The following is a 72,089-nucleotide window of genomic DNA, read 5'->3' on the forward strand; positions in this document are numbered from 1 at the left end:
AAAATACAAAACACTTACAAAATACAAAACACATGCAAAATACAAAACACATGCAAACTCCAAAACACGTACAAAATACAAAACACGTGCAAACCCCAAAACACATGCAAAATACAAAACACATGCTGGCTCCAGGGCAGCACTTAGAATACAAAACACATGCAAAATACAAAACACGTTAAAAGATACAAAAACACGTTTGCAAACCCCAAAACACATGCAAAATACAAAACACATGCAAACTCCAAAACACTTACAAAATACAAAACACATGCAAAATACAAAACACATGCAAACTCCAAAACACTTACAAAATACAAAACACATGCAAACTCCAGGGCAGCACAGATACAAAACACATGCAAAATACAAAACACATGCAAAATACAAAACACGTTAAAAGATACAAAACACGTTGCAACCCCCAGAACACATGCAAACCTCAAAACACATGCAAACTCCAAAACACTTACAAAATACAAAACACATGCAAAATACAAAACACATGCAAAATACAAAACACGTACAAAATACAAAACACGTGCAAACCCCAAAACACATGCAAACTCCAAAACACTTACAAAATACAAAACACATGCAAACTCCAAAACACTTACAAAATACAAAACACATGCAAACTCCAAAACACATGCAAAATACAAAACACGTACAAAATACAAAACACATGCAAACTCCAAAACACGTACAAAATACAAAACACATGCAAAATCTAAAACACATGCAAACTCCAAAACACAACGGAAGTGCTCCAGGACGCTAGGGGCAGTGTTGAGCTTTTGTTACCTAGTAACTACACAAGCCAGGAAGTACCAATGACCGGATTTGGGCTGTATCCCAATTCAGGGTCTGCAGCCTTAAAGGCCGCATTTTAAGGCCGATTCAAAGGCTTTTCGAAATGCGGCCCTCAAATGCGTCCTTCATTTCCCTGAATTTTAAGGATGGGTCGGTGTAGCCTTCATGGCCCAACATATCCCAGACTTCATAGCGTGGCGGTGGTGTGGATAATTTTGCCGAAAAAAACGGTGGAAGCGGAGCGGCCGAAGACTAAACTTTCAAAAGTAAGTACTGAGTATTATGTCACTTATTTATGGGCAAATGTTTAATAATGAAGAACATTAAAACATTACTGTTGGCCACATGTCGGCAAAGTTATGTGACATTAGCGATGTTTGTACTAGAGATGGCACGATACCACTTTTTTATGTCCGATACCGATACCGATATCATAAATTTGGATATCTGCCGATACCGATATGAATCCGATATAGTGTGTTTTTTAATCAATAAAACTGTTTGGTTTTTTTTATATCTTGCTGCATTTTTTATAAGTTCATACTCACGTTTAAATAAACAACAACACTAAAGCTATTCTGTTATACCTGTATGTAAAAAATACACTGCACCCAAAATATTTCATAGTTCAGCAAGAGAACCTTCACAGACATAGTTCAGCAACATTGGTCAATCTAAGAAACTTAAACCTACTCCATCCTCCCTATTCTGGTATTTTAAAGAGTACTTAGCAGAAATATTAAGCAACCTAACTAATAGGGTTGCAAACAGCCAGCAAAAAAAATTAGGGAACCACCCCCCACCCTCCACCTCATGATGCTTAATCGACGTAATCAACTTTAATTTGATGCAGTGTGAAAAAAAATGCACAGAAATAAATTATTTTTCAAGAATAATTAAATAGATTCAACATCTTTCTTCAACAGAATTGCAGACTGCACAGATGGTGCCTTCCCAAAGGAAAAAGTACTATAGCTTACTAGGGTATATTAGACTTAACAGTTACTATATGCAGTAATGGACTTCTATACATTTTACATCAGATTAAAACTTTGGGTGTAAGATTCGGATAATTATTAATTAAAAGCTAGACATTTTAAATGAGAATAAGAAAGAAAAGTATGTCTTTGTGCCCCCCATTTCCCTGTTCATGCCCTATCGGCCCCCCTGGCTACACTTTGCTAGATCCGCCCCTGCACAGTTACCAGCCGTCAGCTACGTAGAAAAGGATCCTGGTCTAGAAAGTAATATTAAATAAATTCTAACAACAGCTTATCAAGGTTAAACGTGCTGCTGTTGTTCAGCTGCTGGTTTCCTCTTTCTGGTGCAAAGTGGGCCAAAAACAAAGAAGAGAGACGGACTCACGACAGAAAAGCCGATCAGCTGATCATTAAGCAGTTTCACGACTGAAGTAGCCGCAGGAAGGTGAGGGAGAGAGAGGCAGTCGGTCCATATATCGGTTGTTAAGCTTAACGTGGGAATGCTTTACAAACACTCAGAGATGAACTTACACACTTGCTTTACTTCTCTCTGGGATAACTTCCTCAGCGATGAAATGCCGGTTTGGTAGCGAGGCTACAAATACACACAGCCGCTCTATCACATGACTCATACTGCTCCAACGTGCTACGGTTATGAGCCGAGTTACGCCGTGTCGCAAGTTTTGTGAGGTGCTTTTTTGATATCTAATGGATCGGATTACATTTTTTATTTCCCTCCGATATCCGATCCAGTAATTTACGTCAGTATCGGACCGATACCGATACGTAATATCGGATCGGTCCATCTCTAGTTTGTACTAACTTGGTTTTAAAGCCTTTACTTCAAAATATACGCCGTTCAATAGTTGACTTTAATCTTACAGAGAATGTGATGATTTTATGCGTAATTAAAGTCAGTCATATATCCACAAACACAACAAGCTGAAAGTCAGTGATGCTGCTCGGTTTGCAGTCCTGAATATGACGGCACAAGCAGGATTCACTGCACTGTTAATGTTAGCTATGTTATATTGCTGCCTCTGTTCGGTGGTGTCGAGCCAAACGGACTTTAACGTGTGTTTGAACGAGCTGACGGTTCACTCGTTAAGCTGAAAGAAAGATGCTTTAATCACAGGAGTCACACATGTGTCCACTGTACCATCTGGGAACTCTTCTTGTTTAGCACTCGTAATAACACAAACACTAAATCCTCCTTCTCTTGTGCTGTTTTGTAGCAGTGTATACACCTGAGACTGTCACCTGTCTGTCTGTCCTGCACTCTCTCTCTGTTTCTTTCTCTGTGATTGTGGAATAAAAGTATGAACATGTATTTATAAGTTACACTTGTGTTTGAATCCTGCAGCTTATCACACATTTGATTTCCATGTGTGACAAGCTGCAAGTGTCCAGAGTGAGGACTGACTGAGGGACCCACTGCTGCACATCATCTGTGAGGCTTTGCACCCCTGATGATCCACCAGGACAAACTCAGCAGTGTGTGAGGAAGAGGAGGAGGAAGAGCCAGCAGCAGCTGACAGATGGAGAGAATAGACAGACTGTTCCCTCAAACATCACTATTCTGGACACATGATGGGGCTGTCGATATTAAATTCTTATCGAGATGGTATTTCTTTGATTTAGTTGATAATCAGCAGCAAATTCTCTTTAAAATAACAGGATGAAATGCATGAAATACTAATGAAACAGCATGACCATAGATTATAAAAATTGCTCAAGGATGGTCAACACAAGTTTTTATTGCGCAGCTTCAAAGTCCTTTACATAAAAACCTAAAAACAAATAAAAACATGATATCAAACCAGCTTGTCGTACAGCTATCTGACCACATGATGGCATTGCAGTTCAATTCAAATCATCCACTGCACAACACACAACATCTGACGTTCAACCACTGAGATGACGACAACTGTAATTCCACAAAGAAAACAGTTTAACCCAGGGGTCAGCAACCTTTAACACCCAAAGAGCCACTTGGACCTGACTTTTAAAAAGTAATTTGAAAAAAAGCACTATGCTGCTGAAAAATGAAAAATAGATATTTGCAAAATTCTGCCTAAATATGTAGTTTAACTGGTTAATGTGTGCGGCGGGGCGTGGTCTGCAGTGCCGCTGCATGGGAGTCGGACGCACCTGAGCGGCACCCGCAATCACGCCTCGCCGCCTTAAAGTCTGTGCTCTCTCTGCTGTTGTGTTGGTATGTGTCGGGCTGTGAGCTGAAAAGCTACAGCCGGCTGTATGCGTACAGCAACCGTGTGTGAAAAGTGGTCAATAAAGAGATGCTGAAATGCAGCGGGTCTGCCGTGATGTGTTTACAATGGAACTTCTGCTCCTCAACCTCTGCGCACAGCGTCTGCAAATCGGGGCTGTACGAAGTCGCTTTCATCTTTACGCAGGACTGTAAGCTGTCATCTGTGAGGCGTGAGCGGTGTTTGTTTTTAACATAGTTCACGGTGGAGAACAGCTGCTGACATAATGTGGATCCGAAGATCCATAATTGGCCTATCTGGAGTTGAAAGTCTCGATAAATGCACGGCGTATACCGGCTTCCGCAAGTGTGACGCTTATTTTGAGCGATGAAAAATAATAAAATATAATTTTATTTTTTAAATTTAATATCACAATAATGTTCCAATTTAGAACTACAAGTTAAAAAAAGAACTAATCACAAATAAAATACACTTCAGCTAAATACTTCTAATTTATTTTCCCAAACCAAAAACAGCTGGAGCCGCAGTATAAGGACAAAAGAGCCACATGCGGCTCCGGAGCCGCAGGTTGCTGACCCCTGGTTTAACCCTTACATACTGTTTGGGTAAAATTTGAGCCATTTTACTGTTTGGGGTATTTTTGAGGGCAGCAAATGAACCAGAAATACCATCTATTTAGCCTGAAATTTGACTCTAGTTCCACCTACTTCTGTTCAAGTAGTAGATAGTATTTACATACTATGTAAATTAATGTTACTTCACATTGTCGCAGAAGGAGTCTAAGGATCTTCAGGGATAGTACTTACACTTTTTTTCTCATTGGACTGTATCTTTGTTAATTTTATTCTATATTAATACTATATACAGAATAGAACTACAAAAAATAAATGTTCCTTCCTAGGGTGACCCATATAACACGCAATACACAAAACCGAAAACGTTTTCAAATGTTCTACTACTGTACCGGTGTTACAAATAATAAATTTGAGGAGTTGTTCAAGTTGAAACCTGACCCATGTCCATTGAGATTTTAGATCCACCAGTATGGGTCAAATCTAGGGAAATTGTGATTTTTGGGAATCTTAAAACTGTGAAACTGTAAATGTTGTTTTTGTGTGTATTTGTTATGGTCAAGTGATGCCAGTATTCAAGTGAGACCTTGAAACTGTCACGAGAACTGTCTGTGTCCTCATCACATTTGTCCAGGTTCCCACAGAAACAAGGTCCTGGTTGTATTTGAATGACTCTCCAAGCAGTCAAATAGTAACAAAGCATATGACTGATAAGGTACAGTTCACATAAGGAAGAGAGGGCACACAGAAGTCAGAGCTGCCTTGACACAGACACAAGATCTGAAATGGGGTTCTTGTGGTCAGTACTGTTACCTAAGAACAAGGATCTTGGTCTGAATCCCTGCTTGGGCCTTCTGTTTAGAGATTGTCTGTTTCCACCAGGCCACCTGAAGACATGCATGTAAAGTGGTGATTTTAAACTGTCCATGGATTTAAGTTACATGTTTGTATGTTAGCGTTTCATATTCATCTTGGAACCCTGTCACATTTAGTGGGCATCTGATGATATGTTTAATCGCCACCAATATTTTTACCAACAGGTCAGCTGTATCGGTATTCTACAGATACTGTATGAGTAGGTCACTATCACTCCTACAGTGAGCTTTGAGGCATTAAACTAATTTTATGAGATGACAAAACTGCACGACCAGTTTTAGCTCAGAAACAATGGCCATTCATGTATGATGCTTTTGGGGTATTTAATTTTGTCTGATGTTTTGCTTACGTACAAAGGATACGATAATAAAGAAAAGCATGTCTAAGACTTGAAGTGGTAGATAAACTCATTATCATGGTTATCGACAGTTAGCTAACAGCCTTGGTTACATTTTCAAGAAGAAGCAGTTTGCTAAACGTTCTTCCTAACTGAAGTTCATACATTTCACATGACTTGTGAGTTTTCCCTACCTGGGTCAAATGTCTGTAAATGCCTCATTATCATTAATACATTTTATGTCCTGTTTTATAATTAAAAATCACCAATCTGTTAAACAAATCACCAAACACATTTTAGATCTTGGGTAGCACTGTAATGTGATTAGCACTATTCAAAGGCTCCCACACGCTGCAACCTTTGACTGGATAAGTGTAAGTAAATGGATCCTTTGTAGTACTCTTGCATTTTCTCGCCTCTGTCAGTGCGCCCCAGGGCAGCTGTGGCTACAATGTAGCTTGCCATCACCATTGTGTGAATGTGTGTGTGAATGGGTGGATGACTGAATGTGTAAAGTGCTTTGGGGTCCTTCGGGACTATGTAAAGCGCTATACAAATACAGGCCATTTACCATTTATTTACCTCAAAATATAAAGGGCCTTGGCAGGGCTGTTGTTCTAGGATCAACGTGCAATTCATACAGACAGCAAAGAAGAGCGTGTCTAAGTCTGTGACTGGCAGATAGACTCATTACTGTGGTATCATCAATTAGTCAACAGCCTGAGTAACAGTATGAAGGAGGAACTTTGTAAACTGAAGTTCAGACATTTTACAAGACTTATTGTTTCATCCCGAACACATAATTTTTCATTGTATCAAACGTTAGAAAACAAATGTTCCTAAAAGTTGTCATAGTGGCGAAATACATAAAAGTGCCAAATAACTGACGGTAAAACCACAGGTAAGACATTATAAATCAATAAGTCATTCTTATAACAGAAGTGGAAAGAAACACTTATTATCTTTCCACGTCTTCAAAAGTCTGCCAACCAAGCTCAATAACACTTATTGTTTTAATAATCTTTTTTGGCTCCTTTCACTTCTGGTATTTATTCATTACTGATATTTATTTAGACTCTTTTTCTCCAGTTAATCTTTCTGAGTTAACTTCAGTAATTATTTCATCCAAACCATCAACGTGTCTTGTAGACCCCTTGTAGACCCAAAAATGCTCTACCAAATTCTGGCATTAACTAATGCTTTAATTTTAAATATGATCAATCTCTATTAATTGGTTACATAATACAGGCCTTCAAGCCAGTAGTAGTGCATATTACTAGTTTAATTTATTACTACTTACAACTAGTTCATCCATTTATAACTTCTAGGCTGGACTGCTGTAATTCATTGTTATTAGGATGTTAAAAAAAACAATCCATTTCAAAAGGCACTTTGCTTTTGAAGGCATACAGTCTGCATTTACAGTTCTATGTACCTCATTTCAAAGTTTCATTAAGACTCATCAACTACAGGGAGTGCAGAATTATTAGGCAAGTTGTATTTTTGAGGAATAATTTTATTATTGAACAACAACCATGTTCTCAATGAACCCAAAAAACTCATTAATATCAAAGCTGAATGTTTTTGGAAGTAGTTTTTAGTTTGTTTTTAGTTTTAGCTATTTTAGGGGGATATCTGTGTGTGCAGGTGACTATAACTGTACATAATTATTAGGCAACTCAACAAAAAACAAATATATACCCATTTCAATTATTTATTTTTACCAGTGAAACCAATATAACATCTCCACATTCACAAATATACATTTCTGACATTCAAAAACAAAACAAAAACAAATCAGCGACCAATATAGCCACCTTTCTTTGCAAGGACACTCAAAAGCCTGCCATCCATGGATTCTGTCAGTGTTTTGATCTGTTCACCATCAACATTGCGTGCAGCAGCAACCACAGCCTCCCAGACACTGTTCAGAGAGGTGTACTGTTTTCCCTCCTTGTAAATCTCACATTTGATGATGGACCACAGGTTCTCAATGGGGTTCAGATCAGGTGAACAAGGACGCCATGTCATTAGTTTTTCTTCTTTTATACCCTTTCTTGCCAGCCACGCTGTGGAGTACTTGGACGTGTGTGATGGAGCATTGTCCTGCATGAAAATCATGTTTTTCTTGAAGGATGCAGACTTCTTCCTGTACCACTGCTTGAAGAAGGTGTCTTCCAGAAACTGGCAGTAGGACTGGGAGTTGAGCTTGACTCCATCCTCAACACGAAAAAGGCCCCACAAGCTCATCTTTGATGATACCAGCCCAAACCAGTACTCCACCTCCACCTTGCTGGCGTCTGAGTCGGACCGGAGCTCTCTGCCCTTTACCAATCCAGCCACGGGCCCATCCATCTGGCCCATCAAGACTCACTCTCATTTCATCAGTCCATAAAACCTTAGAAAAATCAGTCTTGAGATATTTCTTGGCCCAGTCTTGACGTTTCAGCTTGTTTCTCTTGTTCAGTGGTGGTCGTCTTTCAGCCTTTCTTACCTTGGCCATGTCTCTGAGTATTGCACACCTTGTGCTTTTGGGCACTCCAGTGATGTTGCAGCTCTGAAATATGGCCAAACTGGTGGCAAGTGGCATCTTGGCAGCTGCACGCTTGACTTTTCTCAGTTCATGGGCAGTTATTTTGCGCCTTGGTTTTTCCACACGCTTCTTGCGACCCTGTTGACTATTTTGAATGAAACGCTTGATTGTTCGATGATCACGCTTCAGAAGCTTTGCAATTTTAAGACTGCTGCATCCCTCTGCAAGATATCTCACTATTTTTGACTTTTCTGAGCCTGTCAAGTCCTTCTTTTGACCCATTTTGCCAAAGGAAAGGAAGTTGCCTAATAATTATGCACACCTGATATAGGGTGTTGATGTCATTAGACCACACCCTTCTCATTACAGAGATGCACATCACCTAATATGCTTAATTGGTAGTAGGCTTTCGAGCCTATACAGCTTGGAGTAAGACAACATGCATGAAGAGGATGATGTGGACAAAATACTCATTTGCCTAATAATTCTGCACTCCCTGTATTAACACATAGTCATTTAAAAAGATGACTTAAGAAGAAATACTCAGTGCATCATGGGAGTCCCCCAGCAGCCTACACCTATTGCAGCGTAACTAAGGGAGGAGTCAGGGTCTCCTGATCCAGCCCTAACTATATGCTGCAACAAAAAGGAAAGTGTTAAGCCTAATCTTAAAAGTAGAGATAGTGTCTCCCGAATGAAAACTGGAAGCTGGTTACACAGAAGAGGGGCCTGAAAACTGAAGGCTCTCCCTCCCATTCTACTTTTAAATACTCTGGGAAAAACAAGTAAGCCTGCAGTGGGAGAGCGAAGTGCTCTAATAGGGTGATATGGTACTACAAGGTCATTAAGATAAGATGGGGCCTGATTATTTAAGACCTTATATGTGAGGAGCAGGATGTTGAATTTAATTCTGGATTTAACAGGAAGCCAATGAAGGGAAGCCAATACAGTAGAAATATGCAGACATATTTGTTTAATATGTGCATTGAAGGAAATGTCTTGGTCGAAAATGACTCCAAGGTTCCTCACAGTGTTACTGGAGGTCAAGGTAATGCCATCCAGACTAAGAATCTGGTTAGATACTATATTTTTGAGATTTTCAGGGCGAAGTACAATAACCTCAGTTTTATCTGAATTTAGAAGCAGAAAATTAGAGGCCATCCAGGTCTTTGTCTTTAAGACATTCCTGAAGTTTAACTAATTGGTATGTGTTATCTGGCGTGATGGATAGATAAAGTTGGGTGTCATCTGCATACCCACATAGCAAGGAGGTCTGGCCCGGATCAGGTATCAAACCGGCACTGCTGGCTGACTTCTGGCATGGTAAGGCGTATGTCATCCAGATATGGACCAGACCTGGCATAGATGGCACTGTCTATGTGATGGCATGCCATATCTGGCCCAATTATGGTTTGGTTTATGTGGCCAAGGCCCGTAGAAAACAGGTCTGGCCGGGATTTGGCATCAAGCTGGCACTTCTGACTGACTGGTGTCATGGTAGAGTGTATGTCAACTAGATGTTGGCCAGGTCTGGCAATGGGGCACTATTTATGTTCCTATTTTACTATTTTAGTTAGTTAGTTTAGTTAGTGTACACTTTATCCAAAACCTAGTGAGGGTTTACTCACCTTTGCCAGTGGGTGGCTGTAGCTCAGGTGGTTCGATCCGAAGGTTAGTGGTTCGATCCCTGGCTTCTCCAGTCTGCATGTCGTGAGTGTGAATGTGTATGAATGTAGTTAGGAAGCACTCAGTGTGGTTGGGTGAATGTGGCGTGTTGTATAGAGCACTTTGAGTAACCTGGGACAGTTGAAAAACGCTATATAAGAAGTCCATTCAGTGCCTGAACAGAGTTTCATCATGTTACTTTTGCACTATTATGCACATGTTGTTATTACATGGCTTAATAAGGTACACATTAGGCTGACATCTGGGGACAGAGCTAAAACTGTTCTGGGGCAGAGCTGAAACTGTTCTGGGCCCGCAAAGGACCACCAGTGTGTCTGCAACTGGCCTTATGCTGGCCCATGTGTGGGCCACCTTTGGCAAACCAGATTTGGGCCACCAAATCTGGTATCAAGCCGGCATGTCACGACATGCTCTCAACCAGGAAAAATTTGATTACTGACAAAATTGTCAACTATCTGAACTAATTAAACTACCTCTTAAATTACATGATTCATCGAGCCATTTGAAATACTCGATTATAAAAATTTCTCAACACAAAATTTTTGCTTCAATGCTTTGCTTAATGACTCTGTAGTGCTCAGCTGTCACCCATGGTAATAAATAGCATTTGCATTTTCTGTTGTACAGTTCATTTACTGTTATGGAGTTCTTGTTATGGATAAAAAGTGTCTTTTTTTGTTTCAAAATAGCTGGTAACTATTGACTGATAGCTGCCAACATCTGTGAACAAATACAATTCTATACAATTGTTCTATATCCCACATAGCAAGGAGGTCTGGCCGGGATCTGGTATCCACTACTGGCTGACTTCTGGCATGATAAGACGTATATCAACCAAATGTGGGCCAGGTCTTGCAATGATCGCACTATTTATGCAATGGCATGCCATATCTGGCTCGATTGTGGTTTGGGTTATGTGGCCTGTGCTCATTGAAAACAGGTCTAGCCCGGATCTGGCATCAAGCTGGCACTTCTGACTGACCAGCGTCATGGCAGAGTGTGTGTTAACCAGATGTTGGCCAGGTCTGGCAGTGATGGCACTATTTATCTTCCCATTTTCCTATTTTAGTTAAAAGACCCAAATGCCATGTTGCAGTACTCTGGTAGCCAACGTTTCAAATGCAGGTTTGACAAGTTTGTGAGTGTACACTTTATCCAAAACCTATTAATGGTTTACTCATCTTTGCCAGTGGGTGACTGTAGCTCAGGAGGTAGAGCAGGTCACTTACTGATCAGAAGGTTAGAGGTTCGATCCGTGGCTCCTCCAGTCTGCATGTCAAGAGTGTGAATGTGCATGAATGTAATTAGGAAGCACTCAGTTTAGAGTGTGATTGGGTGTATGTGGCATGTTGTATAGAGCACTTTGAGTAATCTGGGAGACTAGAAAAGTACTGTATAACGGTGACTTGATTCACTGTCTGAACAGAGTTTTGTCATATTACTTTTGCACTATTATGTTCTGGCACATGTTGTTATTACATGGCTTGATTAAGGTACACATTAGGCTGACATGTGGGGCCACAGCTGAAACTGTTCTGGGCCAGCAGTGTGTCTACAACTGGCCCGTGGCTGCACACAGCTTACACATGGCCCACATACCGCCAAGAATGTTGGCCCTTTAGTGGCTTAGATCAGGTTTGCCAGAGGTAATCCATACATGGGCCAGCAAAGGACCACCAGTGTGTCTGCACATGGCCTTGTGCTGGCTCATGTGTGGGCTACCTTTGGCAAACCAGATCTGGGCCACCAAAGGGCCATCATTCATTGCGGTATGTGGGCCATGTGTAAGCACATTGTGTGGGCCAGATCCGGGCCATACCAATTTTGCTATGCAGGATGGTGTGTAACTGTTGATATAATGCGTTAATTTATTGCTAATGCAATCATATGGCACACTGACTTCTGAGGAAATTTTAGATGGCACTCACCATCAGAAAAGTTGCTGACCCTTGCAATAGATCTATAATGACTATTAGTCATTGCATATAAGCCAAGCTCTATTAACTATTTATAGACATTGTAGAACTGTCAATGAGTTACATGGTAACTTTCACATCTGAAAACAGGAAAGGGGAAAAATAAAAGAATGAAAATTATTTCAGTACTGGGATGAAATGGTCAAAAATGCTAATGATTATTTAAAAGCAGTACAAAATGCCTGAGAGCCTTAGTGAAGTTATTTCCAGTATAACTGAATTTCTACTTGATGCCTTGTTTGCTCCACTTAAGTAGATGTGTTTTCTCCTAAATGGATCAAGGAAGAATGCAAAGTGAAGCATAAAAATTCACCAGAGTGCACAAAATTAGTTGTTAAAATCTATGAAAATCATAATTTCAACTTGGAGGTTTTCAGTCCATAGACAACAAAGGAGGAATGTTATGTTTTTAATACAGTAAAGTGGTCTCTGTCTATCGGTCAATTTAGGCAAGCATCCATCTGCATTACGTCCCAGTACGAATATATTCAAAAGGTACTATTAAGGTTTTCTGAAAAAAATGACTCGAATGCAGTAACTGTACAAAATTTTAACTGTTTATTATAAAAGTTATGCAATGTGTGGGGCACGGTTGGTCTAGAGAGGGTGTGCTGATAGGTCCACATTTTATCCAGGAGGTAAATCCAGAAAGACAGTAAAATAAAAGTATCTGGGAACCAAGAGTCAGAGGTGACTCTTTCACAAATTAGACAAGCACTTAGTTGTACTTGTACTTTGTACACATGTAAAAATGAAATCAAAGCATGTGTGTGATTATAGCAGTATAAGATGGTTAAGGCACATTTTACTGCTTTTAAATGTCAAAATGGTTCAAATTTAAACCACTTTTATAGTATGTGAGTGTTACCATGCAAAGCATAAAAGTAGAGCATATGTTCGTGGCAGCTAAACTCATTATCATGGAATCATCAATTAGCCAACAGTCTGAGTAACATTCTGAAGAAGGAAGAGCTTTCAAAACTGAAGTTAAGAAATTATTTCACAAGAATTATATTTCATGCTTAACTCAGTATGTTGAGCTGTGTCCACCATGTGGACAAAAGACTTCATTTGTTATCTCTGCTGAATAATACATTCATCCATGAAGGCATTTGGACTTCTGGATCACTGGGTGCTTCATGCCATATAAAGACAGACAAATTGATTTATAGTTGTATGGTTTTTATTTCAACATAAAAACAAAGGGGTCCTAAAAGTAGTCGCAGTGGTGTAATGAATGATAAAGTGTACATATCAGACCTAGAAAGTCATTCTCATGGAGGAAATGTTAAAAAAAAAAAGCTTGTAACTTTTCTGTCTTTTTCCATTGCCTCAATGAGTCACAGCCTGCTTGGCTGGTAGGTACCTGTCAGCTGCTTTATGAGTCCTATAAGCCAACCAAGCACAAGCCAATCCGACACCTGAATAAGGTTTAAATTTGATGATATTGTTGTGCTTTAATATTATGGTGAAAGTGAACCGACCATATTTGTGGCATGATCGGTTAGCCAACCATCTTGATAACATTCTGAAGAAGTGGCCGCTTTCAAAACATCCTTTAACTCTGAAGTTGTGTCACAAGAGAAGGTTTCATATCTACCAAAATATTTATAAATGTAAACTGTATCGATATAAATGTTTGTGAGCGCCTGATTATTATTAAATTTATATTATTATCATATAACTTTGTTTTGTGACTCATCCATGCCAAGAAACTTCAAACAGCAGAAATCCTGCTCTACAAGAAATGTACATTTACAGTTTATGAACCATGTTTAGTTTCTTTAGATTTTGCTGGGAAAAATTAGAAATATTTGCATTGACTTCCAGATGGTATTGCACATTGGATCAAAATCTAACGGGGATTATAATATTAGAATTCCATTCATTTTGACAAGATCCCCAACATCTTGGTTGAAATGCCAATATAGTATAACCAACAAAAAGTACTTCTCATAAAAATATATCAAAATGTGACAGCACATGACAAATTAGAGTGGTCTTCTTTTATTTTCAACTGTGCCATGTCTCACAAAATGAAAAAAAAAAAAAAAGAGTCATGGGGGGACCCTAAAAAATGCTCCAAATTTACAGAAAAATTCCTGGGAGATTTAAGACTTCCCTGGTGAAGGCACAGTCTCCTCAACACACGAACAGCTGCAGGAGAGAGAAACAAAGTGGGTAAAAATGACCAGTTGAATAAAATATTAAATTCACTATATGAATTCCCTTGGGGAAAAAAATGCTTTGTTATATTTATTCATAACCACTGCACTAAATATTGATAACATGCTAATTCCAGGACCACTCTTACTTACCTATTCCTTCAACGCAGTCAGTACATGCAAGCTAGTACTGCGCGGGCACACCAGTCGGCAGCAAACATGCCATCTGTGTCATGCCTTCCTGTCCAAGCCAGCGGGGCAGTCGCCATGCCTCACTGAGGGACTACTGCTTTCTGCTGCCACTGGTCCTGCCTCACCTGCAAGAATGCCAGCGGTAGGGATTTTGAGCACGCTACAGGTCAGGACTCTGAGTTGACGTGAGAGATTTGAAGAGGGGAACCTCTGCTCTGCCAATGGTTTGATGAGTGCTAGTGCCAAAGCCTGAATCACAACAACAGTCACCACAAGGTGCTTTATAGTGTAAGGTAGACATTACAATAATACATACAAGACACCTCTCTTCATCACATTCTCATTGTGAGTGTTCCTCGAGTTTATCACACCAACATTGATCATGCCATTGACCATGAAAAGGGGCCATCTCTTGATTTTCACAGCAATAGTGAGCGCACATCTGGTCAAAGATATTGACACCTCCCTTTGTTTGGTTGTAAAATTCAGTCACCTCAGGCTTGCTTGGTTGTGTGTGCATGGATGACAGGAGCAGGACAACCTTCTTTTTTGAAGCTTTGTCAGGGAGGTAGAACACAAAGGCTAGTTCTTTGGTGAATGCACTGGAGCCTGGCATGTGATTTTCTTTAACTTTCATCACTTGTGGGATTTCCCTTTTGTTTGCTTTTACTGTGCCCAAAAGGCATAATAATAACACATGAGAGTGGCCCAGAAGGCAATATGCAGAAACCCCAGAGGGGTGAAACCAACACGTTCTCACTCCCAACTCGTCAAATGTGTGACGCATGGTCAGGCTCCCTCTGCTTCACTTATCGATGTGCAGGGTACCCCCCTCGTGTCGAGAATTGACATGCAGGGTCCTCCTATTGAATACCATAGATCTCCTTAAACGTTGTTTATTGACGACAAGAGATTGCCGCGGAAGAGCCTGTTGTCCGTATATTTATATATTTCCGAAATCAAACTGTAGTGACATATACTGAACACAATATATTATATAACGTAAGCAACTACCTGAGAAACATCAGATACAGCAGATAAATTAATTATAGGCCATTACTTTTGTATCGTTTATTGCATTTATGGAGGGAGTGATGTATGCTGGGTAATGGCACAGCTAGCGACAGGGTGACTATATTCTTAATCTTAATCTTATTATTTTAATTATTATTATTAATTTATTCTTAATCTTGCAGTCTGTTTTTTGTACTTTAGTGTCCATATTTTACACACAGCACACTTTAATCACATTTGTGGAATATCTCTGAAATTAGGAGCATCCTGTCTCAGGTCGATGCTGAAAAACTAGTTGAAGATCGAGATCAGGAAGTTTATTGCAATTTACACTGCAGAACACAGTGGTTACGCTGTGCAATGAAATTCTTACTTTGTGAGAGCCCTATACAGAAATAAATGAAATCACTAAAATGTAATTTTAAAAATATAATAAACATTGAAAAAATAAATGAAATAAAGAAACTATAATGTAGAGAAGGGTACTGTGTTGTCAGAATACAAAGTGCTGAAGGAGTGAGAAAAAACAAAGAAAAACACAATGTTTGTGCTTTTGTTGTGGTTGTGGCACCCAAAATGTGAAACAGCCATCTTTTGGAAGTTATTTTTTACTTTTAAGGCTCATGTCCCACCATTATTCTATACTGCACAACTGCCTTGTGGTTTGTGTCACATTTTTGTGTTTTATCCTTTTGCTGCGCACATGTATAGCTTTGGAACTAGTCTGTAACACTAAGACACTATCAGAGATAAACAGGGGGAAGACTCTTAGGAATTTAGCCTGGGCCATAAATCTGCTGTTATGGAATACACCGTTACACCCTTCTTTAATTCTACAGTTGCCATGGTAATGGGAGTGTTTCCAACAGAAGGGTCATCTCTATGTATGCAGATGTCCAGAGAGGTGCAGAGGAAGAAATGTGAGTCGATATCAGATCTAAGGCCACCCTCAACTCTTTCGACCAATCATGTCAAGATCCTGTTTTTACCACATGCAATAAAAGTGTATAAAAAGTGTATACTGCCTTTGTTCGTTTGGGTCTCCTGAGTGAGCAGAGTGACACAGCAGCCTTTGTCTCTGAGCCAGAGAGACCGAGGTCCATGGCACCATCTAAAACTAATCTAAAATTCTAACCTTTTGATAATAAATTGTAAAAATGTATAATTTGAGCCTATTTGTCTTCTCTCATAAAAAAAATCAACACATTGGTGCCCAACACAAAGTTCGACTGGCTAAAAGTGAAGGAGAGAACTGGAATCAGGACTGGTGGTGAGAGTTAAGCCTCGGCCTGGTCAAGGCACCGAAATGGTTGCTCAGTGCGAGGAAAAAATTGAGGTATGTACATTGTACAATCTGGCTAAAGTAATTCTGTTGTGAGTGATCGATCTGTAAGGAAGAAGAAATGATTGGAAATTACTCTCTTTATGAATTGTAAATTTCTTGACTGTAAAAGTAGAAGTTTCAAGTTGAAAAAAAAAATCTATAATAGGTTTTTAAACTTGTTATAAAATTAATGAGTACTCACCGTAGGCTCATGAAAGTAACATAGTGAATATTCTGTGGTACCACATGTCTCAAGCTGTTTGGAATATCATACTTTGAATATAATAGAATGCCTTTACTGTGACTATACAGATGTACAATGAGATGCAGAATATCTCCTACTCAGTGCAAACATGTGGGAGAAGAAGGGGGGGAGGGGCACAGTTTCTGCAGCACTATATACATATTACATATGAACAGTATTTAGAAAAAAAAAACTTTACAAATATATAAATCCAGAAAAAAGAAGTAAGTAAATAAATAGTGTTATGTATTTGCAGCGTGGGTTATTGCATGTAAAATTAAGTATTGCACAGTGGTTATGGTAGTGTAGTTTGTTTACAGAGGGAAGTCCTTGCGATGGGGGTGGAAATATGTTGTCCCATAAAGGCACCAAAGTGGGGTAAATGTTTCTCTTTGTTCATAGTAGTTGTAGTTGTTCTGGCTTTCTGACTTTCATCCTCTTGTCTTTATTTAAAGAATCACACAACCGTTAAAAAAGGAAGTGAATTGGTAGAATGCTGAGGAAAAGTAAAGAAGTAGCAAGCAAATATATACTATGTAGTGAGATTCAGTGTGCAAAAGAGGGTATTACAGCTAAAAAAGAGTGAATTAGTGCCAACTAGTGGCAAGATTGACGTAAAGTCTTCCCTGGCTCCATCCGGTAGAGTGAGGGTGATACTGCAGTCAATCATGATCCCTGGTGGAAATGAGTAGAACTGATTATAGGAATACTAAATAAATGAATTGATTAAATAAAATAAAAAAATCAGGATTGAAAAAAATAGAAAAGAAAACCAATTGACTGATTAAAATTAAGACCAGAGAAATAATAAAACATAAACAAATACTGACTATTAAAATATATATGTTTTTTAAAGTAATAAAAGAAATTTATAATGATAAAGATAACTAAAAATAGGTTAAATTGAAATAAGTACCTAATTAACTAATTAAAAACAGGAAATAAATAAATGGTAAAATGGTAAATGGCCTGTATTTGTATAGCGCTTTACTTAGTCCCTATGCGCTTTACACATTCAGTCATCCACGCACACATTCACACACTGGTGATGGCAAGCTACATTGTAGCCACAGCTGCCCTGGGGCGCACTGACAGAGGCGAGGCTGCTGGACACTGGCGCCACTGGGCCCTCTGACCACCACCAGTAGGCAACGGGTGAAGTGTCTTGCCCAAGGACACAACGACCGAGACTGTCGGAGCCGGGGCTCGAGCCGGCAACCTTCTGATTACAAGACAAACTGCCAACTCTTGAGCCACGATCGCCCTAAAAATCACTGTATATCTTAAAGAAAACACCTTAAAACCAATTCACATTTATTTTATTTTATTTATAAAGTGCAAATTAACAACAGTCGTCACCTCAATGAGATTTATATTTTCATATCTTTATAAAGCATTTTTGAATAAATTCTTTTCTTTTCTTATTTTTGTAAATTGTATGTTTTTTAGGGTGCTGAATCCAAAAATTATCTCAATTTCCCTCCATCACATATTTTTTTTTTTTTTTTTTTTTTTTGCCAAACATGATGAGTTTACATTAAAAAAATCACAAAAGTAATGAAAAAAATCAAAATTTTGTTACAATTAACTTACAGTTTAAAAAACCCCAGTCTTACTTTCAGGGCCTTATGAGGAGAGACCCCCCACTAATATCATCTAGCTTCTTCACCCTTATTCTCCAAACCGAATCTGTAGATCTACCGATAGTGCTCTTCTAGCTATTCCAGAAAAACAAAGGGGATCACATTTTCCAAACCTTAGTGCCAAAGCTGTAGAACAATTTACCCCTACCTCTACGCACCATTGACTCTGTAGCTTCTCTTAAACTCAGCTGAAAACTCAGCTATTTAAACAGGCATTTGGGTAATGTTCTTGTGCAATATCTTGTTTTTTGTGTGATGTGTACATTCCCCATAAAGCTCTTTGGTATAGATTCCTGTCTTTACTTTGAAGGTCAGTGTATTCTGTTTTGCTTTCTCCCCACCTTGTCTTTGTAATTAGTGTCAGCCGTGTTTCCCAGGTGTTTGCTCTCTGCCCTGTTCCCCAACTGTATTTACTGTCTGCATGTGTTCCCGTTGTCGCGTCGTCCCTCATGCTCAACTCAGTCAACAAGGAAAGATGAAGAAACTACATTGAAGCAACTCCAGGAGCTTATAATAATTAGACAAAGGGAAACTAATCAGTTGAGAAAGCAGTTGGAAGAAGAAGCAACTTAGACACTGTAGATTATGCAAATTCTCATGACCACTGATCAACAACTACTGATCAAAGCCCACTGACCAATGGCCATGAGTACTCTCTGTGAATTGTACTCATCAGTGGGCTTTGACCAGTGGTTGTTGATCAATGGTCATGAGAAATTGCATAATTATGATGAAGGAACTGACCTCCCAGCCCATTGTTCCTTCAGTGGGCTGGTTTCAGTCATTATGCAAATGTACTGTTTATAAGATTGGGGAAACCTGCAGTCAGCTGAGACTGATGAAGTCACTTGGATGAGTGACGAAACGTTTCTCCCACTGAAAACGCTACGTCCAGATGAACAGAATCAACTTTTGGAGATTTCCTTACCTGGATGATTGAGCAAGCATCAAGACGTCTGTTTGAGATTTTTTTAATATGTATACTTATATTTAATGCGTGGGCTTTTATTGAAATTGTAAAGTAACTCTGTTTTGAAAGTGCTAACCTCAAAAAAAAAAAAGAAGACTATTTTCTTCTCCCAAAAAGGTTGATTCTATTCGTCTGGACGTAACGTTTTCAGTGGGAGAAATGGTTGGCCCCCCTTTTGTCACCAAAACCCAAAGAGGCAGGGAATTATTAAAAAAAGTTAAACGGAAAGATACTTCTTTTCTTCAGTTCTCAGAAGGTTATTCTTATCCTTTTTTCTTATTTTCACCCATTTTTTTTTTCCATTTGTTACATCTTTCTTTTGTTTTTCCCTGCCTATCAACTCTGGCATTGCCAAATTACACATGTACTGATGTGGATAATGAAGCTTATGCGTAGGTTAAATAAGAAAGATTTCTCTGGCTCCTCCAGTCTGCATGTCAAGTGTGTGAGTATGTATGGATGTAGTTAGGAAGCACTTAGTTTAGAGAAAGTGTGTGAATGTGGCATGTTGTATAGAGCACTTTGAGTAAACCGGGAGAGTTGAACTGCATTATATAAGAATCAGTCCACTGACTGTCTGAACAGAGTTTTGTCATGTTACTTTTGCACTATTATGTTCCGGCACATGTTGTTATTACATGGCTTGATGGTACACATTAGGCTGACATCTGGGGCCAGAGCTGAAACTGTTCTGTGCCAGCAGTGTGTCTACAACTGGCCTGTGGCTGCGCACAACTTACACATTGCCCACATACTGCAAAGAATGACGGCCCTTTGGTGGCTCAGATCTGGTTTCCCAGATGTGGCCCACACATGGGCCAGCACAGGACTACCAGTGTGCCTCCAACTGCAACCTATTCAACAAAAATAGTGGTGCAGTTCTTTTTTTTTTCCGCTTAGCCGTGTCGTCTCTGTTGCTGTGTGGACCAGCCCGTGTCAGTCACCTCTTTCACACGTCACTCACTCATCCAGTCATGCACTGCGGTCTCATAAGGAAGCTCAGCTTTTTGATATCAAGTTTTTCCTTGTTCCCGAATACAAATATAAGTATTTGTTCGAAATAAGTATCTGTAAAAAACACGTTTTGTGCCTTTCCGAATACCGTATTCGGGTTCGGCTCCACCCCTAATATATATATATATGTATATATATGTATAATATAATATAATGAGATCAGCAGCTTTCTAAAACACCAAACTGAGGTACTGCATCTGCTATAATGGCACAGTTACATGGATGATTTGACTTTTTATCTTTTTGCAATGTTTGTCTTTAATTTTATCAATAAAACAGCTGTAATTATCACTGACAAGCACATAGTGTGGTACTTTAGCCTTTGTACCGTTTTCATCATTAATTTCAGAGTTGCTACAAAAAATGAACATATAGGATAATTTATCTGTTGCCACAGGGTGGTGCTGAGGTATCAGCCCTCAATCTGAGGGCAGCTCCCTTTAATCACAAAGAAAAGAATTATCACTTGTCTTTTAATGAGCTATTGTCCACTGTTAGACAGATGGTTATAGTGATGGTAAATTTGATTCTTTTTACTGAATCGAGTTTTAATGAGTCACTCACCAAAGTGAATCGGGTTTTTTGAGTCATTTGAGTCACTGAGTCAGTTGACCAGAGAGTGCCAAAATGTACATTTTCACTCAAACTTAATTTGTTTCTCTTTTAATGTAAATCCTACTGCTAAGATGAGTGATTCTTAAAGAAAACAACTATTTTATATAGCAAAAAGAGCAAAAGAATTTCTAAAGGAATATTTATTTTGTTTATTTTTATTTTATTAGTATTGTCCTTACATGTGTCAAATATATATTTTCTCATCTAAATGTCCACTGAGCTGTGAGCCAGGGGGCGGTAGTGCTTGTAAACACTGGTTGCCAACCAAGAAGAAGAAGAAGTAGCTGCGAGCCAGGAGGAGTGAGTGAGTGAGTGAGTGATTCGTTCACTCTATGATTCAGCACAGGAGGGAGGGGGGTTAGCGAGTCATGAGTGATTCGCGCTTTTATGATTCAGCACAGGAGGGAGGGGTGAGCGAGTCATGAGTGATTCGCGCTTTATGATTCAGCACAGGAGGGAGGGGTTAGTGAGTCCTGAGTGATTTGCTTACACCACGATTCAGCACAGGAGGGAGGGGGTTAGTGAGTCCTGAGTGATTTGCTTACGCTACGATTCAGCACAGGAGGGAGAGGGTTAGTGAGTCCTGAGTGATTTGCTTCCCCTACGATTCAGCGCAGGAAGGGAGGGGGTGAGTAGCTCAAATGTGCTGTTAGCATGTTAGCAGAGCGATGCTACTGTGAACCGAGGAGCTATTGTCTTGATGTGAGCTTCTACTCAGGGTTTTTTCTTCCAGTTCAGAGCAGAAATGTTTTTGTTAAGATACTGGATGTTGTGTTTTTCTTCACAATTTGAAATATAAGCTAGATATATTTCTACTAATGAAATTAGTTTGCTAACAGCAACAGGGATGAGTCAGTGAGTCAGTTGCGCTTGTGAATCATGATTCACGAGTCAGTAAAGTGATTCTCGAGTATTGAACGATTCGTTCATGATTCGCGCATCACTAGATGGTTAACTCTCGCATCCTGAACTCCACCACAGTGGAGAAATTTGTGGATGCTTTTAACTTACAGCTATCTGCTCACAATAATTTTGATTTCTCAGCCAATCTTTTCAGTGATTATTGCCTTTCCATTTTAGATGAAATTTGTCCGGTTAAAACAAGAAGAGTTTCTGTATCCAAGTCTTCTCCTTGGCTAAATGACAGTATTTGTTGTATTTGTAAAACGTGATTGTAGTAAAGCGGAGCGCTGGTGAAGGAAAACTCATCTCCTCTATCTAAAGGACCTTTTAGCTTCTTTTAATAATGCTATCAGAGATGCAAGGGCTGACTAATTTTAATATTTGGTTACAAAGAGCAGAGGAAATCCTAAGGTGCTATTCAACGCCCTTAGTGACATTGTTACTCCTGCTCCACCTGCACCTTCCTCAAATGAAGATTGTGAAAAATTTCTTTCTTTTCTGCTTGAAAAAATTAATAGTGTAAGAATTAATTTTTTACAATCAGTACCCGTTTTGTCTGTCTCCACCCTATCTCAGCCCTTTATCTTGGATACTTTCTCTCCTGTTTCTCTACCCGAGCTGGTAAAACTAGTGAATTCAGTAAAAGGATCCTCTTGTTCACTTGACATTGTACCTGCATCATTATTCAAAAATGTCTTTCAGTATATTGGTCCATGTGTGCTCACTTTAATTAACTCGTCACTGGTATAGTTCCTGTTTACTTTAGAAATGCTGCTATTCTCCCACTTTAAAAAAAAAACAAAACCTCAGCAGTTACGAGCCAATCTCTAAATTTCGGTTAATTGCTAAGCTTCTAGAAAAAGTTGTGGCTAAGCAACTTATAACAGTTCTGGACAAACATAGCATCTTTGATAGGTTTCAGTCTGGCTTTCCTAGAGTTCACTGCACGGAAACAGCCCTTCTTAGGGTCTCTAGTAACATTTTGATGAGTTACGATGCAGGAAAATACTCTGTTCTGCTTATGTTGGACCTCACGTTGGCATTTGACACAGTTGACCACCACATCCTGCTTTAAAGGCTAAAGTATTGAGTTGGTGTATCTGGAACTGCCTTGGAGTGGTTCTCTTCATATCTACATCACCAATGTTTTTTTCTGTGGTGTTCTCTAATTTTAGGTCATACCTCCTGTAGGGTAATTTCCAATAGACCAAGTTCAAAAAGGGAGTCTATGGTTGACGCGTGTTCATGGTTTCCAAAAGAAATGCTTCCAGTTGCATTATGATTTGAAGGCTGTTTATTTATTACAAACTGAAGATGTAACAATGAACTCCTTCCTAAATAAGCATGAAAGTTCCAGAAAATAGCAGTTATCCAGAACTACCCGTGTACACGGTCAGAAAACCGTGAGACTCCTTACCTCTCTGTCCACGCTCCTCCCCTTCCCTCTCACACAGGGTTTCATGCCACTATTGCACTTACATACTTAAAGTGCGAGGTACCCCTTTTGAGGTTCGAATCCCAAACAGTGACATAACATTACTTTATGTAAAACAACATATATTTTCATATTTATTAATCCTGAAAAGATGACTTATGTAATGAATCTATGAATTATAAAACAAACATGAACTCAATCGTAAATAAAAATATAAAGCAGCCGTCTGGCGCCTACACCTCCCTTACTTATGGTGTCCCTCAAGGTTCGGTTTTGGGGCTTTTATTGTTTTCAATATATCTTCTCCCCCTCCAGCATGTACGGGGCTCCTTTAAGGACATTTCCTATCACTATTTTGCTGATGACATTCAGTTGTACATTCTTTTAGGCCACAAGATCTAAGCTCCAGCTTCTGAATGACTGCTTAGATTCGATCAAAAGTTGGATGGCTGTTAATTTCCTCCAATTCAATGAGGGGAAAACTGGAGTCCTTTGTATGCACTCCTGACAGATTTTTACCCCATATAGTGAAAGCCCTAGGTCCTCTCTCCGTGTATGTTAAATCCTCTATCAGGAATTTAGGTGTAAGGTTTGACTCGACTCTCACATTGAATGGTCATGTTAAATCTCTGGTTCAGTCTTGTTTTTATCATTTAAGAAATGTTGCTAAGTTAATCTCGGTTTTATCTCGCTTTGAACTGGAGATTGCTATACATCCATTTATTTCTTCACGCTCGGACTATTGTAACTCACTGTTTATATGTCTAAGCAAAGGTTCCCTGGATCATCTGCAGGCTGTGCAAAACGCTGCACCTTTTGACCAGATCCTCTAAGTACTCACATGTGACACTGTTGCTCTCTCACACTGCCTTCCTACTGAAATTAGAGTCAGTTTTGAAGATTTAAGATTTAATTAGAAATGACTGAAAAACATGCCGTGAAGTTGAAGATTTATTAGGCTGTGTTTTGTGTTTTGTTCGAAGAAGAATAACTTCATATAAGAAAGAAAATATATCACATATGCAGGACACCTTAAACTAGTTTTTTAATGAAGCAGCAAGGCAGAACAAAATCAGGGCTGTATTAAGACACGGGGACTAAACCCCAATTCAACCAGACCCAGAACTGATCTGAAATTAAAACAGGACCACAACAGTTCAAAATGAGGACTACTTTAGGACTTAACCAAGACAGAACCAGAATCAAATATACAGTTGAAACCAGATATTTACATACTCTTCAAATAAAACACAAACACTTTTTTAATTGTAACATCAAATCAGACTAAATGTTTATTTTTTTTAGATTGATAAATATAAAAAAGTTATTTGTTAAATTTAAAAAGTAAAGAGAGAAATCGTATATATTTCGTAATTGCAAATGGAACCAAATTGTATTCAAAATTGAGCCACACTTATGGAGATCCACAAATGGAATATATATATATATAAAAAATACATATCCTAACCTTAATTACTGGGGGAAAATGATGAACATAGTGAGTAAGAAGTAAACTGAGTGCATCTTTTGGACAGAGATATGTATGTATAATACAATACAGATATATAAAAAGACTTTGAAATGTACAAATGTACAAAATATTGATAAAAAATTATAAAATTGGAGGCAACTTTGCCTATGGTACAATGTACACAATGTATGAAAAGATCTTTACTGCAGATACTACCATGGCTCTGCAGATTTTTTTTCTTTTATTTTAAACTATGTCGCCTCACCTTCAAGTTGGCAAATTACTTTTGGTGGTCAACTCTCTCAAGCAGTTTAACAGTTTCTGTTTTGCCTGTCACTATTCCCTGTCTGTTTCCTTACCTGGTTCTTCCTGACCTTGTACTTTCTCCTCATGTTCTTCTCTTTCCTCCTCTCTCCCTCTTTGGACTGACAATCATACACAAATAGATTGTATTCAATTAGATGAAAAATTTACATTAATATGAAAAAAAATATTATTAACATCACTTATAAAAAACGTCCTCTCTCAGTGTACTTTCAAACAAAAGGCAAATAACCAAACCACATGAACATCTAATAAAAGATATAAATATTGAAACACTGATCCAACATTATCCTTTATTGACGCATCATTTGTTCTTACACTTTTACCTGAATGTGGCTCCTGGGTTGGTAACAACAGTAGGCTACGGACAATTTTAAGTTTTAGATTTTAAATAGGCTGTATAGGGGAGAGGCAAGCTGGAACAAACCATTTTGGGAGGGGGGGGTATCTATACTTTTGTTGTTAAAATGTTCCATCTCAATTATGTACTGTATCCTTTTTATATTTTTAGTAGTGTGTCACACAAACACCAAATATTGTCAAAAGGAGTAAGAAATCTTTGGGGGTGCTTTGATTCATTTTGGGCTAAAAAATAGACTAAAATCGCACCTGGAATATACTGCTGTGTATTGAAATTCCTCTTGTTTTGCATAGAAATATATTGAACAACATACAAAGCATAATATATAAAATAATATTTACCTGAGTTTTTTCTTTGAAAGAAGCTCCTTATGTCCACTGTTGTGTTCATCAGTACATAACTGAAACCGATAGGGATGGGTACCGGTATCCGGTGCCATTATGGCACCGGTTCTGACATAAACGGTAGTAACCAGATCGAAAAGCAGCGCACATTTCGGTGCTTTATTTTGGTGCTTTTTTTATCCTGAGATGTCATACACTTTGGATTCTAGCCAATCATTTTACCTTTGCAAGCGTAGTAAGCGGGCCCAGGTACGTACGTTCTTTTAGAGCAGAGCTACTGATTAAAAATACCCAAAGCAAAGTGGTCAAAAGTCTGGCTGTACTGTAGATGCAAACTCAGCAGGTTGCAACAAGTCCTTTAAGGTGACACTGTGTAAAGAAGGTAACACCTCGAATCTGATGAAACACCTGGCGACGTATAGCATTTTGTTAAAAGCCGAGAAATTCACCGTATTTGATAGCTTGCTGCGAGACCTCACACTACTGCGGGTGTGGTGCCTGTTATCGGACCGGAGTTAGCAACATCCCCCAAGAACCCAAAGAGGAGAGTCCTGGCCTCTAGCCCTGCCAGTGTAGCAGAAATGATGACGGATGATGATGGCAGCAGCAGCCGTTCTTCTCTGGGTGAGAAGCTTAATGTTTTTCGTGTGTAATTTACATTGAGTACGCTAACCACATTATTACATGGCTGTCTTCTTGTTTGATGGCAGATACTCCCTTCACCCTGGCACAAAAAGGCTAAAATGACCAAAGAAAAAGTGGGAAACAGTTAAACATGAGAGGTTTTTAGACAAAATTGGTGTTTTTTCCATTGTTTAAGCACTGCTTCCAGCCAAGAGTGATATCATATATGCCCTATAGCTGCAGAAAAGGCTAACATTGTTATCTTTTTACTAAAAAACAGCTAAACATGAGAGGTTTTTGGACAAAGTGTGTGTTCTCCATTCTTTAAGCACCGGTTCGAGCACCGTTTAAGAACCGGCACCGTTTCAAAAGTACCGGTTTGGTACTGGTATCGGATAAAACCTAAATGATACCCATCCCTAGAAACCGATTTAGAGTGTTTTATTTAGCTGTGGAGGGTAACAACTGAAAATATGAAACAAACACACATGTAAGCTAAGACTCTAAAAAAAAAACAACATTGTTGTTCGGCTTTTCATTTCGCCATTTGTTGATTCACTCGAAGAGCAAGTAACATAATATGGATCAAGTGATCAGTTTGATATCAATCTTTTGTAATACACCGTCATATTTACATTATTTGTACAGTACGAATGATTTGCTTTGGTACCTGGTCAAACTTAAGCTCTCCTCTGTCTGCCTGGCTGCACTTCCCCTACAGCAAACTCGCAGGCAGCAGCTTCTCCCCCCTTGCTCACATGTGCTGTGCTCAGTCAGCTAGTGCCTGAGCTCGCCTCATACCAAAATTAGGGGGAATTTATGACTGTGCGCTATGTGCTTCGAATAATGTGTGTAGTTTTTGTTTTATAGTTGTCAGTCAGGCATCTAACTATGAAACAAATTACACCCCAAAAGACCCTGGCCTTCTGAAACAACAACCCGGGCTTAAGCCCAGTAAGCCCCCCTGCTCCGCCGATGTTTTTAAGCCCTAATGGGCTTTTTGAGCTTCCTGCTTGAACATTACCTGCCTAAAATGAATGGAGTATTTCTCTGCAATTACAAACTCTGTGTAAACAATCTTGGTATCAAAATAAAGCTAACACTATTTCATCCGAGGTGTAAAATTGCTGTGTCAAAGTTACTGAGGCTGGAACACAGAAAAGGTAAGTAGGTATTTTCCTTGTCTAATTTATTTATTTTTTAGCTTATAACCCTTTTAAAACTTTAGTACACATATTATTCCAGAAATTCAGCAATCAGCATATAAACATCTGTGCAAAGATTTGCATTTCTAAAGTGAAACAGTGAAAATTAAGCACTGGTAATACATAAATATCCAGGGGTGTCTAATTTTGGCACACATTGGACACCATATTATAGAGTATTATAGAACAGAAATGAATGTATTTAATTAAAATGCCTAAAAATGCTTGTTTTTTTAAATATTGTTGAAGAATTAACCACACATTCATAGGAAACGGGCCCTTTCTTCCCTGCAGGTGAGTCTAAATGTCTTCTGGCCCTTAAAACTCTGAGGGGCTGTAACCTTGGCTTCTTTTGGTTGATTTGCATGATTGACAACTCTTTTTAATCGTTTGAGCCAATAGAATCACAACAACGATAGCGTGTTCACATCTTTCAACCAATCAGAAGTTACAATACATGTGGTTCCAAATTTTTGACTTGTGGTGTACAGTTTACAACTAGATTTCAAAATATATTGGAAGTATGAATTAAATTGGCTAGTCTGACATAATCTGCTAACCATATCATTGTAAATACAGGAAAATATTTTTAATTTTGCATTTTACATTGGTATCAAACTCATTTTGAGTAAACTCACCTTCAAATTAAATTTAAAACGGGTAATCAGTAATAAAATTAACTGTAGCCGCCATATTGCCATGGTTCATGGTTCTTTTAAAAAAATCACTAACTTGCAAACATTAGCAAAAACATTTAATAAAGGTTTTTCAGTTTTTTCTTTCAGGTTCTTTTTTCAGCTCCTCTTAAGCTTTCAGCTTTTTATTTCTTGAAACGTCCCCCACTTTGGGAACCTCTGGCGTAGAGAGACCAGGGAGAAAAGGGGGAGCAACTAAATCTTACCTGGGATGTTACGAGAGTGAACTGTTTTGGAAATCTGGTGACCTGACAACAGTGCCACCTGCAGGAAGCTTCTTTCTCTCTGATGGCCTTTGTCCTGAGACCTTTTACGGTGCGTACACACCGAACGCGATAGAGGCGGCCAGAGCGTCAGGTGTACATGTAAAGTCAATGGAAAGAGCGCGATGACACGCGATTGTGCGTCCGGCGAAAATTCGGAAGCAGATTTGCGTTGCGAAAACGCCAAAACCTGTGAAACGCGCGTCAGTGTACCGCGTCTGGCGCGTTTGACTCGCGAAGAAAACCACGCGTGTCAGATTTTGTGTTGCATTTTGTGCACATGCGCGTATCGCGCCAACCGCTCGAGTTGGAAAATCTGAACTCTGGCGTCAGATCGTGCCGCGACAACCAATCAGGAGGCTGGTGACATGGCTCTGACCTAGGTCAAAAGGGCAGATCCAGCCAAAGCCCGTCATACGTCAATCAATATGGAGGAAAAGCTCATCAGTGCCGTGGCCAACCATCCAGAGCTATATGATGCCAGCTGCTACTTTTATTTAGGTATGGCGGGGACGTCCTTTACGCCGCTGCTCTGCTCTCCACAGTAAATAGAGGAGGGCGACTCTCTCTTCACGCTCTAGCTCAACAGCTGCCATCTTGCGAAGATACCGTCTGGCACAACTTCCTCCCACATTTCCAGTTCATGCACGTGAGACGATGCAATTTTGAGGCGCGATGGATTTTTGTTGGACACGCGTTGAGGTGCAAATGTGCACGCGTCAAATTAGGGGCGTTTGGGGCGTTTTTGCTCGCGTCTATCGCGTTCGGTATGAACACACCATTAGTCTGATGGTGTTTTTCCTGAGATCTGTGAATTTTTAGTCTGATGCCTTTATTCAGAGGTCTGATGGTTTTTTTTTTTTTCAGTGAAACTTGATGCACTTTTGTCTATGGTCTGAAGTCTAAAGTTGTTTGACCTGATGTTTGACGATGTTTTCCTGAGACCTTAGAATGTCCTAAAATGTAAACCATACTTTTGACATTTCACATATTTTAAAAATAGGGTTCTTTGGGACCTGGAATGTTAATGTGCCTGTTTATTAAGCACTTTGGGCCAACTTCTGTTGTTTAAATGTTCCAAAGGATATAAATAAAATATATATGACAGTCAACACCAAAAGTTCAGATGTTTTTCGTAGTGCTGTTTAAAATGTATTTTTCATTTCATATAAAATAATGGTTTAACACAATTAAAGTTAAGCATTGGCAACATACTGAACTTAGAGGATAGAAACAAAGTATCTATATAGTATTGATTCGATACCAATACCAGCGTTTTTTAATCGATATTATCAATATCTGAATTGCTTTGCCCACCTCTAAGCCTACCACAAAAGAAAAAAATTTATAAGTCCGCTTTAATTCATGTATGTAAACTACATTTTATAACCACATCTGAAAAATGCTCCATTTGTTATCTCTGCTGAATAATATATTAATTCATGAAGGTATTTGGATTTCTTAGAAACCCTGAGCGTTTTATTTGGTACAACAAAAAAGATATTGAAAACAATGGTCATGCAGGCCTGATGCTTGGCGGATCTTTCCTTTTTTTTTAAAGTATTTTTTGACCATACAACACATACAGATAACCAAGAAAAGAATGACTAAGTCTGACTTGCATCATTTTCATGATTACTATCAGTATTTTGAAGAAGCAACAGCTTTTGAAACATTGTTCAAAACTGAAGCTCATGCATTATTTCACAAGCCTTGTGAATTTCAAAACACATCAGTTTTTGTTAAAACCTCACCAACCTTGCTAAAACATAAACGTTTCCTGGTTCTGTTCAAATGGTTCTAAAGCTCTTCTTCCATTTGACCTTTAGATCAAAATCCTCTAACTATTTCATGTAGGAAAAGACAAGCACGGAACTATACTTACATTTCTGGATGTAAAGAAAAATAAAGAAAGAAAAATAAAATGAAATACATACATACACATTTATGGAAGCATCAAATTTAAAAAAATGCAAAGGTTTTTTTTCTTCTAGAACTATTTGTTTTGTGTACATTTTGGTCACGTAAGGATATGTAATGACCTTTTGTGTAAAAGTGTTACATTTAAATTATTTACTGTTCTCAAAAGTTAAACCAGGTTGAAAAAAAAAACAGAAGTGCACATCTAAGCCTGTGACTGGCAGATAAAGTCATTTTCATAGTATCATCAATTAGCCAACAGCCTTAGTCATATTCTGAAGAAGAAAAATCTTTCATAACTGAAGTTCAAACATTATTTCACAAGATGCATGGTTTAATGCCTAACTCAGTATGCTCAATTGTGTCTACCATGTGCAATATTTTTTAAATTCCTGATCAGTATTGAACTTTAATTTGTGCTTCATCTTTAAAACCCTGCTAAAATCAAAAAATAATTGTACAGCTTGAAAAAATCATTAGAAAACCAATTACATTTAATTAAATTAGTTCGAAAACTGTCTCATACTACAATAAAGTTAATGACATTTCTGTCATAGGAACGGTACAAAGTATTGAAGTAAAAAAAGTAAAACTCAAAAAAAGACTGAAAATAACACTGATGAACAAGTATCTATCAAGTGTTGTCGTGGGAGCTGATTATTGTAGACCCAAATGTGAAAGACCGGAGCATTCCCATTCCGAGCGTGTAACATAATGACAATTTCTCATGGCCCGTCCTTATGAGACGCCCGTATTCTTGATTGAATTGAATAGATAGCTTTCTATGCGCTTCGCTTTCTATTTTCTCTGCTGCTTTCTATTGCAGCCCTAACCGTAACCTTAACCATAACCCTAACTTTAACCTTGTTAGGTTGATTTTTATGTCACATGGTAAACACATTTATAGTTTCATTCCAACCCGCTCTCATGCCTCGGAACATGTAACATACTGATGATTTGTTGCATACCCACATAGCAACACTGGTATGACCCAGATCTGGCCCACACAACGTGCTTACACATGGCCCACACAGCGCAAAGAATGACGGCCCTTTGGTGGCCCAGATCAGGATTGCCAGAGGTAGCACACACATGGGCCAACACAAAGGCAGTTGCAGTCACACTGGTGGTCCTGTGCTGGCCCATGTGTGGATTACCTCTGGCAAACCTGATCTGGGCCACCAAAGGGCCGTCATTTTTTGAGGTATGTGGGCCATGTGTAAGTTGTTTGCAGACACACTGCTGGCCCAGAACAGTTTCAGCTCTGGCCCCAGATGTCCGCCTAATGTGTACCTTAGCCATGTAATAACAACATGTGCCGGAACATAACAGTGCAAAAGTAACATGACAAAACTGCTTTATCTCCTGAGCTACAGCCACCCGGTGGTAAAAATTAGTAAACCGTGAGAAACCATCCTACTCTGACAAATCGTCCTACCCGTACTATAATTTGACGGTGACTTGTGACTAAACCTAACCCTACCCCTAACCATAACCCTAACCATAACCATAACCTTAAGAAGTAGTCCGGATGGGTGAGAGAAAAAGAAGTTAATTTGGCGTTGGTGTTGTGCGCATGCACCGCGTCTGCGCAGAAACATTGGGTAGGATGTTTTTCCCAGAACACCATCACTAGGTTTTGGATAAAGTGTGCACTCACAAACCTGTCAAACCTGCATTTGAAATGTTGGCTATCATATTAGTATAGTATTGCAACATAGCATTTGGGTCTTCGAACTAAAATAGGAAAATAGGAACATAAATAGTGCCATCATTGCCAGACCTGGCCCACATCTGGTTGACATACACCCTGCCATAATATCAATCAGTCAGAAGTGCCAGCTTGATGCCAGATCCAGGCCAGACCTGTTGTTTACGAGCCTGGGCCACATAAACCAAACCACATTTGGCCAGACATGGCATGTCATCACATAGACAGTGCCATCTATGCCAGGTCTGGTCCATATCTGGATGACATACCACTTGCCATGCCAGAAGTCAGCCAGCAGTGGCGGCTTGACACCAGATCCGGCCCAGACCTGTCTGCGATGTGGTCCTGCAGTCTCCTTTGTGGATCTTGTCCTCCACTCCATTCACATCTGACCTCGTGTTGTATCTGCTCCTCTTCCTGGAATAAGACAGACAAAGGAAAAACACCTCCCTCTCTAACCTTGCCTTGCTTTATTTATTTTGTAATTATTATCAAAGTCCGGGACATTCTGTTCGGACGCCCTTGGCCCAGAAAAATATCACCCTTACTGTACTTTTTCTGCACCTCAACATGTCAGTCTCAAAAATTCAATCATAGTGCTGGACTGATGCTTTTGACCCTTATTGCACGGAGCAGAACAGCAATATGTATATAAAATAAAACGAGAAACAGCTTTAATCATTCTTATTCCTAACAGTACCAAATTCTACTTAACTTTGGGAAACTAAAAAAGTAAATAGAATAAAATCAAAAACTATACACATATATGGCGGCATAAAAGTTGAAAATATTTAATGTTTAGTTTTTATGTTTTTTTGTGAGGTTTTTTTTAAGAACATTGATTGTTTTGTATTGTTCTGGGTCACTTAAAATATGTGATTTCATTGAAAAGAGTTGTATTTAAGATATTTTGGAAGAAGAGCATATTTAAATCTGTGACTGGCAGATCCATTAAAGAGTTTCATTTGAAACAATGCTGTAATTTAAAATTTTAGAACTCAAGAAAAAGAGTCTGACTATAGTCCAGCTTAGAAGTAAAAAGAAGAACTAGCATCACTCTGAGAAAGAATGTTTCTTATTTCAGAGATATTGTGCAAATGCAAGAAAGCAGTCCCAAATACTTGTTTAATATGACCATTAGGGGACATACAGTATCGTGGTCAAAAATGACAATTTACTTTACTGTGTTATTTGAGGCCAAGGTAATGCCACCCAGGATAAGCAGCCTGTTCTGATTTTTAGGGCAGAGTACAATAACCCCTTTTATCTGAATTTAATAAGATAAGAAATCCAAGTCTTTTGGTCTTTAAGACATTCCTGCAGTTAAACTGTGGTGACAAAAGTATCTGTCTGATTATTGTGACCCAAATGTGGAGCACAGGTGGTAGGGGTGGACTGTGACCCACTGGCAGTCAGCGCAGGAACCATTAGCTCGGGATCCACTGGCTCAGGCAGAACTCACAGACTCTGCTCATCTGGAAGCTCTCTAGGTTCTCTGGTTTATTCCCTGCAAGTTTGGAATAAGTGTCAGGAAACTCAGCAAGGATTCGGGCTGTTTAGCAGGACACACAGTCTCTTCTGATGGCTGGGGCAGGACAGAGGGGCATACAAATGACTCTGAAGGCTGAGGTTAAAGCAGTGGAGCAGGGAGAGGTGAAGGGTGCTCAGTCTCTAGGGAGGCCAGCTCGGAAACACAATATATAGTCTTTGAACCAAGAAAAAGGGCCAAAGTGCACAGCATCAGAGACCTGGAGCTACATAGCACATACAGTGTAAGATGTATGAGGCTGCCTGTCTATCTATCAGTTTTATCACTTCCTCATTTGGGAAGCTGGAAGTGGTGGCAGCGATGAGCAAGCAGACTGCAACAGAGATGATGCGGAGTGTTCTAGGGGTGAAGCAGTAATGAAAGTAATCAAATCTAACATGAACTGAAGAAATTAAAAAAATGCTAAAAATTATGAGTATATAAAATAAACCTCGAGAACCTATACATAAATTAACAGAATAACCAAATAATCTGGAAACTAAGTATTGGCTAACCAGGTAATACATAACCTGCGGGAATTCAATATAATGAAAAAAAAAATACAAACAGGCTACAGGAAAGACAATAATAAATAAGAAAAAAGCTGACAACCCCACTCACCAAAGGGAGCCTGTTTGCGGAAGCAGCAACCTGAGCAGAGAAGCCCCTACCTCCCCCTCGCTAGCTGCCTCGTCTAGCTTTTCCAGGGGAACACCAAGCCACTATGACTTTAACATGATAGTTTTATTTTTGTTTCCTAAAAGACATATTCAATCCTAATTAAATACATCAAATATTCTGTGGTTGTACACTAGGGAACCTCTTTATGAATGACTCAATATGTAAAATTAAGTGGGCAGCCGAAAGGCGAAGAAGAGGTAAGTGTGAAGCAATTATTTTTGTGAAGAAAGAAAAAGATGCAGTGAAAGTCTGGGCTGCATGAATCACATGATACATGTGCCAATTTTTTCAGTGTTAGTTCCTGGTTTTGAAGCATCAAAAAAACCTATATATTGGCATTTATTGTTGAGCTGTTCAGCACCTTCTCACTGAAAGGCTGAAGCTACTGGTCGGTGCTGAAAATAAATAAATACAAATATACATAGAAAAGGTCTGCTGCAAAATCTATTCTGTCCTTTCTTTTTTTACAGATATATTAAACATCACTATGAAGCTACTGGTTGTGTCTGCACTTTTTGCAATGATGGTTCTGATCACTGTTGCTGGTGAGCAGAGATGGGCAGTAACGCGTTACTGTAATCCGATTACTTTTTTCAAGTAACGAGTAATGTAAGGGATTACCATTGCAAAAACGGTAATTAGATTACCGTTACTTTCCCGCAGGAACTGCGTTACTAAAACCGTGAGTTTTTTGCGAGAATGTCTCATGACAGTGACGTAAGCGAGTGCGACATTCGCGACAACAGCTGTCTGCAGATCAACAATGGATAATATATCAAGTACGGGAGAGAGTATGAGCGTCCAGCGTTTAAAGCGTGTTAGTACTGGCCTTATTTTGAGTTTGATTCCATAAAAAGTGACAAAAACATTAGCGTCCGTTGTGCGTGGGAAGAAAACTTCTTTTTACAGCGAAAAAAAACCCCTTAACTTCCAAGCAAGCGCCGAGTGTGCTACGACTGCAATGGGAAATTCATAGAGAAACTCACGGATTCTTCCACTGACCGCCGCGGCACACCTGCACCAGGATAAACCTCCGCCTACCCCAGTCCTGCTTTACAGGTGAAAATAGAGCAACTAGCCTTTGGCTACGTTCACACTGCAGGTCTTAATGCTCAATTCCGATTTTTTGATCAAATCCGATTTTTTTGTCTGCTTGTTCACACTACACATAAAATGCGACATCAAACGCGCTCTAGTGTGAACGCTCAAAGCGGCCCGCATGCGCAAAAGAAGATGTCACACACAACTCGCTCTGTTTAGACCCAGAGCAAACAATATTGTTTGACTTATTGCCCTTGATATAAAGACTTCGGACTTTATGTTTCCAAATTTTTGCTTTAAGTTATTTTGTTATTTACATAATAATGCAAACTAGAAAGCGAAAATTTCAGAAGAAATTTTAAGTGTGCCTATGCCGCTGCTAATCACTGTAGTTTGCCATTCATACGGCTACAGAGAGCAAAACTCAGAAGAGCAGCCATTCTCCACCATGAACTATGGTAAAAACAAACACCGCTCACGCTTCACAGATGACAGCTTACAGTTTTGTGTAATGATGAAGTTACTTCGTACAGCGCCGATTTGCAGACGCTGTGCACACAGGTTCATGAGCATAAGTCCCATTGTACCACGGCAGATCCGACAATGTTTGCATGAACACGCTTTGAAGCATTACGTTATGGACCACTTTTCACACATGGTTGGTGTACCCAAACAGCCGGCTGTAGCTTTTCAACTCACAGCCCGACACACACCCAAAAACAGCCGAGAGAGCACAGACTACGCCCGAGAGCGTGATTGCAGGTGCCGCTCAGGTGGGTCCAACTCCCCTGCACGGCACTGCAGACCACGCCCGCCACACACATCAAACACGTAAAATAAATATTTATGCACTTTTGCATTTACTTTTTGTTTTTTGTTATTTTTACACAGTGTTCTGAATGATGAACAATGGTCTACAGCCAATCTTGTGTATTATTATACAAACTTTGGTTGTAAGATTCAGATAACTATTTAATAAAAGCTAAATATTTTATATGAGAGTAAGAAAGAAAAGTATATCTTTGTGTCCACCTTTCTCTGTTAATGCCCTACCTGGCCCCTGGCAAAAGCTTTGCTAGATCCGCCCCTGCACAGTTACCAGCTGTCAGCTACACAAAAAAAAGGAGCTTGGTGTAGATTTGTCTCTCAGAAACAGTTCATAACTTCCCTTCAACTCATTCATGTCACCTAAGGGTAAACCTGTTTCTCCATCACCAGTTCAGCTCTGATGATTCAGTAAGGACATCTGGTTTGGAACAGCCGTTTTTACAGCTGTGGCTGCAGCAAATATCAGCTGATACTAGAAATTAAAAGCAAATGAATTCTAACAACAGCTGATCAAGCTTAAACGTGCTGCTGTTGTTTAGCACGATAAACAAACAAGAGAGAAAAGCCGATCATTGATCAGTTTCATGACTGAAGTTTCAACAGGCAAGAGAATGACAGGGGAGGCTGTCATAAAGTTCAACATCGGTAACATCGGTAACTTAGCGCGCACACAGCTGTATAGAAACTCCGTCGTGCTAGCTAGCACGCAGCAGGGCTGGACTGGGACAAAAAATCGGCCCAGGGCATTTTGACTAGAGACCGGCCCACCAGGTATTATGGTAAAAACCATAAAGCCTTTGAATGAAAACAAACGTCGTTGTGACAGTGATGTACACTGTCTTGTTGGTATATATGTATCAATCTAGAACTTAACTTAAACCTACACCATCCTCCCTATTCTGGTATTCTAAACAGTACTTAGCCGAAACCCAAAGACTGCTTAGTTTACCTCCTGAACTTTCTACAACACATGGTGGAAACCTGAAATTAAGACAGAGAAGACTAGAGGTGAGACATGATCATTACTGAATATTAAAAATAATAAATGACAGATTTAGTGATATTTTCATAAACTATTTATTTACCACATCAATAAACAGCATGGCAGGGCAAAATATTTTTTCTAACATGGCAACCTTTAAAAAGTGAAAGGAGACAGAAAGAAAGGTGAGAAAGAATAAAACTTCCTCACTCAAAACTTACCATCAAAACTTAATTTTGATGGTATTTTACACACAGTACTGGTACAGTATCTAGAAAATGTGGGAAAATACTGGCATCATATACAGTACTCACTTCTGAAGAAATTATGTTGGGACCCTGAAAAAAATTACTATGTACAATAATGGATTTCTGTACATTTGACATCAGATGAATACTTTGGTTGTATGATTCAGATAATTATTTGTTAAAAGCTAGAAATTTTAAATGAGAATAAGAAAGAAACGTATTTTTGTTCCCTTTCCCTGTTAATGCCCTACCTGCCCCCTGGCATAACTTTGCTAGACCCGCCCCTGCACAGTTACCAGCTGTCAGCTACTTAGAAAAGGATCCTGGTGTTATTTGTCTCTCAGAAACAGTTCATAACTTCCTTCAACCCTTCATCCCTCCAGCAAACATCAGCTGATACTAGAAATTAATATTAAATAAATTCTAACAACAGCTCATCAAGTTTAAAGGTGCTTCTGTTGTTTAGCGCGACCTCCGCTAGTTTGCTCTTTCTGACGCAGAGAGAAAAGCCGATCAGCTGATCATTGATACACCACTATTCATTTATACCGTTGAAAAAATAAAAGAAATAAAACCCCATCGGCCCATAAAAACGAAAAATCACGAAGCGCCCACCGGCAATGCCCGGTATGCCCGATGGCCAGTCCAGCTATGGCACGCAGTACGAGTTATTGTAAGTGATTGAAAAGTCAGCACAACGAAAATAAACTACACCTAAACTCGGTTTATATCTGACCCAAATAGAGTGCAGGTCATAACTTCTTACCTGAAATTCAGTTCACCTCACGCTCCTGCCTTCGCTTTCCCTGATCCACGATTGACCTCCGCGTTAGCAAACACCGGTCGATCGGCGGTAGCCTCACCGCCTTCTATGTCTCGCTCGCGGCATGTCCTTTCTGTCACACACCGGTGGATAGCTGCCCTCTGTTGTAGCTCCACCACCAAACAACTCAGTTATTTTTTCCACATCGACCAGCATCATCGGCCCATATAAACGAAAAATAAGTCCAGCTAAGACACAGACCCTTGCCGAGCGATCGGGCGATTAAACAAATTTTAGCCACCTCACTATCAGCCAAGCCTGGGTGGTTTTTCACGAAGGGCGCTTAGCTAGCTAAGCTAGCGGCGCTAGCTAGTTAACCGGCTATCAGCAACACTTAAGAGAATTGTCGCTAATATGGGATGTCTTGATAAAACGAGCAGATATTTGAAGTTTACACACCTACATTCTCGCCTGAAAATATCTTAAAAGTGTATTTTGTGACCTAGAAACACGAATAAAAGACATATAAAACGAAGTGGTGTCCGCCATTGTTTGACTCGGTAGAGGCATGCTATGAATTGTGGGATATGTAGTTTTCACCAAGCATGGCACCCTTTAGGCCGTACTACTCCTGGTATACCACTAGAGAGAGCCAACACACCACAAATGAAGTCTGTTTCTATGGTGCCAAAAGCAGAATCTTTCTCAGGAGCCTAGAAATTGGCCTAAATTTGCACTAAAATCTAAATATTTCAAAAACTATAAAAGTTATAAACACCAAAAGTCACACCATACTAGCCCAGCTCCAGCCGCACAAAATGATGTAACATATGTACCCCTATTGTCAAAACTGTTTGGCAGAGGAGCGCGGGAAAATTTTCACTAAAATATTAATATTTAAAAAACTATAATAGTCATAAACACCAAAAGTCATAGCACACCATTCCAGATCCAGCCGCACAAAATGAGGTAACATATATGAAGCTTTTCTCAAAACTGCGGGGCGTGATACGTGCCGAAATTTAGGCGGAAGATGGAGAATAATAATAATAAGAAGAAGAAGAAGAAGAAGAAGAAGAAGAATAAGAATAATAAATCCGACGAATAGTAATATGTGTGCCTCTTGGCATAGGCACACATAATAAGAATAATAAATCCGACGAATAGTAATATGTGTGCCTCTTGGCATAGGCACACATAATAAGAATAATAAATCCGACGAATAGTAATATGTGTGCCTCTTGGCATAGGCACACATAACTAGAAAAATTTGCATTTCCTGCGAAAATGCTGTGTGGATGCCTTAACGCTGAAGCTGTCTGCTGAAAAGATGAAAAAGATGAAAAGTTGCAAAAAGTTGTATGGTGGTGAAAAAAAAATGTTACCCTGAGCAGGATTCAAACCTGGCCCTACCAGGCTCAAAGAAGTTACTCATCTCACTGACCCAAACTCATTCTCACAGAGAAGAGGTGGACAGACTGACAATTCTGCTGAAATTAGCAGAAGCTGCTGAGAATTGTGCTGATAAGAGGTGAAAAGGCTGAAAATTTTGCAGAAAAGAGGTGAATCAGCAGAATTTCTGCAGAAAAGAGGCAAAGGAGCAGAAACTTGCGCTGAAAAGAGATGAATCAGCAGAGTTTCTGCTGAAAAGAGGTTTTTTTTTTCTGAAAACAGCCCAAAAAATGGAATTTGTGCTGAAAAGGGGTGAAAAAATGAAAATTTTGCTGAAAAGGGGTGAAGAAGCTAAAGTATACCAAATCAAAGTATTTGTGCCAAAACATAGTGTTTCTGCCATATTGTGGTATTTGTGCCACAAAAGTTACTACATTACAACATGAATACGGATTAAAGATGAAAGAAACTGGCAACAAATTCCTCCACTACAAACCAGTCTGATACCACTTCTTTGAAGTGTTCACGTTTACTAAGGCACTACCCAAAAGGCGCCACAAGAGGGCACTCCAACACAAGAGATGAGGTGAATGAGCAGAATTTCTGCTGAAAAGAGGTAGAAGGTTCTGTATGTAGAAAAAGAAACACTGTTGAACCATGTGTGAAATAAATAATGAAATGAAATGAAAGAACAACCTGGTTCTGCTCAAATTCACCAATCAGAGGTACTGCCTCAGTCTGCTTCATCAGGCTGTGTACTTGTTTCTGCCATGGAGCGTTAACAAGAATCTGAGGTCCATATTAGAAAAGCTGCTAAAATCATAAAAGTTTGCAGAATTGTAATAAATTAGCAATATAAATTACAGGTCTGTGATAGTGTATAAATTTGTAGTGAAAAAAAAAAACATGGACCAAGGTGGGATTGAACCCACGACCTTTGAGCTGCAGAGCCGTGTCATTACTGATTGCGCCACCTGGAAAGGGGGTGGCGGTCTGAAAGACAGAAACTTGGGCAGTCAGAAAATAGATCGCGGTGAGAGGCGAAAAACGCCGTTTTTTGGAGTTACAAAATCCGTCGCTGAGATATGACGAGAGAAGAAAGGGCAGACCTCAGATATGATTGGCTGGCTGGGAAGCCGTGCAGGCCCTGATATGTAAATTTGAATGTCTCAGTCCTCAGAGGATTGGCTGCCTGGGGACCTGGCAGAAATATATAGTAATAGTATGATTAAGCATAAATACTAAATTTAGCAGAAATACTGTATTAAGCACAAATCCTATAAAAAGCAGAAATACTATATTAAGCAATATAAATATCCTATAAAAATCCTATAAAAAGCAAAAGTACTGTACTATGATTTGGTAGAAAAACTATAATTAATCAGAAATACTATATTTGGCAGAAATACTATATTTAGCACAAATCTTATAAAATAGCAGAAATAGTATGATTCAGCACAATAGTAATAACTAACAGAAAAATTGAAAAAGCAAAACGGACAGCTAAAAAAAAGGTTCAACATGCTAAGGGTCCCTCAAATATACTTGTTAAATGAAAACAATCGGCAAAAAAAACATGTAACAGCCACACAATCACAAATATGGACAAATATGGAAACACACATGCACAGAGAGACACACACACAAGATCCAATTCAGTCAACCAGTCTAAATAAATTGAATTTGAATCTCACAATGAGATCATCCCATAAAAAGGCTCTCTCTCTCGCTCTCTCTCTCTGTTACACACACACACATACACACACACACACACACACAGAGCGACAGAGAAGAAACTTTCTAGGTCAGTCAAGCAGCCTGGGAGCTGCTAAATTTGAATCCACCAATCAGAGCGGCTGTGTACTTTTTCCCGCCAAAACAGGTGCAGCCGTTTTTACACACACAGAGCACAGAGACAGGATTTCTGCAGTGTATTTCTCAGAGTAAGGATTCCTCTCAAACAAATGGCCATAATTTCCTAACCGTAGGGGCTAGAACGGTCATTCTTACACCGTTTTGTTCAGAAGAGATGGGGGAATCTTCAAGTGTTGACAATTTATCATTAAAATCTGAATTATTAAAGATATTTGACTTGTAATGCACCATAACTGAGTAGAGGCGAAGCAAAAACTGCCTTGACCTGCCCTCAAACAAAGCTTTCTAACTCTAAATCTATTTGGAGTATCGATATCATTCTTTCACCGTAAGAGACAGCAGGCTTTGGTGAACAGTCATGGAAATTTTCAGGTCTCTGTGGAAATCCAAAAAAAAGATATGACGAGAGAAAAAATTGCCTCATTTCCAGAGTTTGAAATCTGAAGAAATCTGAGCGAAGGACGAATTTCCTACCCTCAAACAAGTGTAACTCATCTCAGAACGGTAATAGGTGAGAAAAAAATTCTTGAATTATGAGCGTCAGGAGTGTCTGAAGATATACTGGGACAAGCCTCATGTTTTAACTTCGCTTCGTTAAGGAGATATGACGATTCGAATATGCCTCTCATTACAGAAATCAAGCAGTGATTTTGAACAAACTCTCCATTGACTTTCTATGGAGAGTTTTCAGACTTTGTGTTGGTCTGAGTAGATTTGCCAAAATTCTATAAATCTCACAACAATGATGGTGACATTTTCTGAAAGCCAGCAAAAATACCTACGTTTTGATGTATAATTTGTGGAAGTTGAGTGAAAATTGAGCAAGTAGCAAGAAGTTGTTCGGACATAAAGAGAAAATTGTAAAAGGTACAGTGGCTCACTTAGAACCAACTGCATAGCAACCATAACAACGCATGTATTTTGTGAAAAATCAAAATTTTGCAACTCAAAACTTAAAGAGGGATAAGATGAAAACGGTAACAGATATGAAAAAGCTGAATCAGACATGAATAGCCCAATAATTTGTGAACATTTTAAAGTTTGAATGGTTGTTCTAGGCGAAAGTATGAGGAAGTAGTTAAGTTTCAAAAACAAGCAAGTTTTAGCAGAATTTTGTAAATTTCCCATTCATTTCAATGGGACAAATTAAAGGAAAAAAGCTTAATATTTTATAAAGTATAATAGCAAAAAATACCAAAAGTCATAGCACACATTAGCAGAAATAGCAGAATAGTTTAAAATTTGAACGGTGAAAATCGGCTGAAAATTGTGGAAGTACTTAAGTGCCAAAAAACGTACAAAAAGTGGCAACTGGAATAATAAAGAAGAAAGAGAAACAGGAAAACAATAGTGTGGATGCTTAAAGCATCCACACAATAAAGAAGAAAGAGAAACAGGAACTCAATAGTGTGGATGCCAAAAGCATCCACACAATAATAAGAATAACTAGAAAAATTTGCATTTCCTGCGAAAATGCAGTGTGGATGCTGTAATGCTGAAGCTGTCTGCTAAAAATAGTTGAAAAAGCTGAAAAGTTGCAGAAATTGTAAAAACTTTGCAGAAGCAAAGGACCTTTGCTAAAATGTAGTAACTTAGCAGAACTGCAATATCTTAGAGGAAACATAATACTTGGCAGAAATACAATAGCATAGCAGAACTTAGCAGAAACATTGTAACTTACCAGAAACACGATAACTTCTCAAAAATACAAGAATTTAGGAGAAATTGTATAAGATAACAGAAAGAATATATTTAGCCAAACATTCTTAAACATTACAGAAATACTATGATTTAGAAAAACAGTACAACATAGCAGAAATGCTGTGATTTACCAGAGACACTGCAATATACTATGAATATTGTAATTTTAAATAAATACTATGTTTTAGCAAAAATACTCCAGTTTAGCACAAATATTATAACATAGCAGAAATACTATTCTATAGCAGAAATGCTATATTTAGAAAGAAAAATATAATATAGTAGAAATACTATGATTTAGCAGAAATCCTACAATATAGCTTAATAACAATGATTTAGAACAGATACTATGATTGAGCAGAATAGTAATAACTTAAGTGAAAATATTGGAAAGGTAAAATGACAAGCTGAATAAAAAGGAACATGGTTAAGTTTGCTCAAAACTCATTTTTGTTTACCTCTGACAAAATAAAATAAAAATACATTTAGGAAAAATACAAATAAGAACAGCCAACAGATACATGCAAAATCAAATATGGATATACAAATCAACAGATACACACAAAATCAAATATGGATACAAAAATGTACAGAGAGAGACACACAGAATGGGTCTATGCCAGTCAACCAGTCTGAATATATTATATTTTTATCCAACAATGAGATGCTGCCCTAAAAAGGGTCTTTGTGTGTGTGTGTGTGTGTGTGTGTGTGTGTGTGTCTCTCTCACTCACACACACACACGCACACACACACACACAGAGCAGCAGCAGCAGAAAGTGAATAGGGGCTGTTAACAGCATGTTTCTAGGTCAGTCAAACAGCTGTGAGCTTCTCAATTTGAATCCACCAATCAGAGAGGCTGTGTGCTTTTTCCCGCCAAAACAGGTGCACCTGTTTTTACACACACGCAGCACAGAGACAGGATTTTTGCAGTCTATTTATGGAAGAAATATAGTGTCATCAGAATCCAACTATTTTTAGACATTGAATTTATAACACTGAATTTTTATCCTCCAAATTTCCCTGCAAAAAATATTCACCAGCAAAAATTCACCTGCAAAAATTCACCTTCAAAATTCACCTGCAAAATTCACCTGCAAAAATTCAACTGCAAAATTCACCTGCAAAAAATTCACCTGCAAAAATTCACCTGCAAAAAATTCACCTGCAAAAAATTCACCTGCAAAAATTCACCTGCAAAAATTTCAACTGCAAAAATTCACCTGCAAAAAATTCAACTGCAAAAATTCACCTGCAAAAGTGATGACCTTAAATGACCCAAGCCAGAGCAATCAGCACTAGATCGAGTCGAGCGGCTCTCAGCCAATTAAATTACGCTGTTTGATCACATGACATGTTAGCCGGCAGTGTCTTCTGAAAAGAGAGCTGTTTAGAGGTGAGTGATTAAGTTTTTCTCCTAAATAGAGATCATTACAGAACGCCTAGTCCTACTTAAAATCCCATTCATTTTTATTTTATTTTATCATCTACTCGAACTGAGGAAAACGTTTGACTAACTCAAAGAAAATTTCCGCGCCTCCCCTGCCTGTCTGCAGAGGCAGTTTTGAATTCAGGAGCGGCAAGATGGCAGCGGCAAACCCTGGCGGTTCTCCGGTAAGTGTATTGCATTTTATCTTCAAGTTTGTCTTTTGAAACGTTAATTTTATTTAAATCCGTTGGTCACGTATAAAGTACACAGACGGGGTCTTTGCTCAACTCGTCTGAGGCGTGTCTCACTAAGCGCTACATGCTAGCATCCTGCTAACCGAGCTAACCTTTACATGCTGTGCTCTACAAAATAGGATACTCGGTACAAAACCATACTCCGCAGATATTGATAGATAGACGAACACTGCAAATATAATGTGAGAAACGAGAACGGCATTTCGTGAAGGGGTAAAATACACCATGAATAAAGCCATAGAGTGAATGGCTGCCATGGTTGCAGAACGGCCTGATTTAATGACTAGAATGGGGAAGAGTGAGGTGAAGTGAACCAAAGTCACAAAACACGGTCAGACAAGGCGGGAATAGGGCAGTGATCTGTCCGTCAGTATGAAGTTGGTATGTGCTTTGGTGAACAAAAACTCGAGGCCGGTAGCAGGAAGATGGGAGACTCGTGTTTCACTGGAATAGCGGTGAATTAAAACATCCTTTGTTGGGGAAATTTAGGTGTAAATGCTGCCATACAGGCGAGACAGAGGCAGACCAGGAATTGAAGAAAGCAAGGCAAACATTAGAAATATTAAAACGCAAATATAGGATTAATATAACATACAATTAGGGACAATTTAAGGAGCACAATGTAAATTATATTGTAAAGTCATTAAAACAGCACAACCCGATTAAAAGGAACATGTAATTGGGTAGGATGATGAAAATAATAATAATATTAAAAAACATGTACAATATGGGCATGTATACTTGTACCAAGAATTTAACAACTATAAAGTTGTAGCATGCCAGTACCTTACCCCATCCATTATATCCACACTTTCAGAAAAGGATATGGTCAATATCTTTACAAATACTATCTAAACTTAAACAGATAGCATAAGTTAAATGGGATATTCCTTCTGCTTCTTCTGCTTCTCGTATACACCCTCAGGGTTTGTGGTAGGCCAGCGGTTGATATGAAAATTAGTCCTGTAAAATAATCTTTCGGTTTATGAATCTGTTTACGTGGATTTCTCAATCCGTTTCCACTGTTAGCAGAAGTTGTGCATGCAGTTTTGGCATGCTGCTCTCCAAGACTACAAGCTGCGTTAAAGTTGGAAGTAACTGGCCGATGAAGATCAGCTGTGCCCATTTGTTGCACATTGTGGGAATGGAGAAGTTGAGGCCCTTGCAGGCTACCCACAAATTCCCCAAACTGAGCGACCCATTAAGAAATTCATGCTCACTGTTTCATAAAAAAAAGAGATTAAATTTGACAATATCAAATTTAAATTTCTGACCTTTTCATAAATGAAACACACCGCCAGGCAATCTGTTTTCATTTTTTTTTCATCCATTCAGAGTATTCCTTGGGAACACTAAACTCAAAAATCAGTTCCAGCTTTCTTCAGTAAGGTTTGGTTTGGCTTTGTTCTCAAAAACATTTAAATAAAAAAGATAAAATGGGGAAAAAAAAAGCTTTTTTAAACTATGAGCTCAATTTTTAAATAAACTGTGCTATTAAAACAAAAGATGTAAGAAAAGAATAAATAAAATCCTAACCAGAAAATCAAAATACTACAACAAATGGCATGAATTACAAAATAAACTTTTTTGAAAGAACCATAAGGAAATATGATAAAATAAACTTTAGAATATTAAAGCCTAAGAATATTCAGTTAACGTAACTAACATTGTGTTTTTAACTCACTTTTTGTTGGTGATTTAAAAATTACAAAAATATTTCTACCTTTTCCTCTTTCTTAGGATCTTCTCCTACATCATATTCTTCAGAGACTGCGTTCACGTTTAGAACATTGTCTTGAACACCTTCCCCTGGATCTGGACTTTTTAGATTTCATTTGCACCCAGGAACTAGTTTTTCTACAAGCTTTGTCCGGTCAAGTTGAGGTTTGCCCTGTCCTCTTAGATGCATTATGTAGTTTACATACTCTGATAAACAGAGAAAAGGATAAAATGACTGTACGTAGTGCTGTCATTCAGTTTGAGTGGGGACCTACTGGGCGACTAAGAATGGCTCTTTCCCCCTATCATCTTAACAGCCTTCTGGAACTGAACTTGTCCATCCCAGCCATTGCTAAAATTTTGGGAATGTCCAGAAGCACAGTATTCCGACGCATGAATGAGTTCAATCTTTCAGTCAAAGCACTCTATAGCAGCCTGTCAGATGAAGAGTTGGACCAATGCATTACAGACATAAAATCCAGGCAGCCTCACGCTGGATACCGGATGGTGAAAGCACTTCTACAGGCCAGAGGACACAGAATCCAGTACCAAAGGGTTCGAAGTTCTATGCACCGTGTTGACACAGCTGGTGTTGTGTCAAGGATGGTTTCCTTGGGATGCATTGCTCGACGTGCTTATTCCGTCCCAGGACCACAGTCTCTAGTGCATATTGACACAAACCATAAACTGATACGGTAAATTATTTGATCTTTTGAAGTGAACGATATTCCTGAGAATTTTTTCAGCTGCAAATGTTCATAACTGTATTTTGTTATCTTACTCATTATTATATTTGCATCTGGACAGACATAAATTACATATTGCATTGCTTACATTTAAACACTTCAAAGTGATAATTCAAAAAAAGATAAAAAATCTTTTGTTTTCCCCATTCAGCTATAACATTGTGATCTTTGGAGGTATTGATGGCTTTTCTCGTAAGGTAAGTTTAGTTTAGTAAGTAAATCAAATGCAATATTTACATGGAAGTTGCTCATTGTTCTTTTTCCTCTAAAGATTATGTATCTCGGTGCTGCTTCCAACAATCGGGCATCAACAACACTGGCATTCTTCCAAAAATCAGTCGAGAAGTTTGGTTTTCCTCTCAGGTAATAAGTGGTGCATTTTATTCTGGGTTAGGTCTTTTCTTACATACCTTTGTAAGACTACCTGTTGATATTTCATTAAAAGTTGTTTAAGATGATTCTAACTTCCCTCAAAAAAAAAAAAAAAAAAAAAAATATATATATATATATATATATATATATATATATATATATATATATATATATATATATATATATATATATATATAATCTCAAATGTTTGTTATAGTGACTTGGGGATATTTAAGCATAAAAAAAAAATGTAATTCAACACTTTTACCAAGCAGTGCTGTTATGTAATTGGATACAAGGGGTGAGATAGTAATATTTTCCCTCCTTAGTTGTAACTCCCTGACATTACAAGGGTAATCATTTTATGAGGTCGGTTCAGTGTTACACCAGGATTTCAAATACAATATCACCATCAATAAGAATTAGTATTATCATTTCAGAATTTTAGGTAACCAATTTTAAATGCCATAGACTACTTATTTAATTAATTTGATGTACATATTTTGGCTAAAATATTCTTAAAATTGTCTTTTTACACAGATCATAATGATACAAAATGGCACTTGCGTAATTTCCCTACAAATTCAATAAATCTAAATAATTGTTACTGTCCTGTTAAATCCTGAAAAATGTTTTAACAGCTGTATTTTTTTGATGCATTCCAGAGCAGTAGCAATCAAAGATTAGAAGGATTTTTACATTTTTTTGTTTTTTAAACTTTGATTAAGGCATATGATGTTCTTTATTATCAGATCTAAGTTTGTTTAAAGCATTGAATGTTTTGGGGTACTTTGCTTTGTTTTCAGGGTTCGTGGTGACCACGGAGGGGAAAATGTGGAGGTTGCACGGCTGATGTTTACTGTTCGTGGCACAGGAAGAGGCAGTTTTATTTCAGGAAAGAGTGTACACAATCAAAGGTTTGTTCTCATAAAATACTGTCAACTTCAAATGTTTCTGACATAAGATGGAAGGTGTTGCAGCTTTATTTCCATTATTTAAATATACATACACATTTAAAGGGTATAGTTTTATAGTAAAATGTCTTTAGAGAACAGTGCCCTATCCAACAGGATATACTGTCTCATATGTGTCAGGTGTTTGGGGTTTTTTTTTTTCCAATTTCCATTATTTACCCCTCAAGGAAGAAAATGGACAGGTCCTACAAACCCCAAAGAGCCTTCAGGACTCTGCCCTATTTTTTTTTTTTTTTTTGTTATTCACACACCTTTTCCAGTCTGTTCCTTCCTTCCCTGAATGTTCATTCTGTGTTAATGGTCTGGTTGTCATCTCATGTAGGGGTTAGAAACGAGCAGGGAATTTTTCATACACACAAAGAAAGGCCATACCTAATTAAATATTTTTTATATATTATTTCAGAATAGAGCGACTGTGGAGAGACCTCTGGGTGGCCGTTACAAGCATCTACTACGATGTTCTTCACAACCTTGAGGAAGAGGGCCTTCTGGACATTTCAAATGCTGCACACCTCTTTTGCTGCCATTATGTCTTTCTTCCTCGACTGGAGGATGATTTGAATACATTTTCCACTGCGAACAGAAAACAACATGAGTCCCAACCAGCTGTGGGAGTTGGGTCACAGACATCACCCTGTTCCTGTTCCAGAAAACACACAGGTAAAGGTGCACATTTTTAGTACTCATTGATTCCTATATACACAATTATTTTTTCCTAATTTTGTTTGTTCGTTGCAGGGCTTCCAGATTCCAGACATTGACTGGGAGGACAGTGGCCTAGCTTGCCATAACCATTCAAGCATTGTTGTTCCAAACACTGACTGCCCATTGACAGAAGAACAAATGACAACTTTACAGGGCGTTGTTAATCCAAGAGCGGCATCCCAGTCCTTTGGTGCTGACGTCTACATCATGGCTGTTCAGTTTTGTCAGCAATTCATTTAGGATAGAAAAGCTACATACAGTTGCAGGAAAAACTTCTTGAAATGTAATCTGATCTTGATCACAGTGTGCTTAAACTAAACCAACTGAAAGAATTTTCATGGTGTTTTCAATAACATAATTGCGTGGTTTCACTTTAAGCCGTTCTGATTGTTGTTGTGACTTTGAAGATCAGATCCTATTTGATGACCAAATTGTGTAGAAATCAGATTCCACAGGGTTCACCAACTATAAACTTTGCTTAAAAATTGTTACTTATAGCGAAGCTTCGTAATGTAAATACTGAAGAATTAGAAAGGGAAATTACAAATGTTGATTCACTCAGAAAAATTCTAAATAGAAAATGCTTGTTCATTTGAATGTTATGTTGTAAAACAATATTTGACTGAAGGCTGATGGTAGGAATGTTTCAAAATTAAAACAGCACAGTAAGTCAATCTTGTCCTTTATTTTGATCAAGATGAACGTTTACCTTGTCACTGACATATTACATGTAAGACATTATCTTTAACAGTTTTCAGAACTACTTAAAAGGATTTTCAACCGAGAACTGAACCAAGAACCGATGTTGCCTGCACAGAGTAAATAGCACCAGAGAGGCCCAGTAGATGTGAACATTTATATTCCAAATCTTGAACAGAGCCTTCTACACCACTACCTTGCGTTATGGGAATGACTCAAATGAGTCCAAACCCTGAGTGGCAGGTTTCAGAGCAGGCAATGAGGTCTTCCTTAAAAGTTAAATAGTCCTTGTAGTGGTATGGAATGCGCAAGGTCTCATAGCAGGTGGCAGCAGTTGGATGTCTGCCATCTACTAGCTCCACTGTGAGACTTTTTGGCACAATCTCCCATCCAGTCCAGAATTTTAGGAGATTTGTCAGCTCACTTGGTGTTGCTGTGAAGAAAAAGAAAGTGTTTAGTTAAGCATTGAGCGTTGAAATAAATGTAAAAGTTTAACAACCTCAAAGAAATCCAAACAAAATATTGGCTCTCATAGTGGTATTCCCCTCCTGCAAAATGGCAAACCTACCATTTAGAATAAAATGCCTCATGTAGCCTATGATTCTGCATTTAGTTTGAAGAGGACAACCTTCATCCTCATCTTCAGGCCACACAATCCGCTGAAGAAGGACCTGTAACAGAACATCCATAAAATATACCCTTCAAAAATACTGCTGGACATTGTGAAACCAAATAATGTCTTGCTCAACATAACTTAGTAACTGAAATAAAGTAGTAACAGTTTTTATAATAATCCATGTTTTGTGCTTTTTCTGTTCACTTGGATCCCCAAACCTCTACATAGTTGACTGTATTTTAAAAGAAGAAAATGGCTAAATCTATAATTAGAAAATTATGTGTATTACCAAAGAATTACTAATGTATTTTAGTCATTATGTCTGTTTATTATATTTACATCTCACTTCAGATCTACAGAAATATTTTCTATATGTAAATCAGGCTTTTGAAGCATTTTTTGCAGTAGTTTTATTTTTAATTCAATTCAATTCAATTTTATTTATATAGCGCCAAATCACAACAAAAGTCGCCTCAAGGCGCTTTATATTGTACAGTAGATCGTACAATAAGACTATAAAGACAAACTGCAGTAAAGATGTATGGTCCACAAGTTGCGTCCACAAGAATATGCTCATTTTTAGTATTTGTGCATTTTATTTGTAAAAATTAATACAGTTTTTATGGTAATTTTATTATTTGATACATAATTCTTGGTAAGTGCCAAATTAAAATTTCTAATTTTTTACATTTTGTAGAATGACTCAAGTCTTCATAGTTTGCTTTGGACTACATTTTCTACAACACACAGTAAAATGTTATTAATGAATACAGTATTTTAGGAGCACAAAATTTACCTCAGGGTTCACAGCAGCCAACTCTTGTGGAAAGAGTAAGGGCACCGTGTCAGGTCGCCGGGTCAGCAGGGTCCACATAGGGGTTTCTTTAAGTCCCCTTCTCAGCTGTTTTATTGGCCTCGTCACTCTCCCAATGACCTAAGAAAAAAAGTTAACTAAACAGTAACAGTAACATAGAAATATTTTACTTACTTTTCAATTCACTCACAGAATGGAGTAATAATTTCTCAAACAGCCATCTCCTGTTGTTCTCTGTCAAGGGAGGGAGGTCCCATGCATATGCCAGATCCTGAACACGTTTTCTCTCTTCATCTGACAGCTTTGATTGCCCTTGAAGCTGTAACCCATAAGACAGTAATTCAAACAGAAAAAAAAGAACTATAAATTCCTAATTACTCATACATAAAAAAATGTAACAAAAGACAAGTTTAGAGTCTCAGACCATGTCTCAATGGCAGAGTTTTTCATCAAGAACAATTTTAAAGGATTAGTCTAGGTTAGACTTATGTTTATCACTCACAAAGGGCAATGTATAAACGTTCCCTCATTTAAACGTAAAAACCTACAAGCTGAATTGTCCCTCTCAGGTCTAGGTCTGGACAGTCCTCGGGTGTAACTGTGGCAGTTTCAGGACTACCACCAAGTAGGACGTGCACAATGGCTGGGCTAAGTCCAGATAGGCATGGGCCTCCATGAAGAAAGGAGTGCCCTACCATTCTCCCTGCCATAAGGAACATATCACTTTCCACAAGAAAGTGAGATGCTGATGGTATGTAATGGCCTGGCTCTCCCTCAAACAGTGGAGTAACATTTGAGTTTGCTATAAGATCAGTGAAAAGAAAGAAAGAAAAAAAAGATTACTTCCACACAATACAGAGGTTTTCACCCCCCCCCCCACAAAAAAAACAAACAGACAGTTAATTGAGTTATGAAAAGTTATACAATATAATGATCATCAAACATAGGTATCGTCAACCAAAAACGAACTAACCAAAATTGATGCAAAAACCAGACATCAGCTTCTCCATGCATGTTGATAAGAAAAAACGTATTACTCCTTGTCCGATAGCTGTATCCCCTGTTAGATAACCAAAATAAAGCAATGAATACAAGTATTTATTTCAAGATATATGTATCATTTTCAGCAAATTTACCCTCAAGCCTGCACTCCAAAGGACGTGCCCATTCAACATTGGGTCTCTTGTAGAATGAGATGAGGGCCATGTCCTGATCAGCTACACTTTGTCTGATGTCCATTGTGAGACGTAATGGGCTCTCCATTTCATGCATGTCCAAAGCATTCTTTGCACATTCATGTATGGCCTTTGAAGAGTCCAAAACAGTTAACCAGCCTAGAAGAAAATAGAAGTGGTTAGAATTGGGGGTAATCAACTCTGGATAGACTGTATATAAACCTCTATCTAGATACTATTACAAAAAGATTATGTGTTATCCTTTGAAGGATTGTCTAAAGTAGTTTGAATATGAGGCTATCACAAATAAGAAATCCATCGAATGGATACAAAGTAATGGTGTGATTTGTGGGATTTGTTCACATTAGCTGTTGATTGTTACTAATCAACTTCTTCCATACATAACCTGTGACTAAATGATTGACCTACCATCCCTGACTTCACAAGTAGTTCCAGATGGTCCTGGCATATCTGCTAGCCCTTCCTCAATTTTTGTATCTTCATGACCCTTTTCATTTCGTGAGCTACTATCAAAATATGTTGTGAAATTTCAGTCAAGGCTTAAATCCAATGACAATAAAAATTGCTTTCTCCACATGAAGAGGCATGCAGCTCTATGATGTCAGAGGGAAACATATCTGTGCAGACAGGACACTGCTGCAATGGTGCTGTTGTGAAATAAATTTGAAAGGACAAAGTTTATTTTTATAACATTTAATTTTTCCTTCTAGCTAGCTCTTAACACCTTATGCTTTTGGGTAATATGTTAGTATGAAATTGTCAAAAAGAACCTACATTCCTTCTCTGTAGGTTCATCACCATCTAAATTCACCACAGTACTTTCACTGGGAGTTTCCAAAGGAGGACAGGATTTTAGGTGTTCTGACAGAAGTTGCAGTGGAACACCTATGCCACACTGCTGGCATTTTGCTTTTGGCATGCATCTGAAGGACTCATCGCTTAGTGGTACCGGGTCATTGCTAAGTTCCTCTTGAATAGGAGCAATATATACGTTTTTACCCCCACGACTGGCAGCCTTTAGGATTGTCCCTGTATAGCCAATATCAGCTGGAGGAACCAGAGAAAGTTTTCGGCTTCCCCAACCACCTGAATAAAAGCAAATTGAAGCAGATTATTCTGATCATGAAATATATCCAATGCTTCAAGAAAAGTTAAAAAAAAAAAAAAAAAGTATCTTAAAAACTACTCAGAATTAGGAATTCACAACATGCAGTGGAACAGAACTTTTCCTAAAAATACTTATTAAACAGCAGGATCAGTTCCTAGTTTAATTTAGATAATGCATCCTAACACAGTGCAGAATTCATACACACCCCCAGGTTTGAACAGCAGCCAGCCACCTGTTACCTCCTTCAGTTTGGGAAACAAATCATTCAGGGCATCCTTTAACTGAAAGCAATAATACAAATACAATCTCTGAGTCTACAGAAATGACACATTTAACATTAATTATACCCCTGTATAAACTAAGAAACAGTAAAAGAACCATGCATTTACAGTGCAAACTGGATGTAATAAAAAATATATTTTTCAATCCAAACTTTACAGTTCCATTTTCATGATTAATGATGAATATCCAATACTAATATTATTTTTTGTAAATGCCACCTGTGACTTGCAGTGATGGTCACATTCAATAACACTTTCATTAAGCGAAAACTTCTCAGTTTTGATCAGTGAATAAAAAGAATAAGTTTATACCTCTTCATGTGTTGTGCTCTCATCAAGATGTGCTGTTCTTTGACCCATCCCTGCCTGTGTGTGGATATATTTTTCATGTTCATTTGGGGTCTTCTCCATTTGTTTTGGGAGCAAATAAAATACCACTTCAAGAGGTTTAGGCTTCTTAGCAGGCACCAGAGATGTAGCAGGGAACCGCCTTTTTCCCTTTCCTCTTGAGAAAATACCAGGAAAAGACCTGTCACAAAGATTTTAACAAAATTATTTAAAAGTGACTATTATGAATTGTTTAGTTTGTTTATACAAATTCAACACAGCACTAACACTGCAGTATACACAGGGTTGGAATTACGGTGGAGCTAGACAGAGTCCGGCTCCCCTGAAAGCCCTCAACTGACACACTATACAGGAGCTCTATAAATAGCCTACTTTCAATTTAGTTTACATGGTGTTTTAACTACACTCCTTAGGTGTTTACATTTTAAAAGACATCTAAAATTTTCTGTGTTAAGTTACATTTCACACTTAACTTATTCTGTCACCATAAATGCCTGGTGGCATTGTTTTGATTGATGTAGGATTGACTGAGATTGCTAATCAAGCACGTTTGAAACATAATAGCCTCTACCTGGAATTAGATTGGCCAGAGTTATCCTCAAGTTTTGGATATAATGTCTAAGCATAAACTGGAGCATTTTGATTCAACAAACTGTAAAAAGGTGAGCTATGAAGACTAAGGACAAGTGGAGTTCACAAGTTTTCTATCTAAGAAATCCCAGAAAATTGCATGATCTCATTGCCCAGCAGTTGTTCCCAGGACATATGGACTCAACCTCAACAATCCCTCACACTGAGCAGCATGAAGTGACAGTGCAGAGGAAAAGCAGAACCCGGCTAAGTACCAGCAGCCATCTGGGTTTGGAGGAGAGAGACAGAGACACAGAACTACCAAAAGTATTTTTTATGTGATTGACTGTTGTTGTAATTCAAGCCCTGAGTGTAGAGCAGGTAAGATATAAAGTTAAATCCTAAATTTCATGCTCATGCAGAATGTTTAGTTTATGACTTTTTCACCTGGTCATTTCTTGCTGAATGGATGGTCTTTCAGGGTTGACCGAGCTGGTACCCTGGCCACCTTGACTCTGTTCTCTGCAAGATGTTGCAAAAACAAAATCATATAGAGACAATATTGGACAAATATATATATAACAATTTAGTTACATGTAGCATTAAGTCATAAGTCTTGCTAAAGTAAACCTTGTACTCTGATTCATCACAGCAGCAGTTCGGTTGGATGATGTCAGCAACTGCAGCAAGTGTCTTGCTGACTGAATAATTTCATCTTGCATAATCTGAAACAAACACACACAGACAGAAAAAATTTATAAATTAATGTTTGATAAAATCTAATAATTAATCATTTATTAGATACCAATATGAATATGTCTACCATAAAACTTGTGTGGAGCGGTGTGTTTCATTGACCATATCCTTTTCTGAAAGTGTGGATATAATGGATGGGGTAAGGTACTGGCATGCTACAACTTTATAGTTGTTAAATTCTTGGTACAAGTATACATGCCCATATTGTACATGTTTTTTAATATTATTATTATTTTCATCATCCTACCCAATTACATGTTCCTTTTAATCGGGTTGTGCTGTTTTAATGACTTTACAATATAATTTACATTGTGCTCCTTAAATTGTCCCTAATTGTATGTTATATTAATCCTATATTTGCGTTTTAATATTTCTAATGTTTGCCTTGCTTTCTTCAATTCCTGGTCTGCCTCTGTCTCGCCTGTATGGCAGCATTTACACCTAAATTTCCCCAACAAAGGATGTTTTAATTCACCGCTATTCCAGTGAAACACGAGTCTCCCATCTTCCTGCTACCGGCCTCGAGTTTTTGTTCACCAAAGCACATACCAACTTCATACTGACGGACAGATCACTGCCCTATTCCCGCCTTGTCTGACCGTGTTTTGTGACTTTGGTTCACTTCACCTCACTCTTCCCCATTCTAGTCATTAAATCAGGCCGTTCTGCAACCATGGCAGCCATTCACTCTATGGCTTTATTCATGGTGTATTTTACCCCTTCACGAAATGCCGCTCGTTTCTCACATTATATTTGCAGTGTTCGCTCATCTATCAATATCTGCGGAGTATGGTTTTGTACCGAGTATCCTATTTTGTAGAGCACAGCATGTAAAGGTTAGCTCGGTTAGCAGGATGCTAGCATGTAGCGCTTAGTGAGACACGCCTCAGACGAGTTGAGCAAAGACCCCGTCTGTGTACTTTATACGTGACCAACGGATTTAAATAAAATTAACGTTTCAAAAGACAAACTTGAAGATAAAATGCAATACACTTACCGGAGAACCGCCAGGGTTTGCCGCTGCCATCTTGCCGCTCCTGAATTCAAAACTGCCTCTGCAGACAGGCAGGGGAGGCGCGAAATTTTCTTTGAGTTAGTCAAACGTTTTCCTCAGTTCGAGTAGATGATAAAATAAAATAAAATGAATGGGATTTTAAGTAGGACTAGGCGTTCTGTAATGATCTCTATTTAGGAGAAAAACTTAATCACTCACCTCTAAACAGCTCTCTTTTCAGAAGACACTGCCGGCTAACATGTCATGTGATCAAACAGCGTAATTTAATTGGCTGAGAGCCGCTCGACTCGATCTAGTGCTGATTGCTCTGGCTTGGGTCATTTAAGGTCATCACTTTTGCAGGTGAATTTTTGCAGTTGAATTTTTGCAGGTGAATTTTTGCAGGTGAATTTTTTGCAGGTGAATTTTTGCAGGTGAATTTTTTGCAGGTGAATTTTTGCAGTTGAAATTTTTGCAGGTGAATTTTTGCAGGTGAATTTTTTGCAGGTGAATTTTTTGCAGGTGAATTTTTTGCAGGTGAATTTTTGCAGTTGAATTTTTTGCAGGTGAATTTTTGCAGGTGAATTTTTGAAGGTGAATTTTTTGCAGGTGAATTTTTGCTGGTGAATATTTTTTGCAGGGAAATTTGGAGGATAAAAATTCAGTGTTATAAATTCAATGTCTAAAAATAGTTGGATTCTGATGACACTATATTTCTTCCATATCTATTTCTCATAGTCAGGATTCCCCTCAAACAAACAGCCATAAATTCCTAACCGTAGGGGCTAAAACGGTCATTCTTAGACCGTTTTGTTCAGAAGACATGGGGGAATCTTGAAATGTTGACCATTTAAAATAAAAATATGAAATATTATAGATATATGACATAGATGATTGGTTGGCTTAGAAGCCACAAAGGCCCCAATATGTAAATTTGAATGTGCCAGCCCTCAGATATGATTGGCTGGCTGGGAAGCCATGAAGGCAACAATATGCAAATTTGAATGTGTCAGCCCTCAGATGTGATTGGTTGGCTGGGAAGTCATGAAGGCCTCAATATGCAAATTTGAATGTGTCAGGCCTCAGATATGATTGGCTGGTTGGGAAGTCGTGCATGACTTGATATGTCAATTTGAAAATTACAGTTCTCACAGAGGATTGGCTCCCTGAGGAGCTGGCAGGAATATATAGAAATACTATGATTACCCAGAAATACTGCGTTTAGTAGAAATATTATGTTTTAGCACAAATACTATAAAATGGCAGAAATAGTATGATTTAGCACAAATGCTGTATTTAGCAGAAATACTGAAAAGCAGCAGAAATGCTATGACTTAGCACAATAGTAATAACTTAAATAGAAAAATTGGAAAAGCAAAATGAACAGCTGAAAAAATGCTGAACATTCTAAGGGTCCCTCAAATGTAATTTTTAAAGGAAAAAAAAAATCAGCAAAAAAAAAGTATAACAGTCACACAATCAAAAATATGGACACATATGGAAACACACAAGCACAGAGAGACACACAGGATCAAATTCAGTCAACCAGTCTAAATATATTGAATTTAAATCATACAATAAGATGCTCCCATAAAAACTCTCTCTCGCCCTCTCTTTCTCTCTCTCTCTGTCACACACACACACACACACACACACACACACACACACACTAGCAGCAGCAGCAGCCAAACAGCCTGGGAGCTGCTGAATTTGAATCCACCAATCAGAGAGGCTGTGTACTTTTTCCCGCCAAAACAGGTGCACCTGTTTTTACACACGCAGCACAGAGACAGGATTTGTGCTGTCTATTTTTCATAGTGAGGATTCCCCTCAAACAAATGGCTATAATTTCCTAACCGTAGGGGCTAGAACGGTCATTCTTACACCGTTTTGTTCAGAAGAGATGGGGGAATCTTAAGGTGTTGACAATTTATCTTGAAAATATGAATTATTGAAGATATTTGACTTCTAATGCACCATAACTGAGTAGAGGCAAAGCAAAAACTGCCTTGACTTGCCCTCAAACAATGCTTTGTCTTTTTTAAGAGGTGAAATGGTTGAAAATTTTGCAGAAAAGAGGTGAATCAGCAGAATTTCTGCAGAAAAGAGGCAAAGAAGCAGAACGTTGCGCTGAATAGAGGTGAATCAGCAGAATTTCTGCTGAAAAGAGGCAAAACAACCTGTTTCTGCTCAAATTCACCAATCAGAGGTACTGCCTCTGTCTGCTTCATCAGGTGGGTACTTGTATGTATTTCTGCCATGGAGCGTTAACAAGAATCTGAGGTCCATATTAGAAAAGCTGCTAAAATCATAAAACTTGCGCTGAAAAGAGATGAATCAGCAGAGTTTCTGCTGAAAAGAGTTTTTTTTTTTCTGAAAACAGCCAAAAAAGCTGGAATTTGGGCTGAAAAGGGGTGAAAAAAAATGAAAATTTTGCTGAAAAGGGGTGAAGAAGCTAAAGTATACCAAATCAAAGTATTTGTGCCAAAACATAGTGTTTCTGCCATATTGTGGTACTACTACATTACAACATGAATACGGATTAAAGATGAAAGAAACTGGCAACAAATTCCTCCACTACAAACCAGTCTGATACCACTTCTTTGCAGTGTTCACGTTTACTAAGGCACTACCCAAAAGGCGCCACAAGAGGGCACTCCAACATAAGAGATGACCTATGTACACTGATGCACTTAGTAACAGTCAGCCTCCTTGAATTGGCAGAAATACTGTGATTTAGTAGTAATACTATAACATAACAGATATACTGTGATGTTGCAGACATAGTATGTTTTTGCACTACTCATTTGTAGTGAAAAAATTAGCAATATAAATTACAGGTCTGTGATAGTGTATAAATTTGTAGTGAAAAAAAAATGTTGACCAAGGGGGATTGAACCCACGACCTTTGAGCTGCAGAGCCGTGTCATTACTGATTGCGCCACCTGGAAAGGGGGCGGCGGCTGAAAAACAAAGACATCAGCAATCAGAAATAGATCGCGGTGAGAGGCGAAAAGCGCCGTTTTTTGGAGTTACAAAACGTCGTGTAACTCAAAAACTAGGAGGGCTAGCAGCATAATTCTTCTACTGGGTGAATCAGCGGACTTTGGTGTACTTTGACTGCGATTTTCATTGCTCTTTGTACATCCGTCGCTGAGATATGACGAGAGAAGAAACGGCAGACCTCAGATATGATTGGCTGGCTGGGAAGCCGTGCAGGCCCTGATATGTAAATTTGAATGTCTCAGTCCTCACAGAGGACCTGTCAAAAATATATAGAAATAGTATGATTAAGCATAAATACTACATTTAGCAGAAATTCTGTATTAAGCACAAATCCTATAAAAAGCAAAAATACTGTTAAGCAATATAAATATCCTATAAAAATCCTATAAAAAGCAAAAATACTGTACTATGATTTGGTAGAAAAACAATAATTAATCAGAAATACTATATTTGGCAGAAGTACTATATTTAGCACAAATCTTATAAAATAGCAGCAATAGTATGATTTAGCACAATAGTAATAACTTAAACAGAAAAATTGGAAAAGCAAAATGGACAGCTGAAAAAATGCTGAACATGCTAAGGATCCTTCAAATGTAATTGTTAAATGAAAAAAAAATCAGCAAAAAAAAGTATAACAGTCACACAATCACAAATATGGACACATATGGAAACACACATGCACAGAGAGACACACAGGATCAAATTCAGTCAACCAGTCTAAATATATTGAATTTGAATCTTACAATGAGATCATCCCATTAAAAGGCTTTCTCTCTCTCTCTCTGTCACACACACACACACACACACACACACAGGGAGAGAGAAGCAAGTTTCTAGCTCAGTCAAGCAGCCTGGGAGCTGCTGAATTTAAATCCACCAATCAGAGAGCCTGTGTACTTTTTCTTGCCAAAACAGGTGCACGCAGCACAGAGAGACACAGGATTTTTGCAGTCTATTTCTCATAGTGAGGACTCCCCTCAAACAAATGACCATAATTTCCTAACCGTAGGGGCTAGAACGGTCATTCTTACACCGTTTTGTTCAGAAGAGATGGGGGAATCTTCAAGTGTTGACAATTTATCATTAAAATATGAATTATTAAAGATATTTGACTTGTAATGCACCATAACTGGGTAGAGGCAAAGCAAAAACTGTCTTGACCTGCCCTCAAACAATGCTTTCTAACTCTAAATATATTTGGAGTATCGATATCATTCTTTCACCGTAAGAGACAGCAGGCTTTGGTGAACAGTCATGGAAATTTTCAGGTCTCTGTCGAAATCCAAAAAAAAGATATGACAAGAGAAAAAAGTGGTTCATTTCCAGAGTTTGAAATCTGAAGAAATCTGAGCGAGGGACGAATTTCCTACCCTCAAACAAGTCTAACTCATTTCAGAACGGTAATAGGTGAGAAAAAAATTCTTGAATTGTGAGCGTCAGGAGTGTCTGAAGATATACGGGGACAAGCCTCATGTTTTAACTTCGCTTCGTTAAGGAGATATGACGATTCGAATATGCCTCTCATTACAGAAATCAAGCGATGATTTTGAACAAACTCTCCATTGACTCTCTATGGAGAGTTTTCAAACTTTGTGTTGCTCTGAGGAGATTTGCCAAAATTCTGTAACGCCCACAACAATGATAGTGACATTTTCTGAAAGCCAGCAAAAATACCTACGTTTTGATGTATAATTTGTGGGGGTTGAGTATAAATTGAGCGAGTAGCAAGAAGTTGTTCAGACATGAAGAGAAAATTCAGAACAGACCAGCCCTCACTCTGAGTTAATTGCATAGCAACCATAGCAACACATGTATTTTCCGAAAAATCACAATTTTGCAACTGAAAACTTAAAGAGGTATAAAATTAAAACGGTAGAAGATCTGAAAAAGCTGAATCACTCAGGAATAGCCCAATAATCTGAGAACATTTTAAAGTTTGAATGGAGTTTCTAGGTGAAAGTATGAGGAAGTAGTTAAGTTTCAAAAACAAGCAAGTTTTAGCAGAATTGTGGAAGTTTCCCATTCATTTCAATAGGACAAATTAAAGGAAAAAAGTGTAATATTTTATAAAGTATAATAGTAATAAACACCAAAAGTCATAGCAGGAATTAGCAGAAAGAGCAGAACAGTTTAGAGTTTGAACGGAGAAAAACGGCTGAAAACTGAGGGAGTAGTTAAGTGCCAAAAAACGTACGGAAGCAACTAGTAAATAGTGGAATAAAGAACTAGAAAAATTTGCATTTCCTGCGAAAATGCTGTGTGGATGCCTTAACGCTGAAGTTGCCTGCTGAAAAAGCTGAAAAAGTTGAAAACTTGCAAAAAGTTATATGGCGGTGAAGAAACTGAAAATTCTGCTGAAAACAGGTGAAGAAGCAGAAAATGTTTGCTGAAAAGTGGTGAAAAGCCAAAAACTTCTACTGAAAGGGGTAAAGACAGAGAAATTTTTGCTGAAAAAAAACATTACCCTAAGCAGGATTCGAACCTGGCCCGCCTGGTCTTAAGGCAGCAACTCATCTCACTGAGCCAAAGTCATTCTGATAAAGAAGAGGTGGAGAGACTGACAATTCTGCTTAAATGAGCAGAAGCTGCTGAGAATTGTGCTGATAAGAGGTGAAAAGGCTGAAAATTTTGCAGAAAAGAGGTGAATCAGCAGAATTTCAGCTGAAAAGAGGTAAAGAAGCAGAAAGTTGCGCTGAAAAGAGATGAACCAGCAGAATTTCTGCTCAAAAGAGTTTTTTCTGAAAACAGCTGAGATTTGTGCTGATAATAGGGGAAAAGGCTGAAAATTTTGCAGAAGAGGTGAATAAGCAGAATTTGGGCTGAAAAGGGGTGAAAATTCTGCTGAAAAGAGTTCAATCAGCAGAATTTCTGCTGAAAAGAGTTCTGCAGAACTCTTTTCAGAATTCTGCTGAAAAGAGGTTTTTGCTGAAAACAGCTGAAAAAGCTGGGATTTGTGCTGAAAAGTGGTGAAAAAACTGAAAATTGTGCTGAAAAGGGGTGAAAAAGCTTAAATTTGTGTTGAAAAGAGTTAAAAAAGTTTAACTGTTAACTGAAAGAAATGTTGCCATAAGCGGGATTTGAACCCGGGCCTCCCAGTCTGAGAACAGATGGTCATCTCACTGAGCTAAAACACAGGTCAACCCGGCAAGGAAAATCAGTGAGGCCACTGATAATATGGCAGAAATGGGCAAAAAATATTGCAAAAAAAATTCAATATCTCAAAAAGTATAGAAGTTATGAGCACCAAAAGTCATAGCCGGCATTAGCAGAAAGAGCAGAATTTTTTAAAGTTTGAATGGCGAAAATCGGATAAGAACTGAGGGAGTAGTTAAGTGCCAAAAAGTGTACGGAAGCAACTAGAACTAGAAAAATTTGCATTTCCTGCGAAAATGCTGTGTGGATGCCTTAACGCTGAAGCTGTCTGCTGAAAAGCTGAAAAAGATGAAAAGCTGCAAAAAGTTGTATGGTGGTGAAAAAAAAATGTCACCCTGAGCAGGATTCGAACCTGGCCCTCTTGATCTCAAGGTAGCCACTCATCTCACTAAGCCAAACTCATTCTGACAAATAATAGGTGGAGAGACTGACAATTTTGCTGAAATGAGCAGAAACTGCTGAGAATTGCGCTGATAAGAGGTGAAATGGTTGAAAATTTTGCAGAAAAGAGGTGAATCAGCAGAATTTCTGCAGAAAAGAGGCAAAGAAGCAGAACGTTGCGCTGAATAGAGGTGAATCAGCAGAATTTCTGCTGAAAAGAGGCAAAACAACCTGTTTCTGCTCAAATTCACCAATCAGAGGTACTGCCTCTGTCTGCTTCATCAGGTGGGTACTTGTATGTATTTCTGCCATGGAGCGTTAACAAGAATCTGAGGTCCATATTAGAAAAGCTGCTAAAATCATAAAACTTGCGCTGAAAAGAGATGAATCAGCAGAGTTTCTGCTGAAAAGAGTTTTTTTTTTCTGAAAACAGCCAAAAAGCTGGAATTTGGGCTGAAAAGGGTGAAAAAAATGAAAATTTTGCTGAAAAGGGTGAAGAAGCTAAAGTATACCAAATCAAAGTATTTGTGCCAAAACATAGTGTTTCTGCCATATTGTGGTACTACTACATTACAACATGAATACGGATTAAAGATGAAAGAAACTGGCAACAAATTCCTCCACTACAAACCAGTCTGATACCACTTCTTTGCAGTGTTCACGTTTACTAAGGCACTACCCAAAAGGCGCCACAAGAGGGCACTCCAACATAAGAGATGACCTATGTACACTGATGCACTTAGTAACAGTCAGCCTCCTTGAATTGGCAGAAATACTGTGATTTAGTAGTAATACTATAACATAACAGATATACTGTGATGTTGCAGACATAGTATGTTTTTGCACTACTCATTTGTAGAAAAATTAGCAATATAAATTACAGGTCTGTGATAGTGTATAAATTTGTAGTGAAAAAAAAATGTTGACCAAGGTGGGATTGAACCCACGACCTTTGAGCTGCAGAGCCGTGTCATTACTGATTGCGCCACCTGGAAAGGGGGCGGGCGGCTGAAAAACAAAGACATCAGCAATCAGAAATAGATCGCGGTGAGAGGCGAAAAGCGCCGTTTTTTGGAGTTACAAAACGTCGTGTAACTCAAAAACTAGGAGGGCTAGCAGCATAATTCTTCTACTGGGTGAATCAGCGGACTTTGGTGTACTTTGACTGCGATTTTCATTGCTCTATGTACCTCCGTCGCGGAGATATGACGAGAGAAGAAACGGCTTCATTTTCGGAGTTTGAAAACTGAGAGGAGGACCGATTTCCACCCCTCAAACAAACGTAATTCATTGCTCAACGGTAAGATAATTGTAAAAACTGCTTCCACTGTGAGTGTCAGCAGTGTCTGAAGATATATTGGCACAAGCCTCATGTCCTAACTTTGCTTTGTTAAAGAGATATGGCGATTTGAAAATGCCTCCCGTTACAGAATTTCAGCTCTGAATTTCAAAACCTCCCCATAGACTTTGAATGGGGAGTTGTCAGACCTTGTGTCACTCCGAGGCAAAACAATCAAAATAACTGGGCTGCCATAGCTATCGCTAACTAGCACATACGCTAAAGGTAACTAAAACCAATACACACAAGTAGCAGGGTAAACATCTTGAGCATGGAACATTAACTCACATTTATGTGACACACACCATCCCCAACAAATACAGGATGGGCTATTTGCTCCCCTTCCCAGCAGCTCTCTCCTCAATCGTTAGGCGCAGGAACAAAGGAAGACCATCTAGCTCAGAAGTCCCATGAATCCCCTCACTGCTCAGAGGCTGCTGGGTAATGTAGCTCACACTAACACAGGTTTTTCTACAAGCACAAATACTATAATATAGCAGAAATACTGTGATTTTGTTGAAATACTATGCTTTGAGACAAATACTATGATTTGGCAGAAATACTATGTTTTAGGACATATGATCATGAAACTTTGCAGAATTGTAATAAATTAGCAATATAAATTACAGGTCTGTGATAGTGTATAAATTTGTAGTGTAGTGAAATTTGTAGTGAAAAAAAAAAACACGTGGACCAAGGTGGGATTGAACCCACGACCATTGAGCTGCAGAGCAGTGTCATTACTGATTGCGCCACCTGGACAGGGGGCGGGCGTCTAAAACACAGACACTTCAGCAGTCAGAATTAGATCGCGGTGAGAGGCGAAAAACGCCGTTTTTTGGTGTTACAAAACGTCGTGTAACTCAAAAACTAGGAGGGCTAGCGGCATAATTCTTGTACTGGGTGAATCAGCGGACTTTGGTGTACTTTGACTGCGATTTTCATTGCTCTATGTACCTCCGTCGCGGAGATATGACGAGAGAAGAAACGGCTTCATTTTCGGAGTTTGAAAACTGAGAGGAGGACAGATTTCCACCCCTCAAACAAATGTAATTCATTGCTCAACGGTAAGATAATTGTAAAAACTGCTTCCACTGTGAGTGTCAGCAGTGTCTGAAGATATATTGGCACAAGCCTCATGTCCTAACTTTGCTTTGTTAAAGAGATATGGCGATTTGAAAATGCCTCCCGTTACAGAATTTCAGCTCTGAATTTCAAAACCTCCCATAGACTTTGAATGGGGAGTTGTCAGACCTTGTGTCACTCCGAGGCAAATTGCAAAAAACGGTAAATCTCACAATAAAGATAGTGACATTGTCTGAAAGCCAGCAAAAATACCTACGTTTTGATGTATAATTTGTGGGGGTTGAGTGGAAATTGAGTAAGTAGCAAAAAGTTGTTCAGACATGAAGAGAAAATTCAGAACGGACCAGCACTCACTCTGAGTTAATTGCACAGAATTGTGGAAGTTTCCCATTCATTTCAATGGGACAAATTAAAGGAAAAAAGTGTAATATTTTAAAAAGTATAACAGTAATAAACACCAAAAGTCATAGCAGGAATTAGCAGAAAGAGCAGAACAGTTTAGAGTTTGAACGGAGAAAATCGGCTGAAAACTGAAGAAGTAGTTAAGCGGCGAAGAACGGAGCAACTTGAAGAATAAAGTATAAAGAATAAAGAGAAACAGGAACTCAATAGTGTGGAAGCCCTTTTAGGGCATCCACACAATAATATAGTGGAATAAAGAATAAAGAGAAACAGGAACTCAATAGTGTGGAAGCCCTTTTAGGGCATCCACACAATAATAATAATAAGAATAATAAATCCGACGAATAGTAATATGTGTGCCTCTTGGCATAGGCACACATAATAAATCCGACGAATAGTAATATGTGTGCCTCTTGGCATAGGCACACATAATAAAAAGTTGCTGTTTGTGATCCTGTAATGAAGGCTTGGAATCAAGATCAGTGTAAAGAACACATGGCAGACCACAGTTGCATGTTTTTCAGCAGAATCTTTATTAACTCACACTTGGTTGCTTTGACACTTCTGCCTCCCATTCTAATTTTAAATATACTAGCAACCACATGTAAGCCAGACGGCAGAGAGTAAAGTACTGCGGGGTGTAGTGATGGGAATTCCGGCTCTTTTTAGAGAAGTTAGTTCTGTCTTGCTGGGGTCACAGACTTCTGCAAAAACTTTCTAATAGAGCTCTGGTTTGGTTTAGGTGGTTGTGGTGGTATACTGCATGATACTGTAGATGCAGCAACAGTTTCAGTAGACACACTGGCACCTTCATTAATATCACACTCCACTGACTGTGTTTTATCTTCCCATTGCACTGATGGGTGGACAGTTCTCAGGTGCCTGTGCAGGTTGTTTGTGGAGCCGGCTCTATATGATAGTCTTTTCTTGCAGACTCTACACTCTGCATTTGTATTGTCAATAAAATTGAAATGGTTCCAGATTTTGCTTCTTTTCTTGCTGTCTCTCTCTCTCCCTCCTGCTCTGTTCCCGTGCTAGTGCAGCTACTGCCCCTCACCCTTCTCCTCAGCAAACATAAGGCGTGCGGCATGAAGCGGAAAAAAAGTGTGTGAGAGAGAGAGGGTGAGAGAAAGAGAAAAAGAACCATGCCTCCCAATAAGGAGCCAACTCCCGACGTTCAATGATCCGGCTCTGAGAGCTGTTTCGTTCGCGACCGACACATCGCTATGACGAATATCTATGTTGAAAATTACAGGCCTCTCATCTTTTTAAGTGGGAGAACTTGCACAGTTGGTGGCTGACTAAATACTTTTTTGCCCCACTGTAATTTCATCATCTCTGGAACACAACATCAATATTACATTTAATTCCAACTAATAAAGGTTATTTCTCAAACGATAACTGGCATTGCTATTAATGAAAAAGGTTTAGTGACTGGCAGTGGGTTTCTTTTTTGCTAGTTAATATTTAGAAATGTGACAGTTTGATGCATGCTTAGAGTGTTATTGTATTTTGTATTGATGGATCACACAACTGTAGATCCGGTTGTCATGGGCTTCCTGTTTCAATACCCAAAAGCTTTATAAGTCACAACTTGTGGTGACTCTCTTGTTCTTGCAAAACTTTCTTTTCTCCACATTGCAGCTGAGCTGAGAATTGAGTGATGCATCAACAAGATTGCTCAACTGAAACTGTGCCATTACAGGGAGTGAATTTTGGCAGACAACCTGGTCAGACTGGAGTGGTCCAGCACACTACTGTGAACATCGGGCAACCAGTCCCTGAGACCCCGCAAGACCATATCATCTGGTCGCTCTGCTGCTTTGTCTACTCAAATCCTTTTTGCCTTGGAGTTCTAGCTCTCATTTATTCCATCAAGGTGAGTTTATTGTATCAAATTTTAATTTCTTAGAAATGACATCTTTCATGTGCTAAATGTCATAAAATATGATAAAACTACACAAAAGAAAGGAGTTCAATTAAATGAAATAAAAGTATAAATAATGTTACTAAGGTAAATGTGTAAATAAAAATAAAATGTAACAGAAAATTATGTAATAAGTTGATATGGTACAGGACAGAGCTCAGTAAGATAAAATCTTAAATGAAGCGAGGATAAGACAAAGACAATCGAACAAATGGCTTACTAGAAGTATTAAAAGCAACACAGGAAATGTCAGATGATATTAAAATTTCTCAAGTGTATAAAATGCTTTCATCCTTCCAGGCCAGAGACAGGAAGGTGGCTGGAGATTTGGAAGGTGCACGACGTCATGGCTCCACTGCTCGCAATTTCAACATTGCCGCCACAGTCATAGCTGCAGCTGGACTCCTGATTTTTGTTATTACATTCAGTGTAATTATGTCTTCATTAGCTTCCTCCCGCTATTACGTTAGGGGTTCCGGTTCCTTCCATTACAATTAAATTGGTTGGTAATTCCATTATAAGTATTTTAAAGTTTCCTCCTGCTGTTATTAAGTCACATTTGCGTTTTCCTGCTTAAAATAAATTTTGGAACCTTCTATAAGTTTTCATAGTGTCATCTGTAAAAAAGCATTTTACAAAAGTCTTAAATGGAAGTCTTCTCTATTTCTTTATTGACATGTTTTGTCTTTGTTACTCCATGCAGAAGTCCTGTTAGCAAATCGTTAAGAATTAAAAAGCTTCACATTTCAATAAAGGTCTATCTATTTTACTGTGCTTATTTTTGACAAAATATACTTTTCTTTTTTTCCCCCAACTGGTGACATAGATGTTTTTATACCATGGGTGGGGAAAAGGGCAAGGCTGTTTCCTTCTGTGAAAATTGATAAATTGACAATGGTTCACGCATGTGCAGCCACAGAAAATAGTACAGGAGTTATAAATTTAGTTGGATCAGATTTTCAAACCAAGAAATGTCCCTGGGCCAGATAGTTTAAGCAGCCTGTAAGCAACAGGTAATAATAAACTTCAACCCACTATAAAGAAGTAATATTTATTCATTGTTTCACTTTTAAAGTTGATCACATTAAAAAATATGCACAAGAAAAAGTGCATAAAAATAACAAATGAGTTGTAACTGAACAGAATCTGAAGTTGTAGTAATAGTTAAAAAATAAATAAATAAATAAAACCAATACATTTTGCTCATATCCGACATCTGAATGTGCACAACATTAACCTTTGGATGCACAACCTACCAATACCTACACTCTTCCACAAGTGGGGTCAAAAATGACACCAAATACAATCAATGCATTTTGCTATAAACTTGGTTGTTATTCTTCAAAATCTTTAAAAAGAAGAGTTGTAATACTCTCATATTTGAGGTATTCCTCATACAACATGTTTGTGACATGAAGCCCTTTGCGTTTTTATTTATTTTTCATTATTTATAAGAAATTGCAGTTTTTGTATCCCTTGTATCACTTTTGTATGTATGCTCGGCATATACTGCAGAAGCTGGGTCTTCCCTCTGAAACGCACAAGTTGTTCATCCACTGTAACACAATCACTGAGGATGAATTTCTGCCTGCAGTTGACCAGGAACAGGCCCCATATGTAGCGGAAAGCTGCCATGTGGTTTGTTTTCAGTCGGTAGGCTCTGGTCCTCTTGTCATCAAAGTGCAAGAAATGGCAAATATCTTTAAATCTTTGAATTGACATAGTGGCCTTGTACAATGGGTTATGCAGAGGACTCCCAAAAAGCACACCTACTGGTACATCCCAGTTCTTCTCACTTTCTGCAAGAAGGGTCAGTCAAATGAAGGCCAGGAGCTTATGTTTGATTACATTTTTCCACTCTTTTCCCCTGTCTGTGGCTACTCTTCGTGCCTCCATGTTTGTTCATGTCAACATCTCTTCTATTATATTATCAGACATGAACATCTTCCAGGCATCTGTTGGGGAGACAGTACTAAACCCAGGTGTAAGCCCTGGCCGACAATTCAGAATATTGTGGCTAGAGCAGTAAGAGGGGCTCATTGTGTTAGACTCAATATCCATTTCCTCTTTAGAGGACTCATCAGAGGACTCCTCTGTATCTGACTGGCCTTGTTCAGTGGGGGGGACAATAGTCTGGGTCCTCTATATCTTAGATGTCAGATTCTGAGTCAGTGCCTGCGATGGGCTCTTCATCCCATCTGTCCTGGATCATTTGTAGGGCCACAGTGATCCTAGCTGGCCTCATAGCAGCCATGTTACTTTATATATTAAAAATAAATATGAGAAAGGACAATGTTTGAGATGCACAGAAAACTATAAATCCTGTATGTTACTGTGTAAAATTTAATTCCTGATCCACCAGAAGTGTAAGTGGGACAGTCAGAGTTGCTAAGAATTAAAGGTTCATAGAAAATTCCATAGGAACTGCTTGGGGTCATTTTGACCCCACTTGTGGTAGTGGGGTAGTGATACAAAAACTGCATTTTTTTTTAAAATTAATGAAAAATAAATAAAAATGCAAATGGCCTCATGTTACAAACATATTTTATGATGAATACCTGGAATATTAATATATTACAACTTTTCAGTTTAAAGATTTTTTAGAAAAACAACCCGTGGGGTCATTTTTGACGCGCGCATCTCCTCTTTGAGATCACAAAAACGCTCAAGTGTTTTACCTTTGTGTGAACTGTCGTGTAATGTGGACTAAAGAGAGACTGAAGTCCCCTTGACTGCCCCTTGCCAATCTCAGCTGAGGGAATAAAACTACCTAAAAAGCAGCCTTGTGTGTTAAAGTTGTGTTGAAAATGGTCAGAGTGCAAAAACAGAGCTTTTCCCTATCTGCTAGTAAGGATTAGAGATACGTCTGATAAATATGTTAGCAGAGAGATATAGTTTAGGTAGTGAAAATTTCAGTGCAGTCTATTCTAGTTTTTCTATGTAGACATGATCCACTACTGACCCCTTTAGTCATGTCTGAGTTTGAGAAGATAAGAAATGTGTTGCCAACCCATCATTATACTTTTGAGTAAGAGAAATTGTGTTAAATGTTGTAAAAGAGATAAACACAGAATTATGATTATTATGCTCATGCTGATCAGAACATAATCAGCAAATATAAAGATCTTTGAGTTTGGCTAAAATAACTGTGATATCCTGTCCAATAAGAAACCACGGAAATTATGTCGACCTCACAGTCAGTTCTTTATTTAACCTACAGGGGCATGGTCAAAGGAGCTTGCAAAGAAAAGCGTCTGGACTTCTTTAAGTTGCTTGAAGATGTTTCACCTCTCATCCGAGAAGCTTATTCAGTTCTAAGGTCAAATGGCGGAGAGTCCCAGATTTAAACCCAGTTGGAATATCCCCAAGATCAGACACCAGCGAGGGAGGATAAGAAAGACAGACAGCTGGTGACTGAAATCTGAAGGGTAGAATGTCCTATTTTAAAGTCTCACACTTCCAGCCTTCTCGGTCTTTGACCCGGCACACGTAGACCACAAAGGCCAGGTCCTCCGAAGGATGCGGCCTATGAATTGGGACGTAGCTTGTAAATCAGACCTGGACATCCAGCCCTTTGTGCATCCCTTTCCAGCCCGTGTGAGGCCGGTATCATGTGCATGATACCGCCCAGCTTCTCATCTTCTTACGTGGAATAACTGCGGACTTTCAAGTGACGGAGGAGCTGGCAGCCATTCAGTCAATGAAAGGGGCAACCACCAGCAATGACTTAT

At 38.6% G+C, this 72,089-nt stretch overlaps 2 protein-coding genes across 3 annotated transcripts; one reads left to right on the plus strand and one right to left on the minus strand.

Annotated features, from left to right (window-relative positions):
* The first annotated feature begins 16,399 nt into the window (after positions 1 to 16,399).
* On the plus strand, positions 16,400 to 50,353 carry LOC120435498. 2 transcript variants are annotated; one of them, XM_039605204.1, is made up of 8 exons: positions 16,400 to 16,708; positions 45,037 to 45,094; positions 46,904 to 47,577; positions 47,780 to 47,825; positions 47,900 to 47,991; positions 48,807 to 48,917; positions 49,378 to 49,634; positions 49,713 to 50,353. In XM_039605204.1, exons 2-8 carry the CDS (start codon positions 45,065 to 45,067, stop codon positions 49,733 to 49,735), a joined length of 1,233 nt encoding a protein of 410 aa, XP_039461138.1. In that variant the 5' UTR covers positions 16,400 to 16,708; positions 45,037 to 45,064; the 3' UTR covers positions 49,736 to 50,353. The 2 variants fall into 2 exon arrangements, with proteins under 2 accessions (XP_039461138.1, XP_039461143.1); XM_039605209.1 differs by lacking the exon at positions 16,400 to 16,708 and adding an exon at positions 44,707 to 44,876.
* A 150-nt stretch (positions 50,354 to 50,503) lies between these two features.
* LOC120435497 lies at positions 50,504 to 57,443 on the minus strand. The gene is made up of 14 exons (XM_039605201.1): positions 57,281 to 57,443; positions 57,065 to 57,122; positions 55,942 to 56,036; positions 55,759 to 55,833; positions 54,706 to 54,922; positions 54,318 to 54,393; positions 53,779 to 54,090; positions 52,945 to 53,142; positions 52,782 to 52,868; positions 52,357 to 52,610; positions 51,999 to 52,127; positions 51,791 to 51,928; positions 50,947 to 51,049; positions 50,504 to 50,811 (listed from the first exon to the last, which is right to left on the minus strand). Exons 2-14 carry the CDS (start codon positions 57,092 to 57,094, stop codon positions 50,594 to 50,596), a joined length of 1,932 nt encoding a protein of 643 aa, XP_039461135.1. The 5' UTR covers positions 57,095 to 57,122; positions 57,281 to 57,443; the 3' UTR covers positions 50,504 to 50,593.
* Between the last annotated feature and the right edge of the window lie 14,646 nt (positions 57,444 to 72,089).

This window comes from Oreochromis aureus, linkage group 3, assembly GCF_013358895.1.
Source record: "Oreochromis aureus strain Israel breed Guangdong linkage group 3, ZZ_aureus, whole genome shotgun sequence".
Taxonomy (NCBI): Eukaryota; Metazoa; Chordata; class Actinopteri; order Cichliformes; family Cichlidae; genus Oreochromis; species Oreochromis aureus.

What these genes read in the sequence shown, in the direction of transcription:
- LOC120435498 (XM_039605204.1), top strand. Translation starts at nt 45,065, where the DNA reads ATGGCAGCGGCAAACCCTGGCGGTTCTCCG. An exon ending in ACAAACCATAAACTGATACG is followed by an intron (nt 47,578 to 47,779) that starts GTAAATTATTTG and finishes TTCCCCATTCAG; the next exon opens with CTATAACATTGTGATCTTTG. An exon ending in AAGTTTGGTTTTCCTCTCAG is followed by an intron (nt 47,992 to 48,806) that starts GTAATAAGTGGT and finishes CTTTGTTTTCAG; the next exon opens with GGTTCGTGGTGACCACGGAG.
- LOC120435497 (XM_039605201.1), bottom strand. Translation starts at nt 57,094, where the DNA reads ATGGCAGCGGCAAACCCTGGCGGTTCTCCG. An exon ending in CAAACCCTGGCGGTTCTCCG is followed by an intron (nt 56,037 to 57,064) that starts GTAAGTGTATTG and finishes TGTTTGTTTCAG; the next exon opens with ATTATGCAAGATGAAATTAT. An exon ending in TGAACCTACAGAGAAGGAAT is followed by an intron (nt 53,143 to 53,778) that starts GTAGGTTCTTTT and finishes ATTTTCTTCTAG; the next exon opens with GCTGGTTAACTGTTTTGGAC.